The sequence below is a fragment of the Marmota flaviventris genome, chromosome 5 (genome assembly GCF_047511675.1).
Source record: "Marmota flaviventris isolate mMarFla1 chromosome 5, mMarFla1.hap1, whole genome shotgun sequence".
Lineage (NCBI taxonomy): Eukaryota > Metazoa > Chordata > Mammalia > Rodentia > Sciuridae > Marmota > Marmota flaviventris.
The window spans coordinates 27,793,327-27,865,415 of NC_092502.1; the positions used below are offsets into that span (position 1 = coordinate 27,793,327).

Genomic DNA, 72,089 nt, shown 5'->3' on the forward strand with positions numbered 1-72,089 from the left:
CTTGGTTCGTCTTAAGTATCACCATGTTTTTGGATGCTGCTGGTGATCCCAATGGTGGTAGTACTACTACTACTACTCCTACCACTGCTTACCACTTAACCCTGTTGTAAAACAAACCCATATGTAGAAATTGATATTTCTCAGAAAACTAAGAATTACTTTAACAGATTTGTTCAAGGTCACACAACTAGAAAGTGGTGTGGGCTCTATTGAACTCAAGCACAAGGACCACAAATTCCACAACTACAGAAAGCCAAATATTTTATTATTCTAAATGTAAAGATGAGTGGAAATGGAATTTCAAAGGGAATCAGGAACTGAAAAAACTGAATGAATGGTTGAATGAATGAATTGTTCCCAATCCTCTCAGGTGCTATAGTGACATCACCCATCTATACAGCTGTCAATAAAACCACCCAGATTCAGAGTTTTAATATGTAAAATAAAGACAAGTGCAGTCTGTAAACTAAATCAAGGCAGTGAGCATATTTGTGAATTACAATTGTGAATCAATTAATATTTAGAGAAATGTCATACAGAGGAATCATGCAGCAAAACCATTTTATTGGCAATTGCTACAAGAGATCAAAGTTGAAAAAATAAACGTGGAAAACTCCATTACACTATAAGGAAAAAGAAGTTTGTGCAAAATGTCAGTAGACTACAAATCTCTTGAGGTGAGAAACTGCACCTATCTTATTCACAAGAACAGTCACCAGTGCCCAGACAATGTGCTGTGGAAGTTTTCAAATGGGTGTTATGAGCACAGTGCCAGATGTGACCTTTTCAGACAAGTTCTGGCCCTTATACAGCTGCTACCTTGAGGGAAATGTAAATATTTAACATACCCTGCACACTTGTTGAAGTACCAAGTGCTGCCAAAGAGAACTCGTCGTGCTGCAGACCCATACAACAATGGTGTGTTCTGGGTCGTAAGGCAGATTTCCTAAGGAAAAGAAATTTCTTCAGGACCTAAAACCTTAAATAGCAAATTAAGAGATGGCAGACAGACTGAGCAGAGGATGCGGCTTGTAATTGCTGCCTCAAAAAATATATAAAGCCAGTGTACAGACAAGAAAGCATACTTGCTCTCTATCAATAGGAGAAAACAAATCAAGGAAAAGTCAAACTTAAGATAAGCAAGAGCTGGAAAATGCAGACCTGACTATCACCTAAAGGATGTAGCAATGTCACATCCAAGAAGGTGTCAGAGCTGACAAGGGGCAAATAGAGTTGATGAGGTTATGGAGAGAAAGCCTTCACCAGACAAGGGCTAATGGCTGCCCTGTCCACATCCTTTTCCCAGCCCCAGGCCTTCTGTGATTCTAACTGGAATCAGGGCTGCTGTGTTTCCCAGCAGCAGCCTCACATGGGTTGTAAAGCAAATAAGAAAAATGAAAGGACTCTCCAGGGCCCACCAGGGAAGGAGGCTGTCTGAGCCCAGCCTCTCCTTGAAATTGGCCTCAGCCCTACATGGCCACATTCTTCACTCTGTGCTGACTCCCCCTCTCCTGGGGTCAAGACTAGGAGGAACAAATAAATCCACCTTTATATAATGACTCCATCCTAACTCCTCCAGGCCTATCTATGGGTGACAGAAAAGTTAGGAAACTAATTATAGAACGAGAGCTAACTCCATAGATTTTCAGTCCCACCAATCACAACTGTAATCTTGGCCATGTGTCTGAGCCTCACGTTCCCATAAGTAAAATGAGAATAATTACTGTATGTATACTGCATATACATGCTTCATAGGTTTGTGATGAGTAAACAGATGACGGACATAAACTTTCTAAAATCTTGGCATACGACAATACTTGGATCTCAGCAAAATTTTTCTTATTAACGAGAAGTTAATACAAGAAGTATAATGATTTGCTTGAAGAATTGACATCATAATAGTGAAATTCAGGCAATATGTCACTGAAACAGAGAGGATGGAAAATTTAGGGGTCAGGAAATGGATACCTACTGAATCTTAAAGACAGCCTAGCATGGCAATGATTTCTAGTCCAAAATGTGTTAGTCACCTACTGATAGCCTGATACAAAGGCACACCAGAGTTAAGCAACTTCATTTGAACAGGGAATTCCGATATCAGAGTCCATGCACCTAGGACACTTCTCTTAATGCCAGACAGTCCTGATGAAAAACAAAGCCAGTAGCTTCAAATGATATATTGTCCCTGTATTAAGTCAGACTACCTGGGATCAAATTCTAATTTTTCCTCTTATTGTCTGAGCTACCTTCTGCAGTTTGTCTAACCATAAGCCTTGGTCCTCTCACTTACATAATAAAAGATATCTAATAGAATTAGATTCATAAGAATTAAACACTATTTTTATTTCAGTGTCTAGACCATTATAGTACTTAAAGGTCAGTAAACTTTCAGAAAACATTAAAAACCATCTCTAGGTCTTAGCTTTTTAATGAGATAAATTTGGAAGCCAAAGAAATATAGAGATGTGCTCCAAGTCATCTAGACCATTGGATGTTACTGTTCTAAGCCCTGGTCCCGTGCCTCTCGGTGCCAGGACTGACTATTATTCCTTTTCTGATCTCTCAAGTACCTGATGTTCTTAGGGAGCCTGGGAAACACAGGAGAGGGAACGGGATGAATGTAGAGAACAAAAGAGATGAAACCAAAGAGAGGGAAAGAGGCTAACAGGGGATCCCGGGGGATTCAGTGGTCTATTTTGAGAAGCTAGGGTACTACTGAACCCAGCCTCAGTGTTGATATCCTCTCTGACAGCAGTCTCCTTTCACCTGTGTCCAGTTCCCTTCTTACTCTTATCTGCTGCTGTTCAATCTCCCAAGGAATTCCATTTAAAACAGGGATATTCAGGCCCTTCACCTGGACATAGGGATATCCTGATGCAGGGACACTCTCAGGGATCTGGACCACAGTAAAGTCCATCATCGCAAAAATCCCTGCTGCATGCAGCACTCCACTTGCTCCCCTTCCCTGCCCTTGCCTGCTGTCCAGTGCCGAAGGGGCTGTCCACTGGGACAGCTGGTGTTCCATTAGGCTTGTTGGGAAAACACTGCCCATCCATTCCCACACCAAGGAGATAACTAGCATAATGACAGAGGGTCTTTCTGGCTCTGCTCATTATGAGGGACAGCAATTTTCCACTTTTCTTCATTTCTTAAGCAATGTATGTTTTATATGTTGGATTCAAAAATGAATCTGAGTATGGGCCCCTTTTACACCTATTTTCTTTAAATCATCAGCTAAGTCCATGTTTTTATAGAATGAATAATACTCTTTCAGTGACATTTTATTCTATATAAATTTGCATTGGGTCACAATTTTTAAGATAAGAACAAGCTAACAAGTATAAAAAGGACACATGTTCTTTGTAGGTCTGTCAGTCACTGTGGTCTCTTGCTTTTCTCTGTCTTAGGAGTCACTTCCCCTCTGATGGCTCAGATCTCACAATACCCACTTTTTTTTTTCAGTTGAGAACCATATGCTTCTCCTCAGTAGGCAAAAATACTGGCTCTGAATTAAATTGTCATTTTAGCATTGAGACAGATGTCATGAGTCTAGCTTTCCCATTGCATAATCATCACCCAAGTGAGCCTGACTTATTGCCCTGGGAAGGACACTCGCTGTAGGCTGACTTTGCTTCCTGAGCCTTGGTAGAACTCTGACAGCCTCGATTTCTAGTTTTCCTCTGGATCCGGGTTGCACACCTTGTGTATTTTGGTTGCAGTTTGTTCTTCTCAGTTTCTGCCTCTTGTGGTCTGTGACAAGGTCATCCACACAAGGGCACTTTCCTTGGTGTTCTAGTTACACACCAGGCTCTAGCTCAAAGCTGCCTTCCAGTGATCTGCAGTCAACCGCCTCTGGCTGCAGGAGTTCTGCACACAGATAGGTCACCTTAGTAAGTCAGGATAAGAGCAAGGCTCGCAATCTTGAGCATCTCAACAAGACAAGCACTGTGCAGAGCATCTGGGGGATTGTCTCCCTGACCTTCACAGCAAGTCTATGAGACAGACACTATTATGTCCTGAAGCTAAAACTAAGAGAAGTTAAGTAGGCCAGCAAGACACAGAGGTGGGATTTAAGTTTCCACAGTCTGAATTCAGAACTCAGGCTCTTCACCCTTAGGCTACCCTGTTTATTGAAAAGTGGCAACAGAGGAATAAAGAATCCATGAAACCATTTAAGAATAATGGAAGAAGATCTCTCCAATGAAGGGAGAAGATCAGTCACTGCATTAGGATTTCCATTTAAAATGCAAGAGACTCAAGTATCAAATGATCTTGAACTTCTGAACTATTCTTAGCTTCACAACCAAGTCAGGAATTTATCCACTTGGTTATGATTCTTCCCATCCTTGAACTCCTTCTCCAAGACGTCTCTTGCCTAGGAAACACCTCATATTACTCATATGCTTATCCTTCCCCTAAGAAATCTTCTCTCTTCATCCAAGTCAGAGTTAAAGGTCCCTCAATCTATTCCCAACATACCAGTTTTAGAAATGTGGAAAGACTTGGATACTATTATTTAATATTTGTGCTCAGGTAGTGGCCATGCCTGTGAATAAGTCCCTGAGATACAGAAAGATGGTCTGTATCTGCATCTAGATCACATGAAGGAGATGGACTCAGAGAAGCAAAGGCAGAGGAAAGAGGCCCAGTATTAGTTAGGACCTGGCCACAAACACAGTGAAGCTAAAATGTTGATCTTGAATACATGTTTTTTTTTTTTTTTCTGGCCACTTAGACCTAAAATTCTTAGAACACAGGGACTCCTTTGTCTGTTTAACCTCCACTACTACATGTGCCACCAGACACTGGTCTCAATAGTACCATCATGATGGAAAGAGATACCGAGTATATAACAGTCACCAATATTTAGCTCATGTTTACTCTAGGACGTGAATCGAGAAGGACGGAGCAGGAATAGGGTAATTCCTGCTCTAGGATATGTCCTCTGTCTACCTTGTTCAGAATTTCAGGAAGAAGACCACAAGCTCAGGTGCCAAATTTTGAGGCTTTTAATCATTCTCCTCCTAGCTAAAATAGAAATGGTAGGATGGCAAATAACAAGGAGTCAGAGAGAAGCTGAGCCCTCTCCTCCAGAGGTTTCTGACTTCCCCACCATACTAGTCCCACACCACTGGGACTGTCACGGGTCTTTTGTACAAATGACAGGAATACCTCAGGAAAAGTAAACAGGAAAGTAAAGGAATGAATGAGAAGGTTACAAGGAGGTATGGAAGAGAATGGAAAACAGGGTTTAGAGCATGGGGGAGAACCACAGGAGCCCCCAGGCATGGGCTCTTTACAATACTGATGCTGCCAAAGCCACCTGGGGGCACTTGCTCTGCTGCTGCTAAGTGCCAATTCTGCCACCATCACTGTCATCAATCACCTCGCCTGACTCCATCTATCCCTTCTTTACTCTATCAAAACTCTCAAGTTCAAGGCAGGAGCATTAACTAGCAATTCCAGGTCACATGCCTGTACCCAGGGCATGGTGAAAGGATGATCTGCTCTAATTAAAGAGCTTCAGGGAGAAGAGGGTCCTGCTTCCCAGCAATCTCCAGTGGGGACCTGCTCTATAACTGAGAAGGCAGAAATCATGAATGTCTGCTTAACTACACGGAAATTGACTTGTTGGTGTCTCTGGCCAGATTGTGAGCCCCAGGAGAACAGGAGCCAGAGCTGCCTTCGTCTCTGATGGATGCCCAGCCCCATCCTCAGGTGGGCTTCCTAACTGGCTCCTAGTGGATGTGTGTTTAATGGACAGGTGCAGAAATGTCTTGGGCAAAAAGTAGCTTATCAGGATAACCAAAGGGCCGGCCTTTCACACAGGGAAATGACATAAACAGAGGCAGAAGGCAGACACCATCTGGCCTTGCAGAAGGGGGAGTGAAGAAAACAGTCTGAAATAAGTAGAAGGTTCAGTAATCAGCAAGATTCACATTAAGATGGGGCCGGATTACAGAGAGTTTTCCACATTGAGAAGCATAGGGAAGGCAAAGGGAGACGGGTGCCACTGTATGTTCTTTATTTCTTAAGGGTTGCATTGAACTGGGCAGAGTGACATATGCCTATAACCTCAGCAACTCAGGAGACTGAGACAGGAGGATCACAAGTTCAAAGCCAGCCTCAGTAATTAGTGAGACCCTGTCTCTAAATTAAAAATAAAAAGAATCTGGAGATGTAGCTCAGTGGTTAAGTGCCCCTGGGTTCAATTACTGGTAATAAATAAATAAATACATTTGATAAATTTGGACTCATGTATGTACCTGTGAAGCTACCACTGGGCACAGCACAATTGCGCTAATGAACACATCCATTCCTCTGAAAACTTCCCCGTCTCCTGGTAAACCTCTTTCCAGCCTTTCTGGCTCCTGGGGTCAACGACCTGCTTTCTGACACTCTAGTTTGTATTTTCTACAATTATGGATAGATGGAATCATACAAGCATACTGTTTCTGCCTGGGTTCTGTCACTCAACGCAATTCTTTCCAGATGCACCTGTACTGGTATGGGTGTAAGTAATTAATTTCTTTTATTGCTGAGTAGTTTTTATAGATGGGTAAGCCACAATCTGTTTATCTCTCCAGTGTTGTGGAAAGTTGGATTGTTTCCAGTTTGAGGCTGTTAGACAAGAAGACATGAACATTTGTATATAAAGCACTATAGGGCAGCACACTGTTTCTCTTGGGTAAGTGCCTAGGATAGGAACTAGTGGGGCACATGGAAATGGATTGTGCAACTCTTAAAGAGAGTGACATTCTTTCTCTGAAGTAGTTCTACAATCTCACATCCCCAACCACAGTGTGTGAGATGCCTCTTGTTCCACATCCTTACCAAAACTTGCTATGGAGATAGGCATTAGAAGCAGCGCTCCTGGTGGTGTGTCACTGTGGCTGGCTGGTTTTTCCCTAACCAATACTGGTGCTGAACATCTTTCCAGATGCTTACTTTCCATCTGTAGCATTTTCTTATTAAGCACATCTTCTAATCTTTTTGCCCATTCTCATTTTTGCTGTTTAATTTAGATGCTTATTTATGAATTATGCAAACAAGTCTTTTAATCCAGATTTTAATGCACTCCTACTAATGATTAAGCCCTTACTTTGGGCTGATGCTGAATACCTGTTTCATACACAAGGTCCACTACTATCAACAGTCCTGTAAGGAAGGTCCTATCATCATCCCAATGCTATTGATGAGATGCCTGAAGATGACAGAGATTGAGTAAGTTGGTAAGTATACCACAGTTAAAAAGAGGTGAGCCCAGAGCTATAACTCCAAAATCCTTGCTTTTCAATCACAAGTCCTGGGAAAAATCAATGCAAGAAAAAAATATTTTTTACTGTCAGAAACCAAAACTCTTTTCAAAAATACATTTCCACATATAGCAACTCACCCAAGACGTCTTTGAAGAAGTTTGACCTGAGTCCCCACAACACATCTTGGAACAGAGTGTTCTGTTCCCAGCAGAATAGATGGGGAGGTAATCACAGCTTGTCTGTGCCTAGCATTCTTCCCTGGGCTAAGTGAACCTGCATGACTCAGCCTCCAATCAACTGCAGAGAGAGAGGTGGGACCTCAAGGGGGAGCAAGTGCAAGAAATGAATGAGGTCACCTTAAAATGGAAACAGAATTAACACTTTAGTGCTTCCAGATAAAATCAACATTACCAAGAATGTATAAACAGCCTTTTAAAAGCACTTTCACTTTTCACTCACCATGTCTCAGGAGTCCATCTATTCTATCCACCTTGTTAAACCAACTCTTTAATTGATATTTATTTTATGCCATTTTCTGAGAGCACTTTATTTATTTTTTTATTTTTTTGTAGTCGTAGATGGACAGCATGCCTTTATTTTATTTGTTTACTTTTATGTGGTGCTGAGGATCAAACCCAGCACCTCACACATGCTAGGCAAGTGTTCTGCCACTGAGCTACAGCCTTCTCTGGTAGCACTTTATGAAAATGAAAAATTAATAGCAACACTTGTAAAATCTTATATTTATGGGTTTCATTCAGTGTTTCATTCCTGATAAGACATGTTCACTGATCAATAAGAGCATGCACCAGCCTGTACACTTGCTGGTATGTTCCAGATAAATGCTATCCCTATAATATCCATCATCTTGTTATTACATTGTTTTTCAGTTTGCAAGACACCTTTATATCAAGTATCTCATTTGAATCTCATTACACTCGTATCTAGACATGATTATTCCCACCTCACACATAAAAATGATCAGAAAGGAAATTATTTTTTCTACTGCTTTCCATAACTGGTTAATGGTAGAATGGGAATTGAAATTAGGTCTTATGACTCATGTTGTAAAAATGTTCCACTCTTGGCCACATCTCTGGCTCTAAGCAACAAATGATCCTGTTGGAATAATAGGTACACACCAATGGAACAAAAATGGCATACTTATTGGAAGAAATATATATTAAATATGCATGTTTCAAGTTCAGAGATGGAAAGATGAGGGATAGAGGACTTAAATTGAGGTTCCAAAAATGTTGGTTCAAGAGAACTAAATATTCCTGTATAAATGTATCTATGGCACCCCTCCCCAAGTCCCAGCCCTCACACTACTACTACTCATGGTCCAAGTTTACAAAACTTTGCTCCTCAGAGAACACCCAGACTTCAGCATCAACTGGAAGTTGGTTTCCTTGGGCAGAATCTCAGCCTCCCCACAACCCACCCAAAAGACTTATTGAATCTGAATGGTCACAAGATCCCAAAGGGGTTTGCATATTCATAAGGATTAAGAAGCATGGCTCTAGATCACCTATCATGACCCAGATAGACTTGCACCTACTATGATGTGATGTCATGCCTATTATTAAACACTCCCTATCCCAATTTTCTAATATGTGCTTTTGTTGTCCAGTAAGAGAATAAAAAGAGAGAAAAACCTATTTCTTCCAACTCCATTTAGCTTCTCCATCGGTGGTGTGTCACTGTGAATCCTTGTTCCTTCTTTGGAAGCTGCTCCCTTATAGTCCTCTCAAGTGAGAACTGTTTCTTCTTCCATATCCCATGGAGCCTGGAGGTGAGGCTAGGTGGGTCTCCAAGCTCCTCACAATCAAATAGCTTCATCATTTCCTCCTTCTTTCCAACATCCCTATCTCATGTGAAGCTTGTGTTGTCAATCAGTCTCTGTTACCTACTATCCCACCTTGTGGCAGTCATTAGCCTACCTCATGGGCTTCCTCAATCACTGAAGATGAAGTCTGGTAGTCACTGCCTGACTCTCCAGCTCTCCTTCACTACTCACCTGTCCTCTATCACTGGTGTCCACCTCCTTTACCTTGTACTGTGTCAGCATTCTAGATGTTTCCATACCAATGACACGGTCGACATTTGATTCTCATTCTTTAACTCACTGACCTCCAGTTGTCTCCTTCCCCTACCCCTCAGTTATCCTCCACCTTGGTCAACCACTACACACTGTTGTTAATGACTCAAACCTTCTGAAACCTTTACAAAACACAGGCTCTTACTTTCATAATTCTATCAACTTTACCATCTCCCCTACACACTCATCAAGACTTCCACCCACAGGTCCCACCACTTTGCATTGTCTGTTACCTGCCTCAGGTCTTCACTCCCTTTCTTCCTCTGAGATTCCATGCTCAATCTCATTAGCCACTCCTTTTATAAGTTTCCAACTACCTGCTTCTTTCTCTTCCTTTAGTCTATTTGGCAAAACCCCAACTTCACCTAAATCTTCCATTCATTCTTCAGCCCCACTCAGACAGCTGAAGAAGATGTTAGGGAAAGAAATCACTACAGGTCTAACTTGTCTCTTTCTAAATTTCTGACTTTGGAACTCAAGTGGACCTTCAGTATCGTGGAGTAATTTTACCATATTTCCCTAATCGTTTCCTCTTTGATTCTGAGATGAATGTCCACACTTCCTCTTCTGAGATCACCAATATTTTTTCTCTACTTATTCTCAGACGCTGTATCACTTTTTATTTCATTAAGAAAATCAAACCAAAGAAAATAGAACCACTGTATCTTTCCACCACTAAATATCTCAAGCTATTTGCCAAAAAGCTCTTTTATTTCAATTCTACAAAGTCAAACCCTCTATATGCACTGGGCCAGGGCACCAACTCAAGATATTGCTCCTGTGATCAACATTTCCTTATCATTATCATCAATTTCCCTCTGGATATTGGATCGTTTCCAACAGCATGCAAATATGCTATAAATCATCTATTTTTTTTAATCTAACCATTGGCTTCACATCTCTCTCTAGCTATTTCATTTGTCTACTTCCTTTTAGCAAAAAACTCCAGAAAATATAAGCATCTTTTCCCTTCCCCATATGCTGATTACTTTTAACCCACTTTGGGCTAGTTTTGCTCCTCATCACTGCATGGAAGCCACCATATTAAGGTTACCAACAAAGCCCACTATGCCCAATCCAGTGTCATTCAGCATAGCAATCTGTACACTCCACTTCCTCATATCCTTTCTGGACCCTCTGCCCAGGGCATTTTTCTTACTCTTGTTCTGCCCTCACTAACAACTGATTGTCAACTAACCTGAATAAAGTATTAGTAACTACCAATTTAGTATACCCCCTATACTACAGAAATGCAAATTTAATGCAATTCTCTTATTAAAAACAACAAAAGCAAACAATAAAAACAGTGAGACTCCAAGGAGTGGATCATGTAATCATAGTTCACCTATTATTCCAGAAAGCTTGTCATGTTTTAACTGAAAGGGTGTCCTCTGAGTCATACAATCTCTCAGGATCTCTATTTCTTCATCCACAAAATGAGGGGGTCACAGTTGGGAATCTGAGATCATTTACTATAGAGCCTACAAGAAACTCTAGGCTCCTAGAGAATGAAATGGATTATTAGTCAGTGGCTGAAGCCAGAAGCACAAGTGTGTAAAGATTAAATAACTAGCCACCTCACTGATATGAAAGAGGCATCATGATTCTCTGATCTGCCAACTGAGAGAGATCATAGCAGCTGCCAGTATGTCAGCATATCAGGGCACTAGACAGCATGACACTCTCACAGAGAGTGGGTGAAATATGCCTCTTGCCTGCTTCTCAGAGCATAAAATTTATTTTAGGGGAAACATGAGCTTGCAATTAGTAGATAGACATAAGGCATATAATTCAGTAATTCTGATAAGCAGAGGGAGGATATCCAAGACCACCAGAGAAAAAGCTAGGATGCTCAAGAGTCATCCCAGGAGAGGGGACCCCTGGAGACGCCCAGGAGACGTTCCTACGTCAGAATGCTGCCGCACACTCATTTTCTGAATTCTGTGATAATACTGAGAAAACCCTAGCTACTTTTACATAATATGCTACGACCAAGAGATTTTAGACCACTTAGAAAAAACTAGGATGCCTACAGTTTATCCTCTTATAATGCCAAATATATTCTAATGTATTCATTTTAAAGAACCGAGTCCAAATGTCAACTTTTCAAATAATGACACGGAAGATCAACATATTGAATAGAACTAATACAAACCAGAATCTCTCATTCTAGGTCAGAATTTAGATTTTGTTCAAGTTATAGAAGAAACACAAACAAAAAACAATGCTTTTTGAATGATGACCACGGGCTGGGGAAGTGCTAAATATTTTAAGTGATTATTTCATTTAAGTCCATCAGTAACTTGGATTTTTTTTTTATTATAAAGCTTCTATCCTAGATAAAGGAACTCAGAATGGTCAAGTATTATCCCAGGTCACATCAGATTCAAATCCAGACTCCAGATTCCACAGTGTCATCATTGAACTGCATGCCCATTCACCCGCTGTTCTGTCTTTGGGTACAAGGTAATGGATGATGAGAAAGGTGTGCCTATCAAACACTGCACTCTACAAATCTGGCAGTACATGCAGACTTTTCTGCCAGGGTGGAGTTGTGTGTAATCCGGGGTGAAATGAGAAATTTGCAGAAGCCGTGCTGGGAAAATCCTGGCAGACCCTACAAAAACAAGCAGATAGAGAGCCACAGGAGGATATAATTCTGTTCCCTTCTGTTTTTCATGGCTCCCAGGCCACTCTAGAAAGCACCAGGCACACAGCAAGGACACAGAATATTTGCTCAGTGACAGGGCATTTGGAAGCTTGGCTTTTCCTCTGAGATTATATAAGTTCTGCAACATAAACTAATTCATCAGATTCCTATTTTTAGTGAATATACCCAAACATGAATCTAGATGGTCATTGCTATTTCAAAAATAGAAGTCTTATGAGGCTGTCTATATTAATGGATAGAAGGTAGACAAACAACTCAAGTTGGGCAATATTCTATTATAAAAATAGAAGAAACAGATCTTCTAGGCATCTAACTTTTCCTAGATCACACTATGAACTGCAAACATATATCTACGTCTAATACTCAAATCTTTTCCTTCCAATTTATTGTTCCCATCACTACAACTTTAAGTTTAGTAAGTTCTTCATGCCAGATTGGACTTTAACTCAGGCAGACAGAGGAAAATGTGAAAAAAAAGAGAGAGAGAAAAAAAAGAGCGCTGGGAAATGACATCCACAGAAGGGTAGAATCACGTCTCCTCCTACTTGGAGGTTCAGAGAAGGAGCAGGGTAGATAGTGTCATAGCATATTTTCATCTAAGATGAACTAAGACTTGAAAATAGAATAACTTCTCCATTCAGTCATTTGTTGTATTAGCAAATGTTACGTGCTTACCAGGTGCCAGTCATTGTAATTGGATGCTGGAGGGATAGTCATAAATAAAATAGATACAGCCCCTACTTTCGTAAATTTCAAAAGCGTAGACAGACCAAATAAGATAAATCAACCAAATACAATAAAAGAAAACATTCATTCAAAAGTGCAAATTCAAACAGCTGTGAAAGCAAAACACCAAAGCTGGACAGATGATGCTACAGCTCACCTGCTTTAGGGGAGGTGTCAGGCAAAGTCTCTGAACAAGAGACATTTGAGCAGAGAACTGAAATAGGGAAAGTAGGCAGTTTTGAAGGGACCTAGGGGACAGAGCATCAGAGGCTGTATATTCAAAGACTCGGAGGCAGCAAAAGAAGGCGGGGTAGAGGCACTGAAGGAAGTGCTATGCTGCAGAAATGCATCCGGTGGAAGGGAGAAAGGAGGAGAATGAATAGGTGATATGGGCCAGAGCCAAATGGTGTGGGACCTTGCAGACATGTTGAAGATATTGGAACTTATTCTACCAGCAAAAAGACACATGTGAAGGATATTAAATTGAGAATAACATGATTCTTTTTGCATCTTTTGAAGATCACTTTTCCAGGATCAGATAGGGATACATGGAAACCCAGCAAGACTAAACCTCTAACATCCCAATTCTGGGCATGGTTGTCAAATCAGTTTTCTCTTCCATGTTCACCTGTCATCGTCCTTGGGGATGTCAAGTGAATTGGCAAATACAAAAATCCCTTTGAAGAAGCAATCAGAGCTCAATTGCACCTAAGAGTAAGGAAGAAGCACCCTATATCTTTCTTAGTTATCCCTCACACATAAGGTACTCAGTAAAGACTGGAAAAGGTGAAGCTCCTTACCCAGTTCTCTAGCATTATCCCGTGCCTTCCATTTAATAATCCTCAAAAGATGTGCAATTCCAAACTAGATGCGAATATCATAAAACAGAGACTGAGAGAGGTTAAAAGATCTTCTCTGTCAACAGGGAGTCTGTATTCTTTTTTTTTTTTTTTTTTTTGGACCAGGGGTGGAACCCGGGGATGTTCAACCACTGAGCCACATCCCCGGCCCTTTTTAGAATTAATTGATCTATTTATTTATTTATTGTTTGTTTTTTTGTTTGTTTGTTTATTTCAGATAGGGTCTCACTAAACTCTACATGGCCTTGCTAAATTGCTAATGCTGACTTTGAACTTGCAGTCCTCTTGCCTCAGTCTCCTGAACTCCTGGGATTATACGCATGTGTCACCACACCCGTCTCCATATTCATTTATGTACTCTTGGTGCACTTCAAATCTCAATTATAATTTTAATTTATTTTCACACAAGAAGACTTTAGGATCTTCCGCTTATGACAGGGGGTAGAGAAAGTAGACAGTTTTGAAATAGGGAAAGTAAGCAGTTTTGAAGGGATCCAGGGGAAAGAGTATCAGAGGCTGAAGGAGGTGTATATTCATCTCTACCAACAAAACAAATATACAGTTCTTCCCAGATTCACTGTTGCTCCATTTAATTATAACTAGTGCAATGTCACAATAACATTCCGATGTCATCGTATGGATGTAAAGTCACCAAGACTCATTGTAAACAACACTTGAGCTCTAGAAGGAAAGGAGAGAAATATATTAAAGGGTGCCTTGTGCCAGTGGGTTTGGGAGACATGAAGTAGAAGGAAAGGAACAGGTCCTGCTGAGGAGCCAACCCCCAGTACTGACGCTGCCCACCTCCTGGGGGCTTCAGGTCCATCAGTAAGTAGCACTGAGACTTCATTCGGAAGCTAGGGTCAGTGACTTCAAATGACTGAAACAAGTTAATGTTTTCAATGAAAGAGGTCCCCAGACTCATCTACATTTCCATCAATTGCTTTCTTATCGAAGAAGATAAGTCTGGATCTCTGCAAGTCTTTGGTTAAAAGCAGAAGTTTGGAAGACCTTGTTAAACAGAAAGATAGAAGGAAGAACAGCTTCTCATTCCTGCTCACCTAACCTGCTTCTTGGTGAGCTCCTCCCGTCTTTAGGCTTTGTTTTCTCATCTCTCAGGGAAGAAGTCAGTATCTCCTAAGGGTTCTTCTGCTCTGGCAGCCTATGATTCTGTATATACTCCACTTTCAGATGTCATGAGCCTTTCTAGGTGGATAAGAGGACTACCGGAAGCCATGGGTGGCCCTCTCAGTTCTGTGACCCAGGGTGCACATGTGTGATGCTCAGAGGGCAGCCTAGGAGGGCAACAGAAGACAGCCAACAAGACTGTCAGCTCTTCAAGGAAGTGGGCCACGGATTTGTTAACCTGGGACCTTCATGGATATGATCACACACACACACACACACACACACACACACAAAAAGGCCACTTCCAATGAACTGAAATGGCCATGTGGGGACTTGCATCCATACCAGTTTCTGCTAAGGGCTCATCCCCATTAAACCCAGAACCATGTCATTGAAGAGCCTAAGTATGAAGAAAATAGGGAAGGGTCCCTGACTCCTGTCACTGTCTCCTTTCTCCTCCACTGCCCTGAACACAGGACAAGCTCATGCTGCTCCATCTTGAGGTCTGTATCCCAGCTTCACTGTAGCTACTTGTTCCCATCAGTGAAGAATGAGATGGTGATGGAGGTAGCTACTGTGTAATGAGCTGTGCTTGCCAGGTGCAAGACCGTGTGCAACATCCTGGGAATAAGAGCCTCTGAGCAAGCAAGCTGGGAGCCCTCAGCCCCCAAGGCCCATGAGCATGAGGCACCATGGGACGTGTCTCTCTTTCCCTTCTAGAGCTCGAGTGCTATTTACAATGAGTCCCGGTGACTTCATATCCATAGAGTGAAGCCCTTGGGAGCTCCACGGGTAAAGGGAAAAGAGTAAGTGCTTACACCCTGGCCTGAGCAGAAGTGTTTCCCAAGAGGAGATAAACATGTTTATCAACACAAGATCAACACATTAGCCTATGTTCTCATGTCAAAACTTCAAGACAAATGTGAAAGATGTGCTTACTACTGATTGATGACATTCTCGTCAGGTTTGGACCCTGTGGTTTACACATGATGGCATCTTGATCATCTGTATGCATTTGCCATCCATATTAAAATATGCCAATATTTGGATACTCATTTGGTGGTTGTGGATCTCCAACTATGAAGCTTTATTTCTCTCTGGGGTACAAGATTATCCTTTCTCCACTTGAAGAAAACAAATGGAAAGGATTGAGAAAGCTGAACATACTCTGAGAGTGGAGAGATTGTAGTGGTGGGGAGACCCAGTGGTCTTACTTCATCTTCTTATTCCCAGGATGCTGCACACGGTCTTGCACCTGGCAAGCGCTGGTCAACGTTCATCAAATAGACTGAAGAACAGACAGAAAGACAAAAGGGCAGACATGCATATTGGTAGACAGTAACGATGAAGTTCTTCTGACTGCCACTCTTATTGTGCCTTTAAGCCCCAGTTCCAGTAAGTCCATGGTATCAGGTTACTCTGTGGCTGGCTCCTGTGTCTAGGTAAATTGCCTGGTGCTGCAGGACCCCTGGGAGTGGGATGCAGCATGGCAGCGAGGCTAACATGGCAGTGAGTATTGCCAGTGCTACTCTCAGCTGATTGGCTGCTTTATTGCTGCCTCTCTGCCTGAACCACAAGAACCACTGCTCCAGAATTTCCCTGGCTGAGCACAACTTGCTTCTTCCAGAACGCTAACACCACTGCTCGATGGCACCTCACCCTGCCACCACCCTCTTCCAGCAGCCTGTTCTACCTGCTGCACTTGAATTTTCCAGAGCACTTCCAGAGCCTGTTTCTCTCCAGTAAGCAGAGTGCTATCCAGTCTCCTCCAAAGCTGCACACCTAAAACTGCTATTTAGGAGCTTCTGGTAGGAGCAAAGAGCTTCCATTTCCCCAGATCATCTCTATGCAGGGTATATTCTATACAAACTGGCTTAAAACGTTAACTGTGGAGATCCCCACCCTGAAGATTCAGGGCTGTCGGAGAGAGTTAAAAAATGACTACTTGCTAACTTAAAAAACATAAAAACTATAAGCTGATTTTCAAAAATTCCTAGAAAGCAGGCCTGTGTTCCTGTCCCAGTTCTGCCGGCTCTGTAGCCTCGGGTGACAAAGTCTGTGAGCATCACTTTTACTCCCTGAAAGGCAGGATGGCAGTAATGGAAGTATCTTGAAGAATTATATATAAAGTGCTTAGAAGCCAGGCATCCACACCACAAGCGGCTATCACAAAATTATATTAAAAATTATATCCAAGCCAGAACCTCCAGAATTAAACTCACAACTCTCCCACGGGCTCGGCTACTTCTGGTATTCTTCATCTGTGTGAGGACTCACCAAACATTCTTGCACCAGCCCAAATCCCGAGATCATGGCCATCACTCTGCTTTCCCATGCTCTCTATATCTGAACCACCACTACCTTTATCTGTTATCTTTCCTTAAATATTCCCCAATCTGTCCACTGCTTTTCACCTATTCTGCTGTCCTATTGCAAGGCCCCATCATTGGCTCATAGATCATAAAATTGTCTTCTAACGCACCCCCCCCCACTACTCCTAGCCTCTCAGATGTGTCCATATTTCATGTATTGCTTCTGGATGTCAATCTGGCTATTTCACTCACATGCTTATAACTGCACAATGCTCTTAGGTTAAACACCTGAATATGAAGATTGACAAGGTCCTACATAGTTGAACTCCACTCTCTAGACCCATTTCATACCCAACTCATTCCACTGGGCCTTCCATTTGGTCTCTAAAATGAATGTTGCATCTGCTAGACATGAACCTCTTTAAACTCATTTCTTGTCCTATAATGTTCTTCCCAGACTCTCTTCTTATAATGAGCTCCCACATGATCACTAATACAACTCCTTCACTCCTTCCTAGGGATGTCTTCTCTGCCTGTCAGACTAGGCAATGTCTTCTTGTACAGGTTCTCTAAGACTTTCTGCGTCTCTCTTCTATCACAGTTACTACAATTGTGATCACACATCAATTTAGTACCTAAATGCGATTATACAAATGTTTCCACCATATTCTAACCTTATCAGGGAACTAATGTACTAAGCATAGTTTCTGAAAAATATCTCTAATGTTATTAAAAGACTAGACAGAAGGTGGTCTTCACCAACCTGTAATAGTAATATGCCAACATGCTGCAGACTAGCAAACCCAGGGAGAGAATGTAATTTGAACTTAAACCCAGGCATCTTATACAGTTGACCATGTTCCCATTTGTCTTCATCCTAATTACCCTCAGGGCTTAGTTTGACAGATCAGAGAGAAACATGGAGATGGGGATATAGCAATGTGAACTTCACAAGAAAGGCAGAGAATCTCTGCCATTTTTGCCTGTCCAGTCACTTCCTCTCTTCTACTAATGGGGAACAGTTTCTCTTTTGCCAATCACAGAATTACACTAAGATAATATTCTTCTTTCTTTGGAGAATTGAACTGTTATGAAGAAATCCAAAGGGAGAGAATACAGTCAGAATTCCATCTCAAAGATGCTGCCCTTTGGCCAGTAGAGCTCTCTGGAATCATTTCCCACCTAAAACCTGGCTCTTTCTTTATGTCATCCTTTAAATCTGAAACTCACTCAGTATGCTATGACTATATAAATTTTTGGTGTTTATTTATATACTTGCTTCTTTGGTAGTATTAGTTCTTTCCCCCATAGAAAATTAACTGATGCAATCTGGAAAATGAAATTACCTGAGGAGAGCTCAGATTTTATTTCACACAAAAATATATCACATTCCTTCCACATATTTATACAACACTTAACAAAAAAATGGATCACAGATTAGAATAAAAGGAAATTTTCAATAACTTTAAAAAGTAAGAATTAACATTTTCAAATAAATAAAAATTCCTAAAATTTAATCATGCCAATAAAAAATGACAGACTTTTGCCTTTAACTAAAATGTGACTGAAGACCAAAGCCAATACTGCATGTATGCCTTCCTTGCACTTCAAAAGATTTGTTGGATGCCAACGATGTAGCACTGTACTAGCCACTGACCAAACCACTTCATGAGTAGATTGACGTCCTTGAACGGTCAGCATAGGGAAATAGCACTTATTGAATGCTTACTGTATACCAAACATGTGCTAAACTTGTATTCATTTTACCATTTAATCCTCACAATAATCTCAATGAGATAGGAATTGTTAATTTCATTTTATGGATAATAAAACTGATACTCAGAGTAGGTAAATTGACCAAGGTCACAGAGTTTCAAGAAGAAAACTGAAACCCAGATTTGCTTGACAGCATAGTCCAAGTTGTTCTCACTATACTGTTAACTAGTTTAATGTCATCTCTAAGAAGTAAAAGCTACAAAGGAAACATCAGATCAGCCCCAGAAATAGATGGTAGGAAATCTGATTATCAGGAGTAAGATTCAAATGTCACATTGGCAGCAAGCCTGTCTTTCTTCCTCCTCCTCCCCTCCTTCAGTCCTCCTGTCCTCCTGTCCTCCATGTATATATCCATCCACTCATCCAAACTTGATTGAGTCCTCTTTATGTTCTTCATGCAGTAGAACTGGGTGGCAGAGCACAGAGCACATCTGACAGGCTCTGCCTTTATAAATCTAATCCTGTCTGTACTAGGAAGACTGATGATTTAAACAAGAGACTGCAACACACTCCTGGGAGCCACAAGGCATTTTCCCAAACTATCAATGGAACTCACAACAACCTCATGAATGGCAGTCTGAAGAATAATCCATCCTGGGTGGGAGTTGTAGCTCAGTGGTAGAGCACTTGCCTCACATGTGTGAGGTCCTGGGTTCAATTCTCAGCACTGAAAAAAAAAGTGAATATATAAGAATAAACATTCTTTTTGTTCATAAGGATAAAGAAGGACACACACACATAACTTGGCCATGCACCTATCAAGCCAAACAGCCCCCTTCAATGGAGCAACTGCAATTTCTATATAGGTTGTCCAATGCTATTCCCTATTTTCTTCTCCAGCCTCAATCATGATCCTAGATTCTTTCCTGCAGCCATCAATGAAAGCATCAACTAAAGAACCTGAAACTAATGAGGACCACACACCACTCTGGAAATTGTTGAATTTCTTTGACTTCAACTCCTATCACACTGCTCTCAGCCTGCTTTGCTAAGCCTGGAAAGACTCCCACTGCAGCCTTACACCTGCTCTCGCCTCCCTTTTGCTATCTCTCTGAGGACAGCCACCAGATCAATTGAAAAAGATCATTTAAACTGAGGAGCAGGGGAAGGGCATGTGTGAGAGGGAGAGGAAAACAGAAAATCTAACGGAGAATAAGCTAGAAAAAGGGAAAACATGGCTAGAGCTGGAAGCATAAAGAAATTATCTATTTTTTACTTTAACCTGGGATAAGTCACTATCCCTGGCTCTTCAATTAATTCCTACGGTATGAAATAAAAGCTGATCAACAGCTTTTATTCAGATAGTCCCTGAATTTCTTCCAGAATGGAAAGTCAACAGTTGAAGATTGATTCTGTAGGAAACAATACTAGCTTCTTTTGTATCCTTCCAGGTGCTAATGAGAACCTAATGAGGCAATGGATAGAGGAGTTTGAATAACACTGAAAGCCTCCACAGCTAATAGGATCTCCTGCCCCTCTTCAAATCAAGCCCCATGTCGCCTCCATCAGAGATCACGCCTAGGTCCCGGGATCACAGAAATTCAGAAAGAACTACAGAAGTCACATAGTCCAGTGCTCCACACATTCATGAGCAAACGGATCTTCTGAGAGCTGTGTAGAAATACACACTATGATTCAGGAGGCTCGACTGGGCACGTTATGCTTTTCTAATAGGCTCCCACATGATACCCTGCACAGGTCTGCAGAGGACTCAGGATGGAGATGCCATTGGCCCTTACTGGAGTTGGAACCTTGTCCAGCTGCCCTGATTCTGATCAATCTCCCATCTCCCTTAAATATCTCCCTGCAAGGGAAGTCCCTGCCTCTCACAGAACAGCTTTTATTTGTATTCAGAGAACTCAGAATGTCATTAGAAACCTCTTTCTTATTTCCATTCAATATTCACCTTTTTCTCATGTTTTTATTTGGGCCAAGAAGGGTCAGAGAAAACCTTTGATTTATCTTCCATATGACAGTCTTTTAGAAATGAGCAAACCATTCCCCAAATTACACCCAACCCAAACACTCTCTCCTCCCTGTTAAATCTCCCAGGGTTTTTAATTCTCCCTTTTATAATTTTTTATCTCCTTATCATCTTGGTAGTCAATACCTGGCTTGTTTCAAATTTCCAAGTACTTACTGAAAAGTTTTCTTACTGAAATTTTAATCTGTTTCTATGCTGTTTTCAAAAGCCTGGTTTTCTACTTATTGTAAAAAATTACATAAAAACCACTTCAAAAAAAAACTGGAAAATGACCATTAAATTTTAAATAAATAACAATATTATATCCCCCCAAAGAAACATTAGAGGTACCCAATGTTAGCAATATTTCAGGGGCATGTGTGCCAATCACTTTTGTGGATCTGAAATTTTGAACATCCTCTTATGAAGATTGATTGAACTTTTAAAACATCTAATAAAATATATTACAAAACAATAGATTGAATTTAACTTTTCAGTCCTAACTTTCTGACCCAGGAATTTACATGAATCTAGTTATCAGAAATATTTTCTTCCCAATTTTCTCTTTTAACTTGACAACACAACTATTACTATTATGATGGCTTCTATTAAGACCAAGATCATTAACTCTTATTGAGCACTTTCTTTGTGTCAGGTAGTTATGTTTATTTATAATGACCTTGATGGAGAAAGTATTAATGTTACAATTTTTACAGAGCAGAACAGTGGCTCAGAGAGAGGTTAAGTACATTCTAAAGGTCACACAACCAGGAAGTAGGGCTTAGAGACACGAAGCAGTTCTGTAGGTATTTGTACTTCTTCTTCTAGACTGCCACCATCTACATCCTAGTGTCTGTCCTCCTTCATTTTAACAAGTGGGATGATATTAAGTGCTCTTATCTGCCTAACTTTACCTATTTCCTTACTGTATCCAAAGAGATCTCTTTTAAGATCATGATTTTCCTGGTTAAGATTGCTCATTGTCTTCTGTAATAACATCCAAAGCAAAACCAAAGTCCTTGGCATGCTCCTGTGTGGCCTTCATCTCATAGACACCCAGGACATTTTCACATGCTCTTTACTTTGCCTGGAAGGTTATTCTTCCAACCTGCATCCCAATACTTAATACTTTTAGTTTTAGCTAAACTCTGAGATCTCAGCTTCAGAGTCTATCTTAGAGCACTATGTTATGGTCTTAATGTATTCACCAAAACCCATGCTGAGATTTAAGGCCCATTGTGGGATAGTCAGAGTGCAGACACTTAACCTGACTATAATATTTAGAGGTGGGACCTTTGGAATATCATTAAGGTTAACTGAGGCCATAAAGGGGTGGCACTAATCTAATGAGACTGTGACTTAATAAGGACAGGAGACCTGAGCTAGGACACTTTGTCTTACCATGTAATGTGTGACATCACTTCAGGACTCTGCAGAGTCTCCACCAGCCAGAACAACCTCACCAGATGCAGCCTCTCAATCTTAGATCTCCAGAACTGTCAGCCAAATGAACCTTTACTCTATAAATTATCCAGTCTATGGTATTTGATTATAGGAACAACAAATGGACTAAAAGTTCACACTATAATAAAGTACCTCTCTGTTGTGACCCTGTTATACTTTTACATTACTATGTGATTAGCTGACTACTCCATCTCTCTCACTGGGCTGCAAAATTCCTCTATTTCTATTCCAAATATCTTCCATAGTACCAGGCATACTGAGTGGTATTTATAGGCAAAGTTAATATGTAAATAACGCTAACATAGCTAAAGGCCCCTTCCTTTATACAATGAATCAATTTATAACAGAATCATCTAAGAATGCTTTCATATAAAAGTATTTTAACAAGTCCTATTAACTTGGGGGCATAACATTTTACTTTTTAATTTAAATAAAGAAGTCAGCTACGGACTGGCTCAGGTGAGTGCGATATGTCTATTTAATGTAGGTATCCCTGAAATTCATGGCTCAGCCATTTATATGAAAATAAAATAACTCTGTTCCATGGAAACTGAGTTGTAACTGGGTGCAAAGCCTTGTCCTCAGACATCAGAGGGGCAGGTCTTGTGCAAGTCCTGGCACTGATGACAGTTATCTATGTGAGCTCATGAAGCATTTCATCTTTCTAAATCTTACCTTTTCTTTCTGTAAAACAAGAGTAATGAAAAGGTTTCCACCTGAGGTTGTTTCAAGGATTTAAACAGATAATTAGCTCAGTGCCAGGCACAGGGAACATTCCCTTAGGGAAGGAGGAGCTGCTGGTGCAGTTGCTGGTGATTAAGATGGAGGAGGAGGAAGAGGAGGAGGAAGAGAAAAGGAGGAGGAGGGAAAGAATTAGAAAAATGGGAGGAGGGGGAGGATGAGGGGAGGAAGAACAAGAAGAGGAGGAGGAGGAGGAAGAGAAGGAAGAGGAGGAGGAGGAGGAAAGATAATTCCCTCAGAGAGATGAGATGCTTAAATGAATAGAAAGATTTTAAACACTACTGGGTCAGAAAATTTGGACAAGTAGGGGCTTTTATGTCCTTTGAAATCATACCACAAACCCGGGTGAGGGCTTCACTGAGTCATATTCTGATCTGCAGGGAACACTGCACATTGTGGATGCAGCTCAGGTATCCACTCTTATTAAGACACAATTACTAAAGTCTCCATCTGCTGGAGTTTAAACACCCTTCGTCATTCTGTTTCTAATCAATCCAAGTCATTCAGACTGGAGCTGAGATGCATTGTGATGCTTTGGATTTAAGGAGTCTCCCTAAAGCTCCTGTTCATGCAGGAATATTCAGAGGTGAAACAATTTGATTTGAGAGCTGTAACCTAATCCTAGTCCAAATGGACTGGCTGGGTGGTAACTGTGGGCTGATGGGGCGTGGATGAAAGAAGTGGGTCACTGGGAGCATTCCCTGGGAAAGGTTCATAAGCCCTGCAGCCCCTTCCCCCAACACCATTCTCTTCGGCTTCCTGGAAGCCATGAGCTGAGCAGCGCTCTTCTACCATGCCCTTCCGCCATGATGTTCTGCCTCAACTTGGGCTCAGAGCAATGGAGTCAGTCAATCCTGGACTGAACTTCTGAAGCCATGAGTGAGAATGAACTCCTCCTCCTCTGAGTTGTCCTCTTCAGGTATTTCGGTCACAGTGTTGAAAAGCTGACTATCACACTGATGTTTTTTCCTTCAGAGAATTCATAAAGAAACCAATGGCCACCCCCAACTCTAATCCTGGACGTGCAACATTTCTTGCCACCTAAATTTTCCCTGTCTTTTGTGAATCTAGAGATGTGTCTGTGAAAATTGATCTAAATCAAGGACCCTTCTCCTTTCTTTCCTATAAATCTTCTGGAATGCATACTCACCAGAGTTCATAAACAGAGGAGGACAGGATCAGCCATCAAAGATGGAAGAATTACCATAAGTAACCAAATGTCATGGACATTATGGAATATAATAAGGGAACTTAGCCATCATCAACAGTTCTGTCAATTTAATGATAAAGAAACTCATTTAACAAACTGGCCAAAATTGAACAGATTTTTTTTGTTTTGTTTTGTTTTGTTTCCAAAGAAGAGATTCAAATGAGCAATAGGTACATGAAAGGTGCTCAGTGTCACTATTCATCAGGGAAATGCAAATCAAAACCACAATGAGATATTACCTCGCATCTGTTAGGATACTATTGTCAAAAAGGCAAGAGACAATGAGGGTTTTTGAAGATGTGGTTATAAGGGAAACTGTGTATAACTGTGGTGGAAAAGTGAATCATATAATTTTATGAAAAACAGCATGGAGATTCCTCAAAAAACAGAACTATGATCATGCAATTCCATTTGAATACATATCCAAAAGAATTGAAATCAGGATCTCAAAGAGTCATCTGCATTCCCATATTCATTGCAGAACCATTCATCATAGCCAAATGATAAAATCAGCCAAATGTCTATGCACAGATGACTGAGTAACAAAATTGTGGCATATTCTTACAACAAGATATTATTCAGTCTTAAAAAATCCTGGTTTACCAAAACAAAAACAAAAACAGATGAACCTGGAAAGGATTGTGCTAAGTTAAATAAGCCAGGCATAGAAAGAGAGGGATAGAAAATTGTAAGTGATTTTAAATATAGATATATTTTTGAGATATAATGTACAGATTTGAATATTGATCAATGTCGGTCCATTTGGGCTACTTTAACATTTAATATTCTGGGTGAATTATAATAGCAACAATAGTTTATTTCTCATAGATGTGGAGGCTGGGAAGACCAAGACCAAGGTGGGGCAGATCTAATGTATGGTGAGGGCTCACTTGCTGGTGCAGAGGTAGGTGACATTGTTCTGCTGTGTCACCAAGGGCAAGGGTCTGTTCCAGGCCTCTTTCATAGACACACTAATTTGATCCATGAGTGCTGTGCCCCTCCCCTGACTCAGGCAATGGCAAGGCCCTACTGTGGTGGATGGCGCAAGGCATCCATCCTCTGGAGGAGCACAGTATGTTTCTGGGAATGGGCTGATTTGTTTTTGTATTCCTTTAATAAGTATAGTTGCGACTTCTCATATGACCATTAAGTATGAAAAAAAAAAAAAACATGACTTTCCCAATTAATGCAACTACTTCTAAAGAATTTGCTCTAAATGCTATGATTCAGCTATGGAATGTAAATTGTTATTGTTTAATGAAACCCCCCCTGTAGGAAAAGCAGTCAAGGAAGTTTTTGAGAAATTAAATTAAAATCTAGGAAAGAAGAATTAATGTTAAGAAGACAGATTAGTGCTTAGTACTGGGCAACTTGTTCTTGTTCCTGTGCACAATGGTTTGTGCTCTTACTCTTGTTTGATTAAAATTAGTAGCCTCTCTTCTCAAGTTAACCACTTGCCATAACCGTGGCGCCGATTCTAGTCAGTAAGTCAAGAAAGAATAGTCAAGGTATAGGCCAATAGTCTGGGACATTTCTAACAATTATTAAAAGCTAACTAAGCAGAAACAGCTCAAAGCAAAACGTGAACTGAAAGCAAAAATGCTTGCTTATGCTTAAGCCAAGATACATTCTTCTTATCTAATTATAGCTACGTAATATTCTGTTTCTTTGAATAATGATTCCTGTTTTGTAACCACAAAGTACTGTGAGCCTGCCAAAATGAAAAGTATATATGATTAACTTCACAAGTAAAGATTGGGATTCAGCACCTTCACTTTGGTGTCTGTGTTGTTTCTCCATCCCCTTTCGCCGACTCCTCACCATGTCTCCTGAGACCCCCTGTTGGAGCTGGATTCCGACACATGAGGGCTTTGCTCACATGAGCCAGTCACTCCCTGCAGCCCCTCCTCCTGATACCATATCACATTGGGGGTGAGGATTTCAACATATGAATTTTGAGAAGACAAAATATTCAGATTCATAGGATTCACTTGATGTGGGATAAAGGAGAAAGCAAAGTCATAAAAAGACACAGGTTTCTGGCTGGGACAACTAGCACACAGTAATGCTACTCACTGAACAGGGAACACAGGAGGTCAGCTGTAACAGACTCGATCTCAGACATGCTGAATTTGAGATACCTATGGAACACCATGAGAAGACACTGAGTAATCAGTAGGATATAAGCAACAAGAATAGTATTGCCAGCAGGATCTGTAAAGGCCAGCCAACCTAAGTCACCATAACCTGAAGCCACAAATAGGTGGCCACTCAGCCTTAGTTGAGTGACTCCAGCAACATGAGACCCATTTCTATTTTGTGTGCTCCAAATGCTTAGTCTTCATCCTGAGACCTGCCACCTGTTGTTCTTGGTTCTGTTCTAGGAAATTAATTAGGATAAATAAAGTTTTTTCTTTAATTAAAAATGAATACTTCTAGTAGACTTCTTACTGAAGTATATAGCAACTACCTTCCATATGCCTATGGACTATTGACTGATATCCAAGAAAGTCAAAACTTCCTATAATTCAATATTCAATTCTTTACTACTTGTACTAAGAAAAAAAATAATAATAACCAGCAAATAATTTTACATGTTAAGAAAAAAATTACAGTTAAAAAAATAGGATGAGATGAAATGTTCTGCTTGTTAAAATGTTTCCAGAGCTACTAAAAAAAAAAAAAGAAAAAAAAACAGAGCATACTAATCGTCAATTTAAAGTCACTATTATGAACTTAGTATGACTTGAACATTTTAAATTACTTCTATTCACATGTTGTCTTTAGAACTATTTAAAAAAAAAAAAAAATTCCCTGATCATTGCCCTGTCAGAACTGGGTATACTCTGTGACATCTTTGGTCATGGTAGCATAGTTTTCTTAATGTGCTGTGAACGATTAAAACTTTGAGTTTGTGATATATATGGCATGCAATTATGAATTGTTGGGACAGCATATCAGCATTTGAAAATATTGGCCCTTGGTTATCTCTTCAGAAAAATTTGCTGTCGAATTTGAAGCGGGAAAATCACTGAAATAAATGTTTTGAAAAGAATCAAACGTGGGGCTGTAGATGTGGCTCTGTCGAGTGCTTGCCTACTATGTGTGAGACCCTGGATTTGATCCCCAGTGCAAAAGAAAAAAGAAAAAAAAAGATTCACAGTACATGATTTTTTAAGAGTCTTGGTATACAAAAAAAAAAAATTCAATTATGAAAAAGAAATGTATATTTTGAAACCCTTGAATCAGTGAAAAGTATCTATTTTTACCTACTTGAAAGCAGTTAAAAATATGTCTAACCCAAGTTTTCTCTGTATTAGGATAAATGACTCCAACTCCATCTACCATCCCAGGAATCCTCACTGGATTATGCCACCTTTACCACAACCTTCTCTAAGTGCAGAACTCAAAAACGGAGCTACTACCCTTGGTCTGGCCTAACTTGTGCATGACAGAACTGAAGAAAGCCCTCCTTATTCTGGATACACTACTCTCACTGATGTTACCAAGGTTACCTGAGCATTTCCCACCCTCCAGAGTTGAGAACTGGGAACGCTATGCCTTTGAACTAAGGTTCTATTTCCAGAGTTCTCTGAAAAATATGTTCACAATCTATAAAATAAACACTTTCTTGTATGTGGTAATGATTTTTCTTATCATGCCTCCCACAAATGTGGTTGCTTTATAGCCAAGCTAATTGCTATTACATCTCTCCATTTATGATCCATTTATTGAGTAATTGCTCATTGAATAGAACAGTATGGAGAGGAATTCCTCAGAAAGATGGGAGTGAGGAACCAACACTTCCACAGTCTCCCAGCAGTGTTATTACTGTTCTGCAGGTTGGTAGTTGACTGTTACTTCAGGAAAATCTATTCCAATTTACTGAGTCAAAACGAAATGGAAATAGAGGATTGCCATAAAAAAGGTTCTAAAAATACATGGCATTAGTCTAGAGGCCAGATGTTGAGCAACCAGAGAACTGTTATTAACAGCCGGAAGTGTCCACCTGGGAAGCTGATAACTTGTCCTTTGAATTTATAGGTCTCTGCAACAAGAGGACCCACATGCGGAACTGGTGGAGAAAATGCTGCTCTCTTTTCTGTCGTAGAGAAAAGCTTGTGCCACCCAGAGATCCTGGAGTTTTAAATCACAGAAGTAACTAGGTAGAATGTTACAGTGTCTCCAGTGCATCAGGGAGAAAGTTATTTGGCCTGCAAGAAAAAATTTAAGCTAAATTTTGCTTATGAATGTTGCATCCAGAGGAGTAGAAGGTGTAATCATGAATTCCATTTAGCAAGGTGTTTTGGTTTTCTCCTGTCAAGCAGGTGATAAGATGGCTCTTCAAACAACACTGTTTAGGATCAAGAATGGCTATATAAATTGATTTAGCCCATGAAATGTGAACAAAATAGAAGTAAGTCATCTCCATGCAGAAAATTTAGGAGTCAGAATCCCTATAGGAATCCTGTCTTAGGATTTATGAAAATACATGTTGGCACCTACGTTCCAATGTGTGAGCAATAGAGAATTGCTCTATAGCCAATCCCCACAATCTACTGGATCTAGAGGATTGCTACCAGGCAATCCTTGTTGAACATGTAAAATGAGCAAGGAACCACCACTCTGCTTATGTTAACCCACTGTAACTTGTGCATTTTTTTTGTGAGACCTAACCTGAAGAAAATAACTGACACATCACCTGAGCATCAGCAAGCCCCATAGCTTTGTGTGCATCAAACTCCTTACTTGTAATGGCAGGAATAAAAAAGAGCCTACCTCATGGGTGATACTGTAAAGATCACATGTACTAATACATATGAGAATCTTACAGTGGTACCTGAGCAAACAAGCACTCAACCACCATAACTAATATATTCCTTTATTTGATAGATGTAGTAGATGCTACTGAAATTCTCATATCATATCCTCTCGTCCCCTATCTCAGCCATAGTTACAAAGGGCAGTCCTGTGCAAGCTCAAACTCACTAGTACTGATAAGCGTGCGCATCACTTCATGCTGCATTTCTATTTTTCTACCCATAACTTTCTCTAGATGATCAAAAACAGTTCAGGTACTTAGCAGAGTTACTGCCCCCAGGAACAACCTTCAATCAACAGGGGACAGAAATCAATAGGTGAATACTCCAGCTTCGGGTCAAGATGAACAATTCCAAGAGGTTCTCTGCTATATTATCAGGAAATCCCAGTAGCACTGACTCCCTGTTGCTGCTCCCTGAGACTTGTCACACACGAGTCCCCCTGCAGCCTCAGTGTTAATTCAAATCTACTGTCAAGGGTTGGAAGTGACCTCATACTCCTCTCCCCCTAAGAATTCTTCAGGGAAAACACCACCACCTGCACCCCACATTCCCTACAGGGTGTTGACCACCTTGTCCTCACCAGCTGCACATAGGGGTTGCAGGTCCAGCCTCTGGGGATCCGGGGGTGGAGGTCCACGGACTTCCTTAGCAGCTTCTCTGACTGGCATTCTTGTTCAAATGTTAATCAAAACTGGGAGGTCCTTAACCATTCCAAGCACACTCCCAATTTTTAAATCATGTAATAATTGTTTTTACCTCAATAAAAACATTCTCAATATTCATTTATCATCATTAATATCACGTTACTGATTTAACATAATATACCATTACACATTACTTATATTGAATGTATAACCTCTTCTAGCAAGCCTATAAAACAAAACTTATTTTACTCATTTAGTTGATGGAGTAACTGAGACTCGCAGATATGAAATATGATTCGTATAGTCACACACCTAGGAGGAGGCAGAGCCAGGATTCAAAGCCCAAGGCTACCCAAGAGTCCATGTCTTAGTCTCTTCCCACATCATCTCCAGGCACTGAAACTGTTACTTTATCCCTTATTAAACATCCTTCTACTTATTAGCTCCTCCACATCATCACGTGAAGATGTCTTTCAATCTTTAATCTGTGGCTCTATGTATTATGAAGTCCCTTCCACAATCCCATGTTTGAAATCTGCTGTTATCTACCCTCATAATTATTTTTGATTTTAATTCCTTATGTCTTAATTGGAATTCTTCATCTCAGATTTAAACTTTTTTCTGTTTCATCAGAAATATACATTCAAGAGCTGGGGTTGTGGCCCAGAGGCAGATCACTCGCCTACCATGCGTGAGGTACTGGGTTCAATCCTCAGCACCACATAAAAATAAAGATACTGTGTACACCTATAACTAAAAAATAAATATTTTTTAAATATACATTCAAAGTTGTAAATAGTGGCTTTAACATCAAACATATCATTAATATAAGGGCTCTAGTTCTGATTCTATACTGGCTTTTCTATATCTGTGGTCACTTAGTGCTATTCAACAAATTTTCCTGTCTCTGATTTCTGTGCATGTGATAAGATGGCACCTCCTGCCCCTGTTGTGGTTTAGTCACTACATATGACCAGCCCTGGTTCATAGACTGTGAGCAAAAGCAACATATGTTTCTATCCTTTGGCCTTAGGCATGCAATTACCTAGGTAGGGCTTCTAAATCTGCCTTACCCTCTGCACAAGGACCAGCAAAATTCCAGATAGTGACCACTGCAATAGCCAGGATTCTGAGGGCATGTAACCAAGAGCTCAGGTAAATATCAAAATGTGTTCCAGCTGACACTTGATTGATTTGTAGTGTAAGTAAAAAAATAAGTCTTGTTTTAAACCACTGAGATAGGGTGATAATTTATTACAGTAAGTAAACCATCCCATCTTGACCTATTATTCTTCAACAAGTCATCTTTAAGTTTCATCATCCAATTTAGCAAATAAAAGGAAAGGAGAAATAACATTTAGTGAGTATCTCCTAAGTTCAAGGGGCTTTGACATATGCAATTAAAAAAAAAAAAAAACAGACAATGTACGGTCCCTTGTTTAAAAAGCAAATAGCCTAAATCCGAAGACATCTCTCAGCTTCGCTGCTTTCGTGGTAATCTAATCCACTATCTCTCACCAGCCTCTCCTTATTTAATTCTCCTATTCAAACTCCTCCAAAGAATTCTCCCTGTAGCTTGATTTAGATTCAAAGAAACTTCAGTTTGAATAGATTCAAACTTTTTATGATACTCTATAAGAGTTTACACAAGCTGGTACCTGCCAGTCATGTCAATCTGATCATACTCTCCTGACCACTCATGAAGTTCCTGAAACATGGCTTCTTTCTGAATCACGACCTTTGCACTTGCTGTTGGTTTGACTGGGAATACACTTCCTTAGCTGTTTTGTGGCTGACATTATGATTCAGAGTTCAGCCCAAATGACATATCCTGAAATAAGCCTTCTTTGGCCATCCTTGAAAACTATGGATTTTTTTAAATCTCAAATCATATTATTAATTTATTAGTTCACTAGTATACTTTCAGAATTCCCAACTCAAAAAAAAAAAAAAAAAAAAGCCTCATGAAGGCAGAGACCTGCATTTCTTGTTTACTAATATTTCCCCAAAGTCTAGAACGGTGCCTGGCACAAAATGAATTCTCTGGGAATATTTGTTAAACAAAATAAAATTAATGATGCAGACAAAGAAGTGAGCACTGGGAGTGTAGATCTCCCAGCCATCCTAAATCTCAATGATTGTGTCTGATTCTGAAACCCAGTTGCTTTTTTGAGCAGGCAAAAGTGATAGAAATGTCAGGTAGCATGCAGGTCTAGAGGACAGGTCAATGTCTTTATAGGCTTGGGATTCTATTGTGCATGTAATCAAAACCAATGCCACATTGATCATGCTTTCCCCAGAGAGCCAGGACTGTCCAATGCAACAAGGTAACTTGAGAAATCTATCGATCTCCCATTTTTGTCTTGTTGTACAAATGACAAGGATCACTGGAGATCCGTATTCTGTTCCCCGGGACTGGGGAACTTGCATTTGTATTTCCCACAGTCTTGCAACCTGCTCTGCTGGGACTGCCTGCCCACTCTTTATTCTTGTTTCAGTGTCTCAGTCTGTGTAAGCTATTTTCCCAGCTTCTTCCAATTCTCAGAAAGGTCTCCTCCTCCCCGCTGCTCCCTGCACACAAAGCCAGCTGTCCTCTCAAGCAGTGCAGTCTGACACAGGCTCATTGGCCCACAGCCTGTGGAGGGGCGGGGCTTCTGTCTCAGGGGCTCTTCAAAAAGACTCATAGTGAGAGCAGCCCAAACTGGAGGCTGAAGCACTCACTCTCTCACAGCCTTCTTCACTGAGCCTGTGCCTCTGAACTGCTTCCTCTTCCCTGTCTGGCTCAGCTGGGGATTGAGCCACATACCAGGGGACTCTGGGGTCTGGGATTTAATGTCAATGATGGAAAAACTTAAAAATGCTTCCTGGATCCACCAGCAGGAATTGGAAGATCCACTCAAGAAGTACTTGAACAGCACCGAGGACTACCTGGCCTACCTGTGCGGGCCTCCCCGCAGCCACCTCTTCCTCCCGGTGTCTGTGGTGTATGCTATGATTTTTGTGGTGGGGGTGGTGGGCAATCTTCTGGTGTGCTTGGTGATTCTCCGGCACCAGACAATGAAGACACCCACCAATTACTACCTGTTCAGCTTGGCTGTGTCTGATCTCCTGGTCCTGCTCCTGGGAATGCCCCTGGAAGTCTACGAGATGTGGCGCAACTACCCCTTCCTATTCGGGCCTGTGGGCTGCTACTTTAAGACTGCCCTCTTTGAGACCGTGTGTTTCGCCTCCATCCTCAGCGTGACTACGGTCAGCGTGGAGCGCTATGTGGCCATCCTCCACCCCTTCCGTGCTAAACTGGAGAGCACCCGCCGGAGGGCCCTCAGGATCCTGGGCATCGTCTGGGGTTTCTCCCTCATCTTCTCTCTGCCCAACACCAGCATCCATGGCATCAAGCTCCACTATTTCCCCAATGGGACCTCGGTTCCTGGCTCTGCCACCTGTACAGTCATCAAGCCCATGTGGATCTACAATTTCATCATCCAGGTCACCTCCTTCCTCTTCTACGTCCTCCCCATGACGCTCATCAGTGTCCTCTACTACCTGATGGGGCTCAGGGTGAGTAGCCAGGATAACTGGTCAGGGCAGCATTGCTTCATTTTCACTGCCTCAAAGTTCAGAGACAAACTTAACAATTTGAGAACGTCAGAATTGGAAGGGAGCATAGAGGAAAATAGGATGAGTTCAGATGGAAAATAAGAAGTTAAAAAATATGCCCCCAAAACACAACTATATGTCATTTCCTTTAGCTTATCTTGCATTATTCTTTCCTCTAGACTTTTTTTTTTTCTCATGTCTTAGTGTTTCTAAGAATCAGCTCAAAAACTTACTACGGGTCCCAATATGCACACTTTACCCATGGGAAAATCTGCTTTAGGAGGTCTGACAAGGAGCTTCACTTTAAATTAACACATTAGGTCATCTGGGCTTGGTGGACACACTTTGAAGCACCCTTCCACACTCTACTGTCTCTTTCCTGTCCCCACATCTAATGCTTATGTGGACATTTTCCTCTGTACTAACTTGATCTCAGTAAGATACAAACTATCCCTATTTTATAGTCCAAGAGAGACATACTTTTTAAAGTCAAATACTTTCTTGTGGCTTCTTTATGCTTGTAATCAAATTAAAGTTATATATATATGCATATGAATATATATATAATGCATATATATATATATATATATGCATATAAATAGATACATACATATAAATAAATATTGATTTATATATCATGAGCTGAGTGATACCAGCTTGGTCTCCTCTTGAGCAAGTAGGGATTGACAGGTAGGGAGGTCAACAGACACATGAGATAGAGCAGAAGAAAGTTAAGAGATCTCTGGGATTAAGATAAAGCAGCACTTAGTTTGCAACATATCTTAAAACTAGAAGTTACCTTCCTTTGCTCATGTTGGTAAAGTGGTGTCCTTTTTAAAATCTTTTATTTTCTGTGGCACTAAATTATCTGGGAGAAATCATATTTGACAAGGGAAGAAATGAGTCTGTAAAATTCCTAGTATATCCTGTGCCAAGTTCATAGAGGTACAAGTCTTAACTGTGACACCTCTACACTCGTGTAAGAGGGTAGCTTGTGTAACAGTTCTAAAGCCATTTAGACTCCCAGGTCTTCAGCTGACATAGAAATTGCCTTTAGGCAAGCCACATAGTTCTCCTGGAGTGACTTCTCCATTCATAAAATGGAAAAGCCACATCAGATCATGTCTAAGGCTCCTTCTAGCTTTAAAAGTCTGTGATTCTTTTTAAAGAGAGAAAAATAAAACTGTGAGGGGAACAAAACGTGAATTACAAATGAAAGGAGAAATGAAAAGAATTCACTCACAAAATGTGCTTCAAGAGGGCTTTGACAGTCTACATTATGTAATAATCAGGGTCCTTCCATCTCAGTCCATCTCTGAGAAAGGACACTCAAAACTGAGTGTCCCATGGGGCAACCTTTGGAGTACCTATTTTCCCTAAGATGACTATCAAGGTCTAATGAAGAAGAACAAATTTTAAGTGTCACAGACATATGAGCACTGGAGTATATCTAAACATGCAGAGAGCTGTGCTACTTTTCCCTTGAGTTCTGGCATTTATTCATATGTTACCCCAAAAGCAGTTCAAAGCCATGTCTGTGAATGCCTTTTGCATCAATTTTATTAGGAAGAAGAGACGACACACATTACCAAGTATCATAAGTCCCGTGAGAAATCCACACCCAAAACTAATAAATATCATCTCGCCCAACACCAAACAATCACTTATCTTGGCTCCATTTGGGGAAAATATTTAAATTCGAATAGGAAACATTGCCAGTTACATTTTTGTTTTTGTTACATTTTTGTTTCACTGTCATGAATCTACAGCTAGGTTGCATCAGGAACTGAGTGACAGCTCAGAAAGAGGTTAGAAACCACCTAAGTTTGCTTACTCTGAGTAATGCAACTTAATGACATCTTATTCTCAGAAAAGATGAGGCATCGTCCAGGGTACTAGAGGATACCAGGAAATCTATAAAAGTCATTCCTACAGTAATGTAAACACCTGTAGACTGGAAGCTTGGAAAGTCAGCCATATTCTGTGGCAATGGTTTGAGAGATTTTATACTTTTTGCTTGAAATGTCCCTGCTGCCCACCACTACAACTCCATTGTCTTTCTTAACTCTCAGTTATCCTCTAAGTCATACTTAGTCACACTTCCTTAAAAAAGCTCTCCAGATCCCCTAGTTATATCAGGTCCCTATTGTAGGTGCTCATGGCTTTTAGTAATTTTCCTTCATTACAATTTATAATTCCATACTTGTAGAATTCCTTAATTAACTTATTTCTCCCAGGAGCTCAGTGAGTGCATGAGGACTAAATGACTTCTCTCTTACTAGACTTTTAACTTCTGTACCTTTAAAAGGAAAGACTTGGAAACATTTGTCTCAAAGGGCATTTTTTGATCTCTGAGATTTAAAGAGACCCAAGCAATCCTAAAGATAGTTAAGTTATTGACCCTCTTGGCAAGTTTAAAGGTGTAAACAACTCTGGATGCCCTAGCCTCCCAGAGGCAGCAAGCCCAGAACTGACGACATCACAGGCCCAGGGAGGAAGAGGGGAGCCTTGTGTGCTCAGATGAAGCACTCAGCAATGACGCATCATTCCAGGGATTGATCCTCCACAGAGCTCTCTCCAGGGGCACATGTTATAGGTACAGAAGGCAGACAATGCCAAGGCAAGTCCCTTCCCACCTAGGAGAGGGTGTGATGAGGCTGATCTCATTCTTGTGTTTCCTACAAGCCACTTTAGTGTTAGCACTGAAAGGATGCAGGTATGGACTGCAGCAGAATCCAACCATGCCAAACAGGGTTGTGCTCATACATACACAGATGACAGACATGCTCATACACAGACACACACTCACCAGTCAATGTTTGGTAAATAGATTTTGTTAAGATTACAGAGATATACACAAAATCTATTCTATCTTGTTATTCTGAAGCCACATCTCCAGAAACTATACATGGGGCCATGTGGTTGGATGCTTTTAATCACTGTAAACAACTAATCAGGACAAAATGTCAACCTGAAGGATAATTGAGTCCATGAACCGCCCTCCACTTGGATACTCTATAGTTGGAGGGAGTGGGGCAGGAAAGCTCTGGAACATCTTATTACAGTGACCACAACTTTTTTTATTCCTCTTTTTGCTGAGCTTTGAAATAAAACTTTGAAATAAAGCAGAAATCGTTAATGATTATAAAGAATATCTACTTTGTTAACATCTACAAGGAAATGAATTATTCAATAATAAAGTAGCATTTAATATTGGTTAGACAAATTGTTTGGATTCTATTCTGTCAACCACATCAATTCTGTTGGAACGATGAACGACATGCATAAAAATTTGTTTTTTCACTTTTCCTCCAATTAGTTAGCTATGTCATTATAGCCTAAGGAAGATGCAAAGTAAGTAGCAATTAATCGGCACATGATTTTTCTTTCACTGAAAACTACACTTGTATGGGAGGCCTGTTCAGGGAAAAAAAAAACTGTTTTGACTATTTTCTTGATGTTTGATTTAAGGAAATTATCCCTGGGGGTGGACGTATTTCCACTGAGACTTGTTAAAGCCAAGCAAGAAGTGACTAATAGATCTCAACATCCTTTCATTATTCTTAATTATGGACTGAAATTAAGTAATGAAAGAAGCATATCTCATAATAAGTAATTTTCAAGGGCAGGAAATAATTAAAACCTTCAGTAGATTTGACTGACCATGTACTGATAAAGTGTATGGGCTGGTGTGTGGCTCCCCTTGCTCATGTTTTCCTCCTCAGTGCATCTGGCTGCTGCTTTGTATCAGGAAAGCATTATTTTTTTTTTTTTTTGAGCAAGTGGTAGCAAGATAGAGAGGATTTCAAGAAGGAAGTCAGTAATCCACTTCATTCTCATGTAAATAAGTAACTCCACTCAAAATAAATTCAGTTTTCATTGCATCCCATGAGTGGACTTGGAACAGCCACCTGAATCACAATAATAGCCATTATGTGTCACTTTGCTAAGTATCACATGCCAGGCACTGAGATACACACTGTGCCAGCCTTATTTTACTAGTGTATTAAAAACATCCCATCCCACCACCTTCCATTTCCTCTTCTATTCCTAAATGGCTGCACCTGCAACTCTCTTGTTTCTTTTCAAGTTCTAGGTGATTCCAAAGGGTTCAGTCCCTCATTTTATGAAAACATAGGCACATGCATAGAGCCCCAGCATAATCACAAGACAGATGGCCACACCTATTAGCCATATAGGCAAATGCTCAGGCCCAAGCGTCCTGAGAGCTACCCAACTTCCAGCAGCTGATACATTTGTTAGGGATGCAGACTATCGATTTGTTGAACCTTAGAGGCAATTTTTAATGATCCACAATTCCAGGTCTTATCTCATTTTAAATACTTCTTCTAAAATATTCCTTTGAAATGCCTTCTAGCTCAGGAAGCTCATTGCTTCTTAGAGCAGTATGTTACTTTGTCGCACATAATCACACTAACTTCTAATTTACCTTGAATTTCAATCTATCTTGTTGGAAGTCAGATTGATCCTGATATAAGAAGGGCTAAAGGGCACCCTTAGTAGAGAGAAAGGAAATAAATACTAGTATTGGACTATATAGAATAATTTGAAATTTTCTTCCACAAGATGGCCCTTATTCAACCAGCCAGGACTGCCTTATTACAGTGAGGGAACCCTCTACACAGTCCGGCAAAACACCAAGGAGCCAGAGATCTAAAAAGTCCAGATGTGGCACTGGCTCCTGGCAAAGACAAATCCAGTAAAACACACAACATCAAAGACCTGGTTTGTTTCTCTTTCTTTTCTCTTCTTTCTATGGCATTGATTTTAATCTTAAACTCCATGTGGTGGTCCACTGGTTGCTCCAGGCTCTCTTTTCAATGTGGGAAAAAAAGGTAACTGTTATAATCCCAGACCTCACATTCAGAGACGAAGAGCTCCCTCTGGCAGTCCTCATAAAAAGAAATTGAATTCCCTTCCCTAGAAGTGCGAGCCAACAGTTGAAATCTCATTGACTCCAATTTTCAAGTCATCATGACTGTAGGATAGGAGGTCTGATTGAATAAGTAATTTTAGGACAATACCAGGAGCTACATTTGGGGTCATTCCCAGCCAAACTAATGACTAGGTATAGGCAAGGAGTAAATTGCCTAAGAGAAAGTTAGGGTATTATTAGTAAGAGAAAAAGGAAATAAATGCCAACCAACAGGCAGATGGATACTGTACTAACCTCCAGATATCTGATGGTCATTTATCATGGATCCTTAAAATTTCATTTGTCCGATTGGACATCCCTACAAACCAAGGTAGATATAAATTAGAAAGAAAAATATTTAACAACTAGATAAATTATAAAGACATTCAATGCTAGGGGAATTTAGAGGAAGAAGAGGACAATGGACTAACGTTACCAGGAATAGACGGGATTTGAACTAATCGAGCAAGTATGCGTGTACAAGCAGTGTTGAAAATTTCAGAGGTTTCAGAGTCTAAATAGATGAATATATTTTAACATCAATTCAGGAAGGCATGCATTTTTATCAGTAGTGTTAGTAAAATAGCATTTTCCAAATTGTGCATGTGAAGATGGGACAAGGGACTTCACTGAAGAGAGTTTGGGGAAGGTGTTTAGTCAAAGAAATATTATTTCCCTTTGGCTGGGACCTGGGACGAGATGGGAGATGTGGGTGTGGAAAGTGGAGAGGGATGGTACCCCATCCCCCTTGAGAATCCTAATGCCTGTTAGCATATCAAGGACTCTGAGAAGACCCACAATGGAACCTATAACCTTCATAAAGCAGGAAGAGTGCTTGCCCTTGTTTCTACTGCCTGGCTGCCACCTGCAGAGGAACTTCACTCTGATAGATATCTAACAATTATTGAATGAATAAATGGCTGAATAAATAAGTGAATGAAAGAGCCTAGATTATATATATATATATATATTTTTAACTTCAGAATCTAACACTTTTCACAAAACACCTATAACCGTACTTCATATCTAGGGTTCTTGCACATCAAAAATGCTTGTAGGGAAAATTTGGCCTTAATCAACTATCCAGTTGAGTGAAGAGACCTGGATCCAATTACTGTTAGATTACTTAGAGACAAATCCCAAGCTTACTGTTAAATATTTAACATATTCTTATAGTTTTCTAAGTCCTGGGAGTATATATAATGTTTTATAATCCATTTCATTTCTGTCTTTTTGGCTGCACTTTTTGTTTGTTTATTTATTTATTTATTTTGGGTGGTGATGGGGTTTTTTGTGTTTTTTGTTTGTTTGTCTTCAAAATGAGTATTCGAGTTATACATCTCAGATCTTCAAAGGAAGAAAATAAAAATGCTTCCCTTTCTTAACATCTCTTTCCATCTCTTCTTCAGCTGAAGAAAGATGAATCCCTTGAGGCAGATGAAGTGACTGCTAATATCCACAGACCTTCCAGAAAATCAGTGACCAAGATGCTGTGTAAGTCCCACTTTGTTTTTGTGCTTTGTTTTCTTTTGTTTGCAAAAGCAAAGGATTTGCATTTGGTTCTTAGGAAACACTGCTGGCTTCAGGCTCAAAACTGCCCTGAACTATAACAGCAGGTCAAACTTTCTTGGATCACTCAAGCTTCTGGGACACATCTGGATGTTTTCCTTTTGGTTCTGAACCTTCAGAAGGACATGCTAAATCACCTTCACGGCAACACACTCCACGTGATCCATGGTAAATTGCATCCTCTCTTGAGCCTTTGAGCATCATTTCCCTCCTCTGCAAAATTGGTTGGTGTTTCTACTGTTTGTGTTAATGAGTTTCACTATACACATGATAAAAGCTCTAGACTCTACTTCAAAAGTGTACTAATGAGCATACACACAAAATGTTTTTTTTTTTTTTAATTTTTTATTGTTGGCTGTTCAAAACATTACATAGTTCTTGATATATCATATTTCACAATTTGATTCAAGTGGGTTATGAGCTCCCATTTTTACCCCATATACAGATTGCAGAATCACATCAGTTACACATCCATTGATTTACATATTGCCATACTAGTGTCTGTTGTATTCTGCTGCCTTTCCTATCCTCTACTATCACCCCTCTCCTACAAAATGTTTTATAATCCATTTCAGGGTATCATGAACCCCCTGATGCCCACGCATGAACTCCTTATGGTCTTTTAATTCCAAATTAAGAACATTGGCCCAGGAGCACCTCCAAGTAGGCATCCCACCTATGATATTCTATAACTTTTGTCTAACCATGTTCTTTTTTTGTAGCTAAAAATTTTAAAAATCATACTCTCAAAAGAATGTTATAAAAATATATAATTCATTGCTAGCCTACAAGAATTACTGAAAAGGGAAAGATTTATCATATAGTTTCCAAATCAAAACTCAAGATTAGAAAGAAGTAATTTCTCAGGGCCAATACCCATATAAGGCATTCAAGGTAACTGGCATTCAAATAACTGAAAAGTCACTGATATTGACCTTTTGATTCTGATAATCCTGTCCTGGGGAATCTTTTTGCTCCTAATATAAGCTCTTGATTTTTTTTTTCTTTTTTGCTATTAAGAGTCCTACAGTCTTCATAATCTCTTTGATCATAATCTATTCACTCACTAATGTGTAAAGGTCACTCACATTAAAGTCACAGTGAGGTATTTACCTTGGGAGAGGGTTCATTTTATCAAGTAATAAATTTGTTTCTAGTCGGGAGACAGAAACAAGCAGATTGAGGGCCTCTACTTGGGGGATAAGCTCAGGAGTTTCCATATCCCTGAAACCACAGCAAGGCAGATGACTTACTCTGAGTGGGTTTCTTGCCAGCAAGAAATACCCAGGCTATTTACTATGACAACTTTAAAAGTGCTCACAAGTACAGAGCACTGTAAAATGAATGCCATGTGCCATCACTCAGCTCTAGAAATTACCAACTCCTAGCTAACATTGTCTCATCTGTACTCTGATCTCTCCCCCAGTCCCTGTTAGATTACTTAGAGACAAATCCCAAGCAGCATATCTCAGCAAAGAAAATATATTCCCTAACTTCATAAGAGAAAAAAATATGCATATTTATCTTTGTGAAGTTAAAACACCCCAAAGAGAAACTATAGTTGTGCCAATCTCTGTCTGGAGGGTTGAAAATAAGAAATTGGGAGGATTCTGTGCTCTAGCAATTTATAATACGGATTCATCCCCTCCCAATCAAAAGATGCTCATAAAGTGATATTCACTTGGGATTGTTCAATCTTTCTCCCTCTTCTCCCTGAACACATCACTGGATTTTAAATGATCAAATTCAGAGAACCTTCTAATTATTTCTAGATTAATAAGATGAATCCATATATATTTTTAAGTTTGTTATTACTCCATGGATTTAAAAGAACACCAACTGCTTAAGCACAATAATTTATTTATGTAACACATTTATATGACTCCAATAGTCTACCTGCAGCATACTTTATACTTCACAATAAAATGCTTTTTAAACTTTGAAATGAATTTAGAACTATTTCAAATATTCTAAAGGGAAACTCACATTATATAAGAAATCTTCTCTGGGTATTTAGAAAGCAGATCCTAGATTCAATACAATTCATTCTTACATTTGAACATTCTGCATTGAGGCTCCTTGGGATCTAGATTGCCTAACCATGATGGCTTAGCCAGGGTGGAAGGAAAGACTGCCAGAGGAATGGATGACTTGGTGAGCAACCTGCACCTATCCTTGCCTACACTGCCGTTTGCTCTCCCATTCATCATCTTTTTCCAGTTGTTTTGGTCGTAGTATTTGCCATCTGCTGGACCCCGTTCCACATTGATCGCCTCTTCTTCAGCTTCGTGGAGGAGTGGACTGAGTCCTTGGCTGCAGTGTTCAACCTCATCCATGTGGTGTCAGGTAAAGGCTTAGCTGGTCTACAGGCAGTCTTGCTTAGCTGCGGAAACAGAACAAAATATCATGGGGTTGTGCCTTCCTAGAGTGAAGACGCTTGCTTTCAATTTATCGAAAGATCAATTAGACTTACTGCTGGTCCAAAAGAAACAGCATTCTGTTGTCAGGGCTGCCTTGTGGAATAGCTGGACTCTAAGTGTGAGGATTGCAGCAGGGAAATAGGGGTGCTTTCTTTGGTTTCCCCTCCAGGGGCCATGGGATTGATTTTGGTCTTATTTAGTAGATGCTTTGACCCTATCATCTCCTATGGCCTCATGAAAACCGCCAAAGGATGTTCCTGGGCATCAAGATGTGATTTTAGACTACTGTAACTCTCTTTGTCAAGGATACCTCAGAATATGAGAGAAATCATGGTGGAAGGTCACTAAGAGCACCTGGCTTGTCACCCCAATTCCACATTTAATAAATGCTAAAGAGGGCTGGAGTCCCAAGCTGCCTTCATGCCAAAGTATCTTGCCTGTCAAATGGCAATAGCATCTACTCTCTACACCAGGGGCAGCAAATCAGTGAGTATTACAGAGCTTTTAAGCTGTCAATGCTACCTTTCTGAAATCATCACAAATTGTTAAGTGAATATTATCATAAACCATTTTCTTGTCAAAGAAACACTCTCACAGGAAGATACCTCGTCCAAAGGCATTAGCTGGCCGATTGTGCACATAGGGCTAAGCCCCAGTTGTTGAGTTTCAAACTCAGGTTCTTCCCACTAAAACATAGTGCAGAATTGCCACCAAGGACCTTTATACTCGGCAGTGCAGCTGATGGCCTTAGGCTCTCCCCACTTCTGCCCCCTCTCCTCTGCCAGTCACTGTCTGATTCCATGGGGTCTTCTGATTATCTAACACATAGCAGGATAGATACATGAGATGAGCTCCAGATGTGCACAGAACTAAAACAGTAGCATAACATGTACCCTGAAGAACGTTTGCGTTATTTCCTTTGTCACCCCTGTTTTGTACTCAGCAGGCTGTGAACAGCTTATACCCGGGCATTAGTAGTTTCATGTTTTCCCATATACAAATTAGCCAGGGCAAAACTGCAAAAAATATTTACAGCTCTTTGCTTATCCTTGTGGTAAATATGAGGAGAATGGGAGTATCTAAGTAAACTGGAAAACATGGCAAGTCAACATGAGACTTGACTAGTTGACTAGTCACCATTTATAATTTCTAAACTGTGGCTTCCCTGATGACATTATCCTGTCAAGGTACCATCTCCTCCTCTGCCACAAAGCAAACCTGATGAAGTCTAAACTGCTTAATGGTACAGAAAAAAAAACTGACTAGTATTTTCATCCTAAATATATAGCATTTCCATTAGTAGACTATACTCTGATCAAATTAGTTAGTAGAGAGTATTAACCAAGATTACTGCACAATATAACCATTCCCAACTCTTCACATTTTGTCTGTCAAGCCTTCTTCCCTCAGAACCCACCCAACCCATCTTCAGTTATCTCCCAGTCATTTTAAGGTCTGGCTACCAGCCAATCAGGTCCCACTAATTTGTTCATGAGCATCACAGTCCTTGAGTTTATGCCATTATATGAATTTCCATAGTTTGACAGTATCTCGTATCTTGCTCTTAGCAGATATTGTTTGGAATTGCTGTATTGTTAACTATTGAGTTTAGTGCAGATCTTGCCTCTACAACGCTATCCTAAGTCTCAGAAACTCTTTTTTTTTAAAAGAGAGACAGAGAGAGAGAATTTTTAAATATTTTTTTTTCAGTTTCCGATGGACACAACATCTTTATTTTATTTTTATGTGGTGCTGACGATCGAACCCAGCGCCCCGTGCATGCCAGGCGAGCGCGCTACCGCTTGAGCCACATCCCTAGCCCCCTCAGAAACTCTTAATTCATTACTTTAGAATGTACCTTGAAGTTCCTAGAATGCAGTAAGGGTTCAATCACTTTTTTCTTTCTTGAATGAACAAACAGCAAACAGCAATGGTCTCTGTCATAATTCTCCCTGCACATCCCGTGCACATGGTACATGGTACTCTCACTGCCTAAATTATGTTAATGAAGATAAGAAGGAACATGTTGCCCATGGTAGCTATGGGTGGTTGTGTAGTCTCAGCCCTTCTGTGGATGGAATCTCAACTAGATCCTCATAATAATATAAGGAAATGAGTTAGGCTGGAATTTTTATTTCCCATTTTACAAAAGTAGGGGGAAATTGATGTATCAGGGTTTGTCTAAATTTATGGATCAAGACAAGGCCAGAATAGGAAATTAGTTCCTCTCATTTCCAGCCTTAGAGTCATTTTGGCCTTGGAGAAATAAAAGGGAGCATGGTAATAAGGAAGAGAGTATAAACAAGAAAATGATAGTGTACAAGGCATCTCATGGAGAAAAAAGTGACAAAACACAATTATTCAATAATGCAGAAGAGCCATCAAGGGAAAAGGAAAGGTAGAGAAAAGATTGGGAGAATATTTCTTCGAAAAGCTTTTTAGCATGATGAGGAATCTCAGCAGGGACTATGCCTTGACTGATTTTTTTTCTATTCCTCCATCACTTACGGTTTCAAATTATAGATTTAAGCAAAGTTCCAGTGAGGAAAAAGAAATCTCCTTCCTCTGATACCTAAACATTTTTCATTAATGCTATGGGAACATTTTTTCTTTAATTAAACAAGTAGGGATCAAAGGAAGTTTCCAGATTCATCAGAGATCCTGTACCAGCCTACATGTTTCCAAGACTCTTTAATCTTTCTGTGTTTGATTCCTAAGTCACAAGTGATAGATCTGTTCAGAGCATTTTGTATTCTCAATTAAAGCCTTGCATATGTCATTGCTTCCAAAAGAGGCCACACCAGGGATTCCAGGCTTCTGTTAAATATTTATGCTTCACCCTTTCGTGTCTCCTGTTCAGTTTCTCCTTGACACGTTTATTTTAATCCCCCCGTAATCCAGGGGTCTTCTTCTATCTGAGCTCAGCAGTCAACCCAATTATCTACAACCTACTGTCTCGCCGCTTCCGGGCAGCATTTCGGAACGTCATCTCTCCTTCCTGCAAAAGGTGGCCCTCCCAGGATCACTCACAGGAACCACCTGCCCAGAGGAACATCTTCCTGACAGAATGCCACCTTGTGGAGCTGACAGAAGACACAGGTCCACAGCCTCCCTGTCAGTCACCCATCTGCAACTCTCAGGTCTCCACGGCCTTCTGCCCTCAACGGCCACCGTGAAGAGAACTCTCAGAGGAGCCACCTTTGATTTTTTTGAGTTGGATTTCTCCATGCCTCAGCACTGCAGGGAGGGACATTCTGAAATCTATACCTCCTTATGTGAAATTAGGGAGATAAAATGGCTCTTAAAACTCATGTACCTATTTCCAGTTATTTTTTTTTAACAAATGTGAAAACACAAATATAAGTCTAAAATAAAACAGATGCCAAACTTCCTGATTTTTAGTTATCTTTATAGTATCCTAAGTGGCTCATGCCCCTTCTCTAATTCATGAAGACAACATACATGGCAAAGCATGACTATGCTTGTAACCAATGGCAACTGGAAGCCCCAGATGGAAGACATGTCATTTCATAATCTTTGAGTTGACAAGCCCATAACAGTGTTCCTTCACGGTGATCTATTTATCCCCCTGCCCCATCTGGGGCGATTATAACATGATTCCATAGAGTGCTGAAACCTTTCCATTTAAGAGCTCCCGGATGACCTGGGAATGTCCTTAGAGCTATTAATCGTGGCACCCCAGTCTCCAAGTCATTATCCTTCCACTCCTAATTGAGAATCGGATCAGATATAAGTTCAACTTTGAGAAGAACAGAATGGGAAGAGGGAGGAAGCTGTATGGCAGGTCGAAAAAGACTGAAATTACACTAAACCAAATCCTGGTCATTTTCAAAATTTGATCCAAGCTTGTATTTCTAATGTCTTATTTCATGTATGGTCAGAGGTAGGATGTATTATCTTGGAACAAAGACAAGTTAAATGGCAAATACTGGTCTCCAATTCAAGAGTCTTACCTACTCAATCCTTTATCATCCACATAATGCTCTGCACATATAATATGGGCAAAATGTACTTCCCAAACTCACCTTCCGCTATACCACCATGAGTACTCCATTTAAACTGGATCATTTGCTCTTCTTATGCAACTATAGTAGTTTTCCCTACCTGAACATCTTTGCATGTAGAATGACTTCTTTGTCTACTGCCTATTCTTCAGTGTTCATCTCAATATGGTACCTCCTCCACAAGGCTGTGTTTAATTTACTCAAATAGATGTGGCATCTGAGGGTGTTTTTTTGCTTTTATTTTTTATTTATTTATTGTTTTGGTCAATTTATCTCTCTTAAGCTATTTCTACACTCTGTTTTGTATTACAATGGTTTATTGCCTTGCCAGAGTGTAAATTTGTCAAAGGCATGAAGTATCTTGTGTTCATTTTTTTCTGTAACTGGAACCCTGGAAATGTATCTGTTGCAATGGTAGATGTTCAATAAATATGTGGTAAAGTGAATTCGCTTCACATTCCAGTCATTTAGTCTCTGAATTTTCCACAGATTGGATGAATAATCTCATTGATAAATGGGAGTAGTGGTGTCTGACTTCATCATTTACTAACTTAATAGATTGATAGTCAAGGTGACTCAGCATTAAAAATTTCTTTTGCTAATTAGAACCCAACCTTAATAAATTAGAATTCCCCAGTGATGGTTTACATTGGTGAACATAATTATCTGGTCATTTGATGATTAAGCTGAAAAGATTCACTGAAACCAAATTTCAGAAATGGAGAACAAGTGAGTTTCCTTCCTCCCTTTTACAGTGGAAACATTCTGAAAGAACCTAGTAGGGTCATTATCCATAACATCAATGACCAAGACTAAAAGGACTGTGCCATCAGGGCATGGATAGAAAAATAAATAACACTCAAGCTGAAGCTAGTAATTTGGTTGCTGGATTAAAATTGGGGGGGGGGGTTATTATTGCTTGTTTTTTCCTCACCTTTTCCTCTTAAACATTTACATTGGGAAATTGTCATTTGCTCATTAATTCTTTCATTCAACAGTCTTCACTTAGTGACCACCAGGTGATATGCATCATGATGGGTTCTGAATCTTCTGGCCTTGGAAGTTTACATCGAATAGACAAGATCATCACTTTGTTAAGCCTTACTCAGTTATTTAAGTCTAGTTGTGAAGTGTGCTAGGAAGTAAATACTGTACTTGGGACTGCATTTAAAAGGAGTCTGTCCTAGACAGGGTATTGTAAAGTTTAATCAAGTCTAGTTTGACCTATTCAGGAGAAAATCAGTTTCAAAAGGAAAAAAAAGTGTTATCCACATACATACATACACATGTGTACATGTAGCTATATAAGAAGCATATACTTCAAAATGAAAATTGACAGGTCATAAAACATAGTTGTACAACATTTTACACAAAATTAGAAAAAAGTAAAAAACATGCTTTTTTAAAAATTTTTTTAATGTTATTTTTATATTGGTTTTATTTTTTAAATACATAACAGCAGAATGCATCACAATTCTTATTACACATATAGAACAATTTTTCATACCTCTATTTGCATATAAAATATGTTGACCCCAATTCATGTCTTCATACATGTACTTTGTATAATGATGTCCATCACATTCAACCATCCTTGCTAATCCCCTGCCACCTCCCTTTCCCTCCCACCCCTCTTCCCTACCTAGAGTTCATCTATTCCTCCCATGCTCCTCCCGTCCCTACCCCACTATGAGTCAGCCTCCTTATATCAGAGAAAACATTCAAGCATTTGTTTTTTGAGATTGGCTAACTTCACTTAGCATTATCTTCTCCAACACCATCCATTTACCTGAAAATGCCATGATTTTATTCTCTTTTATTGCTGAGTAGAATTCCATTGTATATATATGCCACATTTTTTTTATCCATTCATCCACTGAAGGGCATCTAGGTTGGCTCCACAGTTTAGCTATTGTGAATTGTGCTGCTATAAACATTGATGTGGCTGTGTCCCTGTAGTATGTGGTTTTAAGTCCTTTGGGTGTAGACAGAGGAGTGGGATAGCTGGGTCAAATGGTGGTTCCATTTCCAGATTTCCAAGGAATCTTTCCATATTGGCTGCACCAATTTGCAGTCCCACCAGCAGTGTAAGAGTGTACTTTTTTTCCCACATCCTCACCAACACTTGTTGTTATTTGTCTTCATAATAGCTGCCATTCTGACTGGAGTGAGATGATATCTTAGAGCAGTTTTGATTTGCATTTCTCTAAATGCTAGAGATGATGAGCATTTTTTCATATATTTGTTGATTGATTGAATATCCTCTTCTGAGAAGTGTCTGCTCATGTCCTAGACCCATTTATTGATTGGGTTATTTGTTTAATGTTATTAATGATTGACCTCATTATCTTTTCATGAACTCCTTCTGATCTCTGAATTTTAGACTAGTGACAGAAGAAACAAGATAGTGAACATAATTAATAAAACACTGGTAATCCAACTCTTCTGTAATAAGATGCTGATTTTCGAGCTCTTCAGTTATCTACAAACTTAGCCAACTGAAGCAATGACGTTCACAATGTTGCTTGCCAAATTAATCATTCCTACTTGCAGAAATAGCACAGACTTTAACCCAGGACCCACCCATAAAAAAATGACAGGAAGCCAAAGAATACATTGATATTTTATTCAAAATTCTTAAAGTGTGCTTTTCTCCCCTTGAAGAGAAGGTCTACACCTTTGATGAGTTCTTCAAAGTTGCCTGTGACTCAAATTATTCTAACCACTATTGGAAAGTGGCTTGAAATCTTACGTAATCTTTTGACAGATGAGTTTTAATGGAATGACGGCATTGTAGGATAATTAACAAGTATCATGATTCCAAAATAAAAATCCAGCATGTTTAAATATCAACTGTTCAGTGGAACACTGGTGACTGGCCTGGATTGACTTGAAAAAACACTTACTATTAAAATATTTAGGAATTTTTTTCAAGTCTGTCAAATGGATGATAGTTTGAAATCAGTCACAGAGGAAATATTTATACCACAGAAATTAGCAAGCACTCTTAGGGCTTTTCTTCCCTCAGAGTTGGCTTATCAGCACCCCACTAGCTATTAATAAGCTGGCCTGCTGCCAACCTGCTGTTATATGTGTGGTTTGTTTTTAGAATAAATGCTCAGTAACTATTATAATTGTGGAACACTTTAGGTTATGGTTTACTTATCAGAAAAAAAAAGTCAATGGACCAGATTTTTGACCTAGAGTTACCAGATAAAATAGGTTAAAGCAGACTAATGATGTCATGAAAGGCTTATCAGCATTTTATAAAGAACTTAGAGTGAAAGTATTACTTTTAGACGCCAATATTAATAATCAGCTCAAAAAATAGCAATAGATCTACTTGCTATCATCTTATAGATCTGTTTTTAAATATCACAAGATTCATCATAGAAGATGTACATTTTCCACATTCTTCTCTCATTGGCTGTTGACTTTATTTTAATAAATCCAAAGGAAGGTTAAGATTACCCTAGCTTATGGAAAACAAGGCAGGCAAACATGGAGTGCCTATTCATGCAATCCATCCCCTTTATCTTCCCCACCCACTTTAGATCATTAAATGACATCCAGACTCAAATTTAGAAACACATATATGTCATTCCTTAGAACTTGCTTATTGGGATATTTTCCCAACAGAAGGAATATCATCATAATTTCATTATTTTCTTTGAAACTATTGAAAATTTTAATGTAGATCCTGACACTCTTATCAATTCCTTAATAATGGAACTGGATAAAGGTTTACTTCATGATGTTACGGCTGAGTCCTCACAGCTTCACCAATAAACAAGGGCTATCATTCTTCTCCTCTTACAGATAAGAGAATGTGGCTTGTCCTTGCTTTAATTTTGGAAATTAGTCGGAACTTCAAAGACACAACAGAAAGTGCTGATATCTCACTGAGATATCTGTAAGGCAGCAGGGGTAATTTCCAGATGAGGACACACAGGAGACTCAGTGGCTGCCTGGGGCATAGCTTCTCAGGCTGAGCACGTCACATGGCCAATCCCATAGGTAGGGGTCTAGAAAAGTAACAGTGCAGTCACCTATACACTAGAGCACACACAAGCTGGGATGTATGATATTACTAGAAGTGGGTGAAGAATCAAGACTAAATACCACCTAGTAAGTTGCAGAGCTAGAAATCCAGAGCTGTCTGACCCCAAGCTTAGGCTCTGCGTTACTCTACACAGACTCTACAAGTCTGTTTCATTGACATCACCCCCACAGACTCACAATTTAATGTCATTCCTAAATATTGTCATTTCCCTACTAAATCATTAATACAGAATGTTAGGGTCTGTAAACAAGTCAGGATGGCGCCTGGCATTTTGCCAGAGGGAGTGGTTTGTGAAGTAATGCCAGCAAGCCATTACGTATGGAGATTCCTTATTGGTTGACTGCTGTATCTAGTTTATGTTAATTAAGATAAGCTGTGTGTAATGTATATATACCCCTCCTGTCCTACAATAAACGGCTCCCACTCCTGCTGTATCAATCTACACAAGTTGCTCGTCACCCCACCCCCCCCCGTTATTTTGCCCAGCCAGCCAGGCTGCAGTAGATAGTGGTCCGTCCGGGGAGCCCCGGGACACTCGAGGGTAAGTAATGAAAAAAAAGCTTCCCATCCCTAGATAGGCCAGGAGCAAATCTGCTCGTCCCTAGGCAGATAGGGCCGGAGGAAAAATGGCCATTTTGAGAAAATGGAGAAGATTGATACAGTATGTTTGTGTCTTGTATTGTCTCAGTGTATTGTATTGTCTTTGTGACAAAAATATGGAAGGGGTGTTAAGTAAATTACTAAGGAAAGAAGGCACCCCAGTGGAACCAAGAGCAGTTAGGGCATGTGTTGATGGAAGCCCAGAAACTCTAGTCAGAAAGAAGAAAGTTCAGAGGAGGAAGGATTATCAGGAAAAAAGTTCCAGCAAAAGGCTATTACTGAATACTTTTCGTTACAGGAGGGTGCGTGAATCGGCTCGGCGGCTGCCACGTGTGTGAGCCGGTCATGGTGCAGCAAGGACTTTCCAAGCGGCAGCAGCCGGCTCTTCCCCGCCCCACCACCCCCAGGGGAGCAGGACACCACTGCCAGAGCCCAAATCCAAACCTGACCCAGAGGCACAGTCTCTTGGGCTCTTGCTCCCTGTGCCCAGTGGCAGTTTAAGTCCGGAACACTCCCCACCCGGACTCTCCCTGGGGCCATCTGGGGCTGCACTGGACGCTGCAGGCAGAAGACAGCCACGTCCCTAAAGTTTGATCATTTCCAAGGCCAGTAACTACAATGGTTCTCCCACACCTGGAAGCCAATGAATAATGAGCACTATTAAGGCTTATTTCAAATGTAAAAATCCTTGAAATAATGTACTAAATTGTTCAGAAGTTTGTTTTCTTAGTGGAATGCTACAGGATTTTCTTTAGCCATCATTGCCGGAGTTCCTGCCTTCGTTCCAGTGCCGGTAAAGATGAAGGTGGAAGAATTTCCAGTGTTGCTGAGAACCAGACGAGACTTCAGATCAAGCTATCTGCCTGCAGAACTTACCTGGACTGTGAATTTACCTTGACTGTGATTTATCAGGACTGTGAGTTAATCTATTGAGACACTGCTTTACCTGGACTGAGACAACAAACTGTATCTTTGCTAACGGTGTCATTGCTGGTATAATTTTTCCAAGGGCTTCTTGCATGGAGCCATCAATTGGCTTGGTATTGTGGCATTTTGTATCCTCCCCTTCTGCTTGTAGCAGATTATTTATGGTGTTTATGTAAAAACCACTATGGTCGCTATTTAAATTAAACAAAAGGGGGAAATGTTAGGGTCTGTAAACAAGTCAGGATGGCGCCTGGCATTTTGCCAGAGGGAGTGGTTTGTGAAGTAACCCCAGCGAGCCATTAAGTATGGAGATTCCTTATTGGTTGACTGCTGTATCTAGTTTATGTTAATTAATATAAGCTGTGTGGAATGTATATATACCCCTCCTGTCCTACAATAAACGGCTCCCACTCCTGCTGTATCAATGTACACAAGTTCTTCGTCACCCCCCCACCCCCCCACCCCGGTTATTTTGCTGCAGCCGGACTGTGGCAACAGAACAGACAGCAATCAAAACAGGTAAGAATACGGACATAGAGCCAGACGCCTAGGTTTAATACTGGCTGGGACAATGATTAACTCTGTGTGATTTTGTCCAAATTATCTAACTTTTCTGTAGCCCCATTTCCACACCTACAAAATTGAGAAGATGACAATACCTACAATGGTGTTTCTGTGAATTTTAAATTAGTTAATACACTATTTGCAATACTCTTATGACAGTGGCTGACACTTAGAAAGTACTAAGATAAATGTTTGCAAAAAATGACAAAAAGGAATGACTATTGTTTCATGAAGATATATTTCTATGCCACAATTCACTTTTAGACAATGTTACTCTCTGGGACAGCCTTCAAATGCAAAATTTAAGTGAGCTCAACACTAGGAAATCTGTCAGGCATTTTTTGCATTTGTTTCTAACAAATAAACAAGCTGCTTAAGATTCCATCACCAAGAGCTAGGACTTCATTAGTAACAAAGGCACGAATATATATTAAAGAGTGCTTCTCTGTTGCATGAAAGATTAATCAATATTATGGTAGAGTCACCAACAAAACGACAAGCACAGGCTGCTATGAACAGCTAAGCACATTAATTGTTTTTTAAGACCTTCAGCCTACTGTCATCTGGAAAATATGTGCCTGAAATTTGGCTCTCATTATTAGAAGACAGAAGGTTAAGGACACAGCTCACATGATTGTTCTTGCACAGATACCAAATTCAGAAATAAAAACACAGAGACAAGCCCCAGGGCAGTTCACTGGCACACTACTTTCAATAGAGGGAGAAATGGAGATTTCGGTATACCGTGTCTTTGAACTTCAATGTCAAATCTATGTCGCATATCTCTATTCAAGGAGCAATTACTCTGAGGCAGATTTGGGGCCATGCGTTCTACATTTTTTATCAAGTCAGCTTTGTAATCATTCCCACTGTACAGATGAGAGAACGGAGGCTTGAAGTGACTTGAGTTACCACCTGCACAAGTCAGTAAGTGCAGGGGCCAGGACTGAGAGGCAACAAGCCTAATCTGGAATCTGCTTATAACTGGTCTGCAGACCATTCTCCCTCCACCCCATCTTACCCCAGCAAATACCAGAGACATGCCAAGTGGCAGTCACTCAGCTTGATATAAAACTACAGAGAAGAATAAATAAGTCCTTGTTCTTGGTCTACCTCATCTACTGATTCTATCAGAATTAAGCTTCACTGACCAAAAGGGAATTGACCCCCATCCTTCCATCATCTGTCCTGACTCTGGCCCTGATTCATTATGGCCTACAGCTTCTTCGGGACTCCTGTATAACTTAGGAAATGTACAGAAGTTTAGAAAGAAGCCTTCAAAATTATCTAGCCTAACGGTCCTTTTGCATATCAGCAATAGTTATTTAGATTTCCAAATTACTGTACTAGAAGCTTTTATTCAGCATCTATTTTAACCTTCCTAATTATCCTAAGAGATGGGCACCTTTGTGACCTCTGCAACATTGGAGAAACTACACTGAAACAGAAAAGTTAAGTGATTTTCCTAAGGTCACACAGCTTATATTCACTGAAGTTAATATGTACTGAAGATGGGATTTAAGTCAGTTGATTCTGAGACTATAGCTCCAGATTTTTACTACAAATCAACACCTCCTGCCTAATGCATGGAAAGGAAAGGTGGCTGATCCAGCATAAGACAGTGAGTGGCAGGTTGATATCAGGACTGACTTCTCAGGCCTCAAGATCATGGCTCCTTCCATGCCTCGCTTCCTTTGAGAAATAAAGAGCACTTATACCCTGTATAATTAGCATAATGAACAGCATAATCCTCCAATGTATAATAGCGATCTTTGAACCCCATCAAAGAAAATTTTATTAACAGGTTTTCTTTCTAATTTGATTGCCTTTAAAATTTGTTTGTAGCCTCAACATAGATATCAATTCTGTACAGCAGAAATATGTAGCTTTAAAAGATGCCTAGGCTGGGCGTGGTGGACCAAGCTTGTAATCCCAGTGGCTCAGGAGGCTGAGGGAGGAGGATCATGAGTTCAATGCCAACCTCAGCAAATTAGCAAGGCCCGAAGCCCAACTCAGCAAGACCCTGTCTAAATATAAAAAGGGCTGGGGATGTGGCTCAGTAGTTAAGTTCCATCCCTGGCACAAAAAAAAAAAAAAAAAAAAAAACATGCCTAGGTAATGAGGCATGAACCAGATGCAGAGAAAGACTCAGTCTGAGATTTTTAAAAAATCTAAAATCATACTTTGCCTCAAATTGAAAATTTAAGAATTCAGTCTTAACCTGTTCCCTACAGTTTTCACTCCCCAGAGCTGTCATCTCATAATGGTGTAAAAGAACAAAATTACACTGGACTCTTCAAAATGCCAAGGAAGACGTATTCAACGTGATTGTAATAAGGGAGAAAGACTAAACTCAACCCTGAAAGTGATTTAGACAGGTGACGATGTTCCCCAAAGCTGGCCCTTGTCTCCATGCCAATCCAATAATGAGGTCACAGTTTTGAGTAAAAGGAAAAAGGACTTTTTAGTGCTTTGCTAGCACAGGAGAAGCACCGGGGACTCCTGTCCCAGAAGCTGTAATTCTCCACATCAAGAGAAACAAGAGAGCTTTTAAAGAGGCTTAAAGAGGGGATTCAAAGGCAACATCCCATGTGTTCTCTGTCTGGGGTTGTAATTCCCCTGGTAAATGGGGAGAAAGTCATTTCTGAGAACTTCTGGTGCCATCCCCAAATCTAAATTACTTTATTCCCATGGTAGGTGTGTGCTCAAGGACAGGTAACTCGTCCTGGGATGAGGAAGAAAGGCAATCCTGTTTCCCCTGAGATTAAGGAGATTAGGAAGGGAGAGATTAGGAAGGGAAGGGGGAGAGGAAGAGAAAGAAACCTGTCCTTTTAAAAAAATAAGTTGCAGTGCTATATTCAAAGAATAAAGTGAACCATTGTTACAAGGATTTATAGCCAACAGGCTGAGGGAGAGGCTGGAAAATTACTAAGAGTAACTTGGTTACATATATGAGGAGAGGAACTTGATGAGATAAAGGATGGAGGGAAAGATATTTGGGTATCAATCACTTTATGCTTTGAATATAGCCCTTGCTTCTCTGCCACTGCATCTTATTTTTTAAATGGATATGTTTCTTTGTTTTCCTCTCTCCCTGCTCCTAATCTCAGGAGAAATAGGATTACCTTTCTTCCCAAATTAGGCATTATCCCTGAGTACACACCCACCATAGGAACAAAGTCATCCAGACTTTGGGGATGGCACCAGAAGACCTCTGGAATTGACTATCTTCCAAAATAACAAATGAATTACAACTCCAACAGAGAACACATGGAACGTCACCTCTGAATCCCTCTTCAAAAGCCCCCTGTTTCTGCTGACAGGCAGAATCACAGCCTCTTCTCTTTTGCTAGCAAAATAATAAACTTTCTTTTTCCTTTTTCTCAAAACCGTGTCCTCATCATTGGATTGGCACTGGGGACAAGGACCGAGCTTTCAGCAACACTATCTTAGGTTTCTCTACTAAAATTGGATGCATGCATCCAGCCAAAGACACAAAGAGAGACTTAAATGAAATGAGGGCTCCAAGGAGCCTGACTCAAGTTTGGTGAAGGGGCCCCTCATCTTTGGTGTCTGAAGGAGTTGAGGATGGCTCAGGGGGACCCCAGGCAGGCACGGAAACTTCCCAAGTCTAACGAAGTGCCCGTCCCTGGAATATGATGCCTAGACAAGTTGTGGCTTATCTGAAATTCCCCTGTCCCTCCTCTTCTTCCCCTTGAAGTCTGTCATGACCATTTTTTCTCTTATAAGTCTCTTCAGGATTTATATTAGGCATGGCTCTCCAGAGAAACAGAACAGGAAGGAAGGGAGGAAGGAAGGGAGGAAGGGAGGAAGGGAGGAAGGAAGGAAGGAAAAAAGGAAGGAAGGAAATTTATCATAAGGAATTTATCCACACAGTGATGGAAACTGAGAAGTCTCAAGATCTGCAGCCTACAACCCAAGAGAGCTGGTACTGTAATTCCAATACAAGTGTGGCCTGGGAACTAGAAAAGTTGATGGTGGAATTTCTAATTCCAGGGCATAAGAGCAGCATTGCAGCTCAAGCAGTCAGAAGGGAGAAGTTCCCTGTCATCAGGCTTGTTGTTCTAATCTAGTCTTCAACTAATTAGATGAGGCCTATCCATATTAGCTACAGCAATCTGTTTATTTACTCTATCTATCCAAGGGGATTCCAATGTTATTGTCATTCAAGAATACCTTCATAGGCATACCCAGAATAATATCTGAGCAAATGTCTGGGTACCCTGTGGCACAGTCAAGTTGACACATAAAATTAACAACCCAGGACTCATGCATTTTCTATAGTCCTGGAAATTTTTCTCTAGAAGTTTCAGGGATTTCCCCCCCCCTGTGGGATCTGTATGATACATAGCATAACTAGTGCTCCTTCTCCACCCCTCAGCCCTGACACAATCTCTAGAAACATCCTTTCACCTTTAGGGTATGAATGTCCACCTAAAAAATCAGGTCTATTTTAAATTAAAAATATAGATACTCCTCAACTAATGGTGGATTTACTTCCCAATAAGCCCACTGACACTGTTTTTTTTTTTTTTGGGGGGGGGGGGACTGGCTAACTTCTCTTAGCATTATCTTCTCTATCGATTTACCTGCAAATGCCATGTTTTTTTTCTTTTTTGTTGCCAAGTAATATTCCATTGCATATATAAATATATATATGCATATATATTACATCTCTTTTTTAAAAAGAGAGAGAGAGAGAGAATTTTAATATCCAACCAGGGCCACACGCATGCCAGGCGAGCGTGCTACCGCTTGAGCCACATCCCGAGCCCAATGCTACATTTCTTTTAATGCATTCATCTATTGAAGGGCATCTAGGTTGGTTCCAGAGTTTAGCTATTGTGAATTGTGCTGTTATAAACACTGATGTGTCTGTGTCCCTGTAGTATGCTGTTTTTAAGTCCTTTGTGTATAGACCGAGGAGTGGGATAGCTGGGTCAAATGGTGGTTCCATTCCCAATTTTCCAAGAAATCTCCATACTGCTTTCCATATTGACTGCACCAATTTTCAGTCCCTCCAGCAGTTTATAGGGTAACTTTCTCCCCACATCCTCACCAACACTTATTGTTGTTTGTCTTAATAATCGCTGTCATTCTGACTGGAGTGAGATGAAATATTAGTTTTGTTTTGCATTTCTCTAATTGCTAGAGATGATGAACATTTTTTCATATTTTGTTGATTGATTATATATCATCTTCTGAGAAATGTCTGTTCAGGTCCTTGGCCCATTTATTGATGGGGTTATTTGTTTTTCTGCTACTTAGCTTTTTGAGTTCTTTACATACCCTAGAGATTAGTGCTCTATCTGATGTGTGAGGGATAAAGATTTGCTACCAAGATGTAGGCTCTCTATTCACCTCACAGATTGCTTCTTTTGCTGACAAGAAACATTTTAATTTGAATCCATCACATTTATTGATTTTTGATTTTAATCCTTACATCAAAGAAGTCTTATTAAGGAATTGGGGCCTAATTCCACATGATGGAGATTAGGGCCTACATTTTCTTCTATTAGACACAGGGTCTCAAGTTTTATTCCTAAGTCCTTGATCCATTTTGAGTTGAGTTTTGTGCATGGTGAGAGATAGGGGTTTAATTTCATTTGTTGCATATGGATTTCCAGTTTTCCTAGCACCATTTGTGGAAAAGGTTATCTTTTTTCCAATGCATGTTTTTGGTATCTTTGTGTAATATAAGATAATTGTAATTTTGTAGGTTAGTCTCTGTGTCCTCTATTCTGTATCATTGGTCTAACAGTCTGTTTTGCTGCCAATAACATGCTGTTTTTGTTACTATTTCTCTGTAGTATAGTTTAAGTTCTGGCATAGTGATGCACAGGTGGTGATTCATAGGTGTAGCCACCTGATTTATTCTTCCTGCTAAGGATTGTTTTAGCTATTCTGAGTCTCTTATTTTTTCAGATAAATTTCATGATTGCTTTTTCTATTTCTATGAGGAATGTCATTGGGATTTTGATTGGAATTGCATTAAATCTGTATAGTGCTTTTGGTAGTATGGTCATTTTGATAATATTAATTCTGCCTATCCAAGAGCAAGGTAGATATTTACATCTTCTAAGGTCATCTTTGATTTCTTTCTTTAGGGTTCTGTAATTTTCATTATATAGATCTTTCGCCTCTTTCATTAAGTTGATTCCCAAGTATTTTAATTTTTTGAGGCTATTGTAAATGGGGTAGTTTTCCTCATTTCCCTTTCTGAGGATTTGTCACTGATACATAGAAATGCATTTGATTTTGGGGGTTTATTTTATATCCTGATACATTGCTAAATTCATTTACTAGTTCTAGAAGTTTTCAGGTGGAAATTTTTGGGTCTTCTAGTTATAGAATCATATTATCAGCAAATAGTGACAATTTGAGTTCTTTTTTCCTATGTGTATCCCTTTAATTTCTTTCATCTAATTTCTCTGGCCAGTTTTTCAAGAACTTTGTTAAATAAAAGTGGTGAAAGAGGGCATCCCTGTCTTGTTCCAGTTTCTAGAGGGAATGCCTTCAATTTTTCTCCATTTAAAATGACGTTGGTTGGGGCTTAGCATAGATAGCCTTTATGATGTGAGATATGTTCCTGTTATCCCTAATTTTTCTAGTGTTTTGAACATGAAGAGGTGCTGTATTTTGTCAAATGCTTTTTCTGTGTCTATTGAGATGATCATATGATTCTTATCTTTAAGTTTATTGATGTGATGAATTACATTTATTTATTTCTGTATGTTGAACCAAACTTGCATCCCTGTGATGAATCTCACTTGATCATGGTGCACGATCTTTTAAGTATTTGATTTGCCAGAACTTTATTGAGAATTTTTTCATCTATGTCCATTAGAGATATTGGTCTGAAGTTTTCTTTTTTTGATGTGTCTTTGCCTGGTTTTGGAATCAGGGTGATACTGGCCTCATAGAATGAGCTTGGAAGTGCTGCCTCTTTTTCTATTTCCTGAAATAAATTGAAGAGTGCTGGTATTAGTTCTTCTTTAAATGTCTTGTAGAACTTGGCTGTGTATCCATCCTGTCTTGGGTTTTTCTTGGTTAGTAGACTTCTGATAATATCTTCTATTTTGTCACTTGAAATTGATCTGTTTAAATTGTGTATAGCATCCTGATTCAATTTGGGCAAATGTATATGACTCTAGAAATTTGTCGATGCCTTTAATATTTTCTATCTTATTGGAGTACAAGTTTTTAAAATAATTTCTAATTATCTTCTGTATTTCTCTATTGTCTGTTGTGATATTTCCTTTTTCATCACATATGTTAGCAATTTGAGTTTTCTCTCTCCTTGTCTTTGTTAGCATGGCTAAGGGTCTGTCAGTTTATTGATTTATTCAAAGAACCAACTTTTTGTTCTGTCAGTTTTTTCAATTATTTCTTTTGTTTCAATTTCATTGATTTCAGCTCTGATTTTAATTATTTCCTGTTTTCTACTGCTTTTGGTGTAGACTTGTTCTTCTTTTCCTAGGGCTTTGAGATGTAATTTTAAGTCATTTATTTGTTGACTTTTCCTTCTATTAAGGAATGAACTCCATGCGATGAACTTTCCTCTTAGAACTGCTTTCATAGTGTCCCAGATGTTTTTAAATGTTCTATATGTGTTCTTATTTACCTCTAAAATTTTTTAATCTCCTCCTTGGTGACTTCTGCAAAACATTGTTCATTCAGTAACTTATTATTTCATCTCTGGGTGTTGGAGTAGCTTTTATTTCTTATTTTATAATTGATTTCTAATTTCATTGCATTATGATGTGATAGAATGCAGGGTAGTATCTCTACTTTTTTATATTTGCTAAGAGTTGCTTTGTGGCATAACATAGGGTCAGTTTTAGAGAGGAATCCATGTGCTGCTGAGAAGAAAGTGTATTCTCTCATTGAAGGATGGAATACTCTATATATGTCAGCTAAGTCTAAGTTATTGATTGTATTATTGAGTTCTATAGTTTCTTTGTTCAGCTTTTGTTTGGAAGATCTATCTAGTGATAAAAGAGGTGTGTTAAAGTCACCCAAAATTATTGTGTTGTGGTCTATTTGACTCTTGAACTTGAGAAGAGTTTGTTTGATGAATGTAGACACTCCATTGTTTGGGCATATTTATTTATAATTTTTACGTCTTGTTGGTATTTTGTTCCCTTGAACAGAATGTAGTGTCTTTCTTTATCCCTTTCAATTGACTTTAGCTTGAAATCTACTTTATTTGATATGAGGATGGGAACCCCTGCTTGTTTCCACAGTCCATGTGAGTGGTATAATTTTTCCCAACCTTTCACCTTCAGTCTATGGATGTCTTTTCCTATGAGATGAATCTCTTGAAGGCAGCATATTGTTGGGTCTTTTTTTTAATACAATAAGCTAATCTATGTCTGTTCATTGGAGATTTTAGGCCATTAACATTCAGGGTTATTATTGAGACATGATTTATATTCCCAGTCATTTTTGTTTATTTTTGGTATTTAATGTAACTTGGTTTCTCCTCCGATTAGATTTTCCCTCCCTCTGCTGATTTTCATCATTGTTTTTCATTTCCTCTTCTTGGAATATTTTGCTGAGGATGTTCTGTAGTGCGGGCTTTCTAGTTGTAAATTCTTTTAACTTTTGTTTATCGTGGAAGGTCTTTATTTCATCATCAAATCTAAACCTTAGTTTTGCTGGATATAAGATTCTTGGTTGGCATCTATTTTATTTCAGAGCTTGGTATATGTTGTTCCATGATCTCCTGCTGAGATACAAATTGGTTTCCCCCTATATGTGATCTGATTCCTCTCTCTTGTGGCTTTAAGAGTCTATCCTTATTGTGTATGCTAAGCATTTTCATTATAATGTGCCTTGGTGTAGATCTGTTGTAATTTTGTACATATGGCATCCTGTAAGCCTCTTGTGTTTGGCTTTCCAATTCATTCTTCATGCTTGGGAATTTTTCTGATATTATCTCATTGAAGAGTTTGTGTATTTCTTGGGTTTGAAACTCTGTGCCTTCCTCTATCCCAATAACTCTTAGATTTGATGCTGTCCCATAATTCTGGGATGTTCTGTTCATGGTTTCTTACTATCTTCACTGTGTGATCAACTTTACTTTCCAGATTGTATACTTTGTCTTCATTATTGGACATTCTTTCTTCCAAGTGATCTAGTCTGTTGGTTATGCTTTCTATTGAGTTTTTTTATTTGTTTACTGTATCCTTCATTTCAACGATTTCTGACTGTTTTTTTTTTTCAGAGTCTCTCTTTCTTGAAGTAATTTTTTGCTACCTGTATTTGCTCTCTTGTCTCTTTGTTGGAGTGATCAATTTTTACCTGTATTTGCTCATTTAGGTCATTCTTTAAGCCACAGATCATTTTAATTATGAACATTCTGAACCCCTTCTCTGACTTTTTAATAACTTTGCTGTCCATGGGTTCTGTTATTATAGTATCTTGGTTTGTTTGGGGCACTTCCTTCCCTTGTCTATGTGTCTTCTTTTCTTGTAGTGTGGATCTATACAGTTTCTACCCTATGTTCTTCTAGTATCCATGCATATTGCCTGTACCCCACCTTGATGTTGGGCTTCCAGACCCTGCTGGTGTCCCTCAATGTATGCTACTGCAACTAAAGGTGGTGGCAGCAATAGCCAAAGTAATTCAAGATAATAGTGGAGGTGCCCCAAGTTGGATGCAATGTCTTACAGAGATGGAGCTGAAAGGGTGGGCCTCACACTCTCTTTGGGATGCCTGCTCTGAGATACAGATGCTTCTAGGCCCTGTCTGTTGTGAAAAAGATAGGGCCCACTGCATAGGAGGGCTATGGTGATGACTGCAGTGTTTCAAGATGGAAGTGGGTTAGGCTTGGGCTCCCAGGTGGAGTGGGCGGGTGAAACTCAGACCTACCCTGGACCTGGGTCCCATGCAAGTCAGTGTGGGTGGTTCTGGGCTAGGCCTGACCTCCTGCAGTAGTCTGCTGGTGGGAAGGGGCAGTCCTGTGCTGCAGGCGGGGCCCCGGCGGGTGCTTGCCCGTGGAGGGATGGATCCAGGCCTACTGTCTACAAGTGCTCTTAAAGACAACAACCTAACTCTCTTTGTGGAAACAGGAATCAAGATTCAGGACTTACACAGTGATCCTGAGGTCACTGGCCATTACAGAGGAAGATCTGGGACCCAAATCTACTGCTGTTGTGGTTTGGAATTAGAGGAGTTCCCAAAGGCTTGTGATCCTCAGTTCAAAAAAGCTCTTCAAAGGTAGAGGTTTGAGGAAAAGATTGGATTATTAGGACTCTGGTCTCCTCTGTGGATTAATCTACCAAGGTTCATAACTAAATGAATTATTGGGAGGTGATGGAAACTTTAAAGAAGTAGGGTCTACAGGGAGAAATTGGGTCACTGGGAGAGGGCCTGGGAGGGCTTTATGGTGTCCCTGGCCCTGTTTATCTTTCTCTGTCTCTATCAACCTATCTCCCTCTCTCCTCTTTTCTTTTTTTCTTTCTCTCTCTCTCTCCTTCCTGGCCACCATAAGGTGAGCAGCTTGCTCCACCACCACATTGTGCCCCACTATAGGCCCATGGCAACTGGACCAAGTGACCGTGGGCTGAACCCTCTTCGACCATGAGCCAAAAAAAAAACTTTCCTCCTTCAAGTTTATTTTTATCAGATATTATGTCAGCACTGAAAAGCAAACTAACACAACTGACTACCAGTGCAACACGCATTCTAGATACTTGGCCCATAACATAGAAATATGATAAGCTGAATGCTGAACTATGAATATGAAATATGAATATGAACATTGCCTTAGTCATTTCTCAAGTGAGGTCTTATTTTAAATCATATAGCTGTAAAATCTATACCAGTGTTAAGTAGCCTGTAACATGGTCCCCTGCAATGACCCCTACCTCTTGGTATCCATGTCCTCACGTAATCTCTTCTCCTAGAATGTGAGCTGGACTTACTAACTTGCTTCTAACATACAGAATATAGCAGAAATGATGGGAAATTTGCTTGCAAGATTTCCTTACAGAATGACTGGCTTCTTTCCTGAGCATTTTTTCCCTCTTTCTCTTCTGCTCCCAGAGGAAGAAATTTTTCTCTCTCTGGAGAAATCAGCCACCAGAGAGCTTGGCAGCAGAACCTTCCCTGTCAAGCCCCAGGTGACAGCAACACCTGTGAAGACCTTACAGAACCTCACAAGAGACCCTGAGCCAGCATGCTCTACAAAGCCATGTTTGCTTCTTGATCCAGAGAGACTATAATATAATGTAGATGTGCAGTTTTAAACCACTAAGTACTGGCATAATTTGTAAAATTACTGCTATTATGGGGAAAATGTAACAATCTTGAAATAGTTTAAGGGAAGTAAAATAATTCAAGTATTAGCACAGCTTTATAACCTAGAAACTTTCAAACCATCTAGAGACCATCTTATTGAATTGAATTTAATTGAATATAATTGGGCCATCATTACAGAATTAACTCAAATGTCATTCAGATTCGACCTACTCTGAGCATATTTACTGCTGATAAAATCATTTTAATTTATATGTTTTAAACTCTCCAGGCATTACAGAAAAAAATAAAAAAGGAAGTAGCACATGGTTGTTCATAATTGCTATTGCATTTATTTATGCACTAGAAGAAACTGTCATTTACAAAGAAAAAGAAATTGCAAAACATCTGTTTGGTACAGTTTTCATTCCTATCTAATATACATGCAGAGAAAAATACTGAAGACTCCCTAGAGATATGAAAAAAATACTTTACCACCCCCAAGTGGACACACAGATTATTTTTACAAAAATAAAATTTTAAGTTTGCATTGTCATAAAAAAATAGTAATAATAACCCATCAGATTCAAAATCTCAAAGGGGTGAGGACTTGAATCTGTAGAAATTTCAAATTTAGAACCCTAGAACGAGTGACAGAATTAAGTTCTCTCTACCATTTAGCTTGTGCTTATTTTTTAGTTATGTTAGTTAACTGCTTACCAAGTCACCTCATTCTCTTCTGACAACTCCACTTGATTTATTCTAGAAAGTCTTGTGAAACAGCAAACTATACAAGAGCTCTAATGTCATCTACACCATTTTTAAAAATATTTTTTAGTTGTAGATGGACACAATACCTTTATTTTATTTATTTACTTATTATGTGGTACTGAGGATCCAACCCAGTGCCCCATATGTGCTAGGTAAGCACTCCACCACTGAGCCCCAGCCCCAGCCCAGCCCTCATCTATACCACTCTTAATGTCAGTGATTTTCAAAACCAGAGAAACTGCCACTTTCTAGAGAGCATATTTGAATAACCCAGAAAGCTAGGTCTGATCCCCAAATTCCTCCAATTGTCATTTCCCTTGTGGATTCTGATATACAAAGGGCCCCTGTCAGCCTTAAGACTCACGAGTTTCCTAGGTCTGATTTGTGAGTCATGTCCCTGAGAATTCAGTGTTAAAATTTCAAACTAAAAGTCTAAATCAACTCCTTTTTAAAAATTATTGTTAAATATTTATTATTTAAGTCTTCACACCTAAGAAAACAAATGAAGCACAAAACAATATAATGAATACGCAAGATCTCACCAACCAACCTAAGAAATGAAATGTTACAGATAGAGTTGAAGCTCCCATGACAACTCCTTATCTGCATCAGTTTTACAAAGTCTTGTAACATGATTTCAGAACAAGACTTGAGCTTATATCCCAGCCTAGAGTTTTACCCCTGCCTCTCTGTTGGTTGTGGCAGATATGTATGCATCTGCTTTAGGATTCTTTTTGTTTCTCCAACTAATGTCAAGACCCTTGTTTCTCAAAGTATGACCAGTGGGCTACCTGCTTTGGGACCACTCAGGAGTTTAGTAGAACAACACACCTGAATTTACTGAAATGGAACCTCTCTGGTGGTATGAACTAGGAATTACCATGCAATTCTTAATGCCCACTAAAGATTGAAGACTACTGGTTTCAGCCAATATATCCCAGGAGGTTTCCCAAAAAGGTTGTTCTGCTCGTGAGTTCTATGGAAAATCATCAGATGTTTAAATCAGAGCAGCCAGGGAGAAGTTCAGAATTCTAGGGAAAGAACCTACTATAGCATCCTGTTACCATGCCAGGGCACTTTTGCTCCTGCCTTTAATTATCCTCATCACCAGCAAAGGAGGAGGAGTTGTACATTAGATTGGCCAGAACACTGGAATATTGACTGGACTATTTTAATTGGATTCTATCACTGCAATTTAAAAGCATAGATATGGATTAGAGTACCACCCCCACATGCTTCCATTTGGAGACTGCTGCTTTCCTAAGTGTGCAAATATGGCTGGATTATTCTCTCTTCTTCCCATTCTCTCCAAACACAAAGAGATGATGGCCTGCTCTACAGGTCTGAAATTGCTCTCCAACCGTCACCTCCAATTCCCTTTATCCACAACCCTTGCATAAGATGGTAATGTTCAAGACTTACATAAGGCCAGGAGAGAAGGAAGCCCCTTCTATGTTTAAGATGGTAATGTTTCAAGATTCACATAACAGGGGGCAGAGTGGGGAGAAGGAAGCCCCTTCTGTGCTTTAAGTTGTACATTGTATTTCAACATGGTCATTTTCAGAGAGCCCTACATTGGGGTACTGACACTTGAGCAGCTCTTAATAAAGTGATATTTCTAGTCTCGCTGCATTTTTTCCTTTTTGGGTATCACATGTCCACAGAAAAAAGAGATGTCCTTCAATCTAGGATTTGGACATATTTTAGGAATCAGAATCATAATTCCCTTCCTGTTCCCCTATGATTTCATCCTTAAATCTGCAAAGCATATTCTATCACCCTTTTAAGGACTCATAATTCACAATGGTGCATTAAAGTCTCTGCACAGTCTGACAGTGAACAAATTTGCTTAACCTCATTTAATTTGAACTTTTTCATGTCTGTGTGCTCATGGCATCCATTGAAATAATGTCACTGACACCACATTTTGGGGAATATTAGTGCAGACTAGGGGGTGAGCAAACTTTTATTGCAAAAGGGTGAGAGAATAAATATTTTAGGCTTTTCCAGCCATACACTGTCACAACTATTCAACACCGTCATTTTAGAAGGAAAACAGGTGTCCAAATAAATGAGCCTGGCTGCATTCCAATAAAATTTCATCTACAAGGACAGGTGGCAGGTTGCTCAACCCTGGTGGAGACTAAAAGTAGACAAATGATTTGTTGTTATGGTAGCAGTTTTTCTTCTAAGGTCACAACCTGATCTTATATCTTTCATAAGAAAAAATATTAGAGGAAAATAACTGAAATTATTGATTCATTTTCTTTATATATATATAACAATTAGAGTTAAATTAGAGTTTTTGCTTTGCTTTTTACTATTTTGATACCTCTCTTACTCTCCACTCTATCTACATGCAACGAAGCATTCTAACTCAGATAACTGGTGTTCTGGAGAGTGAAATTCAAAAGCACAGAGCAGAAACCTAGGATGGGAGGGGAAAAAAAGTGTCATGGCCAAGAAAGCTCAGGGGAGAGACACAGAGGATCCTAAAGGGACAAGGGAGCCTTTGCCCCAGTGCGTTTCTGCTACTTCTTGCTTTACACATTCCTCGGAAACCTTTGCCAAGGTGGCTTGACTGGTCCTTGGAGTTTATTTTGTCCCTCATCTACAGGGAAGTTCTTCTCCTCTCTGGGATGGAGAGAAGTTCAGGGAGCACACAGAGAAGCCTCTCAAGTTTCCATTCATAGTGAGAGTGAATGGCCAGAAATTCTATATTATTCTACTACTTTCTGCCTATGTTTCTGTGTCTTGTTCTTGAAAATAAAAAATTTCATCCATTAGATCAGAATTTGTTCACATACCGCAACTCTTTCACCCATTTATGTGTTTCCTTTTTAGAGAAAAATTCCATCCAGGTCTGAATTCTCTGCCTCTGTTTCCACTTTTTCTTGGAATCACTCCCTTTTCTTTCCACTACTGCAGGGAAAACACAACATACCAAGCTCACCAGTGACCTCCAGGTGTCAGCCGTAAATCCTCTTTTTGCTAAACCTCTTAGCAGCGTTAATTTATTTGATCCTCTTCCCTTTTGAAACACTTTCTTTCTTGGATCCCTGGACACCATACTCACCTTCCGGACATTTCTCAAACATTTCTTCACTGCCGCTTTAAAACAAGCTACCTTCCCCTGTTTTCTTCACGGCACTTTGACCCCCAACCCAAACCATTCTCCAAACAGGAGAGACAGAGGATGGTGGATTTGATGCTTCATACTTAGAATGAAACCCGAACCTACTCCACTGAGGCTTTCTCACCTCCACCCCATCTCCCTCCACCCCACCTCACCTCTATTCCATCTCCTTCTCCCCCATTTCCCCTCCACCCCGTCTCCCTCCATGTTGAATTGCAACACCTTCTTCTAACTCATTCCCATCTCGGCCTCTATACCTATGGTCCAGTCTACCAGTGACTCACTTCTCCCAGATGTTGGATGGCTTGCATCTTTACTTTGTACAAATCTCTACTCAAACATTACATTCCAGATAAGACTTTTTCTGACCCACATTTTTCAGTTAACTTCTCCCTCTTCATTGCCTATCTCCATTATTCTGCTTTAATTTTCTACAAGGTGCTAATCACATCTTAATTAATATATATTGATATAATAATTTGTCATACTTATTTGCTTATTTTTTGTCTTCCCCAATAGAAAATAAATGCCATGGGGAATGTTAAGTACAAAATGTTGTAAATATTCAGTAGATATTGGTTGAATTGGCTGGCTACTAGGTATAAAACAATTGTAGGGCATAATATTTGGTATTAAGGCACATAAACTTAATTCTGAATACAGAGTAAGAAACAATAGAAAGGCAAGCATGTAACTACAAAGACATAAGGCAGTCTCTGGTATAAAGAATGGGGGAAAAAAGAACGAAGTAAGCAAAAGTTTACGAGAGCCTAGTTGAGTTAGAAATTACCTTCAGTAGGAGAAGAATTTATAGAGGAGATGACCTTAGAAAATGCACAGTATTTTGATTAAAAGAAAGAACAGTTTGAAAAATGCTAAAGAGGTAAGAAAGCATGATCATTCATTCATTTAATGAATATTTATTGATTTTACTATTATGAGCCTGCTAGGCATTGCTCTAAATGCTGGGGATTCAAGAGTGAATAAGACAGAGGAGAATACAAATTACAGCCTCAAAAAGTTTATCTTCTTAGTGGGAAGAGTTTGACAGTAAGAAAACAAGCAAAGAGACATCTCAACTTCAGATAATGAAATCAGCAGGGTTAGAACAACACTCTGGGGGACGGGTGTTACGGTTTAGGTATGAGGTACCCCCCTAAAGCTCACATGTAAGAAAATGCAAGAAAGTTTAGAGGTGAAATGATTGTCATATGAGAATTTTAACCTAATCAGTATATTAATACCCAGATAGGGATTAACTGGATGGTAATTGTAGGCTGGTAGGGTGTGTTTAGATGAGGTGGGTCATTGGTGACCTGACTTTGGGGTATATATTTTGTCCCTTGTCTGCTCCCCGCCGCCACTTCCTGGTGCCACATTCACAACTGCTTCCCTCTGCCACACTTCTGCCATGATGTTCTGCCTCCCCTCTGGCCAAAAGCAATTGCATTGGCCACCTAAGGATTGAGATCTCTGAAACCATGAGCCTCAAAATAAATTTTTCCTCTTCAAATTGTCCTTTTCAGGTCTTTGGTCATGGCAATTAAAAAAAATTGACTAAAACAATAGATAAAGAGCCCAAAAACACTGGAGAAAAAATGGAGGCACTTCCTGGGATGGACTTGATAGAGATGTTCTCTTGGGGAACTCCTCGACTGTGAAGCAACCAGCTCTGCAGAGAGATGAAGATAATCTTAGCAAGACAAGGGGACCTCGGGGGTACCCACCCTAAGCTGGGGCAGCGAGTTGTCATTATTGCTGATGGCTGTGGTCTCTGCTGTTCACCTCCAAGGCAGGACTGCTCTTCATTGCTCTTGTATTAGAGAGGGCCTTGTGATTAATTCTGGCCTCCACATTGTGGTAGAATAATGTGTTATCACTTAATTGTTGATATACAATCTGCCTGTTACACTTTCCCTCTGGAATAACAGCTAACATTTGATAGTAGGAATGGAGAATGCTTCACTACCCTAGCTCCTGAAATAAGCAGAGCCCTGTGTGATCCACAGTGGACCAATAATAACACCTGATACATTTTTTTGGTGGGGGGGTGGGAGGGGATATGCTTTTCTTTGTCTTGGGTAGATATCTAGGAATGGGATTGCTGGGTCATATTGTAACTTTATACTTAACATTAAAAAAAAAAACAAAAACTTTGAAGCTACTTTCCAAAGACCATTTAGCCATTTGAAATTCTACCAGCATGTATGAAGGTTTCAATTACTCCATGTCCTCACCAACATTTGTTCTTATGTGTGTGGGTTTGGTTTGTTGTTGTTGTTGTTGTTTGTGGTGCTGTGGTAGAACCCAAGGTCTTATGCATGCAAGGCAATCATTCTGCCAACTGAGCTATATCCCCAGCCCTTTGTTTGTGTTTTAGATCATTGACATTCCAACAAATCTGAAAGAATATGCCACTGTGGTTTTGATTAAGGAACATCATGATTTTAAATAACTGCATAAGCATAGTTGCAAGAAGAGCACTAAAGAGGTCTTTCCAGGGACTGGGGCAGTGGCTCAGTGGTAGAGCATTTGCTTAGTACATGTGAGGCACTGGGTTCGATCCTCAGCACCATATAAAAATAAATGAAAGTTAAAAAAAAAAGAGATGCTTTCCAAAGTTCAGATGATTGATAAATGATAGACAAGGAAGTCAGGGTAGAAAGGGTGTGGACTACAAATTCCCACATAATATGAAGAACTTGCCAAACACTGTGCTAAAAGACCTGACCAAATTTTACTCTGGCCACCACCTGCAGCAGGCCATGTCCTTCAAGGTGACATGCGGTGCTGCCAAATCAAGCATTGTACGCTGCTTCAGCCCATATTACCAAACCACTTTTAGTATTTCTCCAATTACCGCCTTTTGCAATCTTCCATTTCTTCATAGCCCCCAATCCTGTTTGGTTTCCCCTTTTTCACTTTCTTACAGCCCCATTATTTGCTGTCTGTTTTCTCTTTAAAAATCTCTGTTACCTTCTTCTTAGTTGCAGTGGTCACAGTAAACACTGGAGTCTCTCTCCTCTGCTGGAATAATCAGTAATCACAAATACCTGATGCTTTTCCGCTTTAACAAGGAAAAGAAGACATATTCCAGAAGAGATTGAAATATCTTGTGGAAGGATTGTATGTCGGGAATAAAAGTGTTCTTGGTTTTAGTAGCTGGGTGGGTAAGGGTGCCATTTATTGAGATGAAAAAAAATCTTGAGGAGAAATATGAAAGAAAAATAAGGAGAAATTTTAAAACTGTCTTGAAAGTTCAAATTTTGGTCCAGTGATACACACCAGTAACCCTAGTGACTCCAGAGGTTGAGGCAGGAAGATTCCAAGTTCAAGTCCAGCCTGGGCAACTTTGGAAGACCCTGTCTCAAAATTTAAAAAAAAAAATTAATAGGGCTGGGGATGCGGCTCAGTGGTAGAAGATCCTGGTGTTCGGGTCCCAATATTGAAAAGAAAGAGAAGGAAGGGAAGAGAATAGAAGAGAGAAATAAATTATAACAATGCAGATTTGATAGACTTATAACATATCCAATTAGAAATAGTAAGAGGTAGTGGAATGCATAAATATGGGATACAGGAAATAATGCAGTATGTGGTTATAAATTTGGGAGCCTCTTTATCCATATGGTATTTAAAGCCATGGGGTGGATGAGATCAGTGCATGAAAATGTGTAGACAAAGGAAATGGTCCAGGAACAACAGGTAGGGAAGTCTAACAATTAAAGGTAAGACTGAGAAGGAAGAATCCACAAACAAAAAGAGAAGGAGGATATAAAGAGGCAAGAGGAAGATTGGGAAAGGGTGATAGTCTAGAAACCAGGAGAATAGTTTCATGCAGAGGGAGGCCAATGACACATGGTTAGTGAGGGAGTTCAAAGAAGTATCCATCAGTTTTAGCAGCATGATGACCATCCGCAAGAATGGTTTAGAGAAGTCGTGATGGTAGAAGGAAGATCAGAGATTAGAATGGATCAAATAAAGTAGAAGAGACAAGGAACCTGGTGCAGGTCCTCTAGACTAGCCCTTCAAGATTGACTGGAAGGGAAAGAGAAACATGATAAAGAAGTAGAATTTGGATCATGGAAGGGAAATGTAAAATGTGCAAAACTGTAGTATATTTACATGCGATGGGGATGATTTGTTTGAATGAAAGAAACTGTGATGCAGGAGATGTGGGGAAACTACAGAAGTGGCATCCTTGAGAAAGTCACAGACACTAGCATAAAGGACACCAGAGGATACCGGCTCTTGATAAAAGCAGTGAAAAGATGGGAGAACATAGATACCGGCCTAGATTAAAACACACTATGGATTTAATAATGTGTGTCTGAGTGAGTCCCCTCTGCTTCTATTTTTTCAGGCAAGGCTATCAGATAAGAGTGAGGGGAGTGGGGTGGGGTGTTAAGGTATCTGAGAGGTAGACAAGAATTACCTCCAAGAGGAGAACACAGATTTACCAGGATGAGAATTCTAGGCTATGTGAGTGCCCATATGGAGTCTGTGCTCTTGAAATTAAACTGCAATGGATTAGTCACCAT

The 72,089-nt window shown here is 39.8% G+C and overlaps 1 protein-coding gene across 1 annotated transcript; it reads left to right on the forward strand.

Moving 5' to 3' along the window:
* Positions 1-32,510: 32,510 nt before the first annotated feature.
* Positions 32,511-45,376, forward strand: LOC114095489 (neuromedin-U receptor 2-like). The gene is made up of 4 exons (XM_027938759.2): positions 32,511-33,236; positions 39,621-39,705; positions 42,001-42,126; positions 45,102-45,376. Exons 1-4 carry the CDS (start codon positions 32,511-32,513, stop codon positions 45,374-45,376), a joined length of 1,212 nt encoding a protein of 403 aa, XP_027794560.1.
* The last annotated feature ends 26,713 nt before the right edge of the window (positions 45,377-72,089 follow it).

Bases quoted from the DNA above. Each gene is read 5' to 3' on its own strand.
- LOC114095489 (XM_027938759.2), top strand. From the start codon at position 32,511: ATGTCAATGATGGAAAAACTTAAAAATGCTTCCTGGATCCACCAGCAG. The intron at 39,706-42,000 runs GTAAGTCCCACT...ATCTTTTTCCAG, and splicing joins ATCAGTGACCAAGATGCTGT to TTGTTTTGGTCGTAGTATTT. The intron at 42,127-45,101 runs GTAAAGGCTTAG...CCCGTAATCCAG, and splicing joins CCTCATCCATGTGGTGTCAG to GGGTCTTCTTCTATCTGAGC.